The sequence below is a fragment of the Mesocricetus auratus genome, unplaced genomic scaffold (assembly GCF_017639785.1).
Source record: "Mesocricetus auratus isolate SY011 unplaced genomic scaffold, BCM_Maur_2.0 Super-Scaffold_100028, whole genome shotgun sequence".
NCBI lineage: Eukaryota > Metazoa > Chordata > Mammalia > Rodentia > Cricetidae > Mesocricetus > Mesocricetus auratus.
Window position 1 is genome coordinate 18,909,682 of NW_024429209.1, and position 68,568 is coordinate 18,978,249.

A 68,568-nucleotide genomic window follows, 5' to 3' on the forward strand; every position below is an offset into this window, starting at 1 on the left:
AGCGCAGTTGCGGAAGGAACAGCGAGGGCCTGGGATAGGGGGAGCCGCACCCCAGGCCAGGAGAGGAGCGCGTCCCCACCAGACATGGCATCTAGGGAGCCTTGGCTGCCTTCTGGGACCTGACCTTCCCGGTCTTGGGCACCACCATGTGGGCAACGCCGAATCCAATTCTTCCTGGTGCAGGTGCCCTCTCCTCCCGGGCCCTCTGTGTGTGGAAGCCTGGTGTGTGTGTCGGGACTGAAAGTCTTTTAAACTTAGCTGGAAAACCCCCTTGGTTCCCGCTTCCTGGGTTTGCTAACGCAACTGATGGGAAAAATCACCTTGGATGTGGCTAGTCTCTAAGGCGTTCTAAGGGAACGATTGACTTGAAAGACATCCATTTTAATTTCAGTTACTTTATTTTAGGCCTATTTGGGTCTAAAGAAATGCTTATACAACCCAGAGGAGTAGGAAGATGGTAAACGACTTTATTCTGTGGATAGGGGAGGCTCGTCCACAACAGGTCCTGGCCACCGGGCTGATAGGTATCAAGGATTGCATAATTGGTTTCGGAATCCAACCGAAACAGTCCCTGCCTCCAATTCCCTCCGAAAGTTTGAAGCCAATCTCCACATACTGTTAGGATCCACCAGCAAAATTAGCTCACGAGAATTATCGACCTTGTGTTTGGAATGAAAAAAATCAAGTTATAGTAATTGGGCCAATTTATTTCGTTTCTTTGAATTTAAATTTTTGAGTTAACACTGAATGTTGCATTGGGACTCGAGTGGTGAATCTTGGGGTTCGGCAACATTCTGTGGAAGGGAGTTTTGCTTTCTGCCTCCTGTGGGATGAGGTATGCCCATCTCTCCGAAGGTCCCCTCTCTGCACCCCCTCCCACTTCCCGGCCCCTCCTCACCCCACCCGCTCCGTGGCACTGAAGGTTTATTCTCCCGGAACCTCTTTTCCCGGGCGGGCGAGTTGAGGCTTCTGCACGGCCCTCCCGTGCCAGCCGCGGAACACACTCCGCAGGGCTGGGCACAGCAGGAGGGATGGGCCTGGGCGGGGGAGCTCGGGTCTCCTCCAGCGGCCGCCAGTAGGCAGAGATACACCTTCGGGCGACAGCGGTGACAACGCCGTCGTCCGACTTATTCTGAGCAGGCTCTCCGGTGAGTTGCCTCTTCAGAACCGGGCGGCGTGGGCGGGGGCGGACAGCTGGGGGCAGACTGTTCACACCTCCTCCTCTACCCCAGGGGCAGGACAATACAGCACCCAGGGAGAGGGGAGGGGGAGACTCTAGGGCATCCTGGGGCTTCAGCAGCTTCCCGGCCCGGTCCTCGAGTCTCTGTTGGAGCGGCCGGGGTGGGATGTCAGGGAGCCCCGGGGGTTGAGACACCTCGGAGTGAAGAGTCGCCAGCTCTCAAGTGACATCCATCTTTTGGAGGACGGAGGAGGGTCCTCGAGGTGGGGAGATCCCGGTTGTCAGCTCCGGCGCTCTCAGGCGTGCAAGGGGGCCGGCATAGGAAGCCGCGTTCGGGTGCCCAAGCCTGGCAGGTCTGCGATTGTCACAGACCGCCCACGGATGCCCCTGCGAGCCCCTCGCGACGCCGATCCCCGCAAGACGCCTGGCAGGGTGCGGGGCGGAGCTAGGCAGGGACTGGCTGGGGGCTGCCCCGCCCGGCGCCTGGGCCTCCGTGCCGGCCCCCGGGGAGGAGTTATGATAATTTCCTTCTCATTAAGGCGTTCGGGTCCCCCCGGCTATCGCCGGGACACACTGTGAGGGTGAGGCTTCTCCGGTCCACGGCTGCGGCCTCTACACACCCACGGCGGCCACTTCTACACGCACAGCCACCGATGCGCGTCCAGTGACCAGGACAGCGAGGCCCGCGCGTGGCGGGGGTGGCGGCAGACGCCTGGCCACCGTGACCCCGATTGTGGATTTACCGCTCGGGGGGTTGGGGGAGCCTGGATTTAACTGGCGACTGTTTTGGGGGACGCCGGACGCCATGTTGTGGAAAATAACAGATAATGTCAAGTATGAAGAGGATTGCGAGGTGAGCGGGGGGCTAGGGAACGCAGCCCCACCGGTCTGAGCAGTCCCCGGGCCGCAGGCCGAGGCTGGGGACGTCCGCGCGGAGCCCTCACCTCTGGGCGGGACCAGGGCCAGTGTCCCGGACACCCCTTGGCCATCTCCTGAGCCCCTTGCTGTTGAGTAGGGTCTTGTCCCTCGGGAACAAGGCCTGGCAAGAGCGTGGCAGACCCACCCGCAGAGCTCAACAGTGGGTTCCTACGAAGCGCACGGCCCCCCCCTTTCCGTTTTCCCCGAAGAGAGAGCGCCCTGTCTCCGACTCTCAGACGTGGCTTTTTCCCACGAAGTCTGTCCAAAGTGTCCACGGAGGCCTCCCTGCCGGCGACACCTTTGCGGAGTTCTTCTGCAAGGCAGGCTTGTCACCTGCCCCGCTACCTCCTCGGGAAAGGAAAAAAAAAAATCCAAACAACTGCAGCTTGGTTTTCAAGAGAAGTGGGGGCTGGGGACTCTGGGGTGGGGGTGAGGCCAGATGGGGCCTTGAGCGCTCGCGAGTACTCAAGCCTGTCGGACAGGTTGAGCTAGAGTTTCGGAGAGTAGGAGGGAGGGAGGCGACGAGCGGGAAGAGGAAGAAGACTCAGGCGGCGCGAGGCGAGCGCCGAGGAGAGAGGAGCCAAGGCGGCCAGGCTGCGGGAGCGCACGGCGCTCGCACGACCTCGAGGGGCTGCCCCTGCTTGCAGACACGGGGCGCTTCCGCTAGGGGGCGACAGTGCCCCGCTCCTGTGTCCCCGCTACCCTTGTGACCCCCGGGACCGATGAAGACACATCTTTTAGGAATTAAGTCTGACCGCCTTGGGGCGAGGGGACGTGCGCAGGCAAAGGTTGCCCAATTTGGCAGAGTCTTTTCATTCCTTCTCTGCAACGGGAGGTGTGAGAACCTTGACCGTGGCCCGGCTGGAAGACTTCACTTCCTAAGGCGCAGAAGGCACGGGCCTGGCTAGCAAGGATCACAGCTCCCATCCCGCGTGTGGCGCCCCCGTCTCTCCGGACGACCTAACCTATCTGACCTTACCTGGGAGTGTCACTTCCGCAGCGGTCTCTCCTCTAAGGAGTGAGGGGGATGGTCCTTAGGGCGGAGGAAGCGCGCTCTTCGCTCGCACTGCGCATTATCCGCGCCGGCTGCCAATTTTGGCGCGCGGCTGCAACATGGGCGGGCTGGCGGGCGAGCACACTTTAAGCCGAGCTCGCCGCGCGCCGACCCCCTGGGGCGCGGGCTACCGCCCCGGCCGCGGCGTCTCCGGGAGGGTGGCCTGGAGCTCGCACTCGGCACCTCCGAGCGCCGCCCGCAGCTCGGCCCCTTCGTCTGTGTGCCCGGAGGACTCGTTCCCACAGGTCTTAGACTGGTGGTTTACAACGAAGTCCCTGGGGCGCATTGTCCCCGGGTGCCCTAGGGCTCAGGGCGGGTCGAGACGGGTGGGGCGAGCCTGGTGGGGCGCCTAGGTGTCCCTCCCTTGGCTCGCCCGTTCGCTGTAGCAGGGTTTCGTCTTAACCGGGCTCCTGCTGTTTCTCTCCCAGGATCGCCACGACGCGAGCAGCAATGGGAACCCGCGCATCCCCCACCTCTCTTCAGCCGGACAACACCTCTACAGCCCCGCGCCTCCTCTCTCGCACACCGGGGTCGCAGAGTACCAGCCGCCCCCCTACTTCCCGCCGCCCTACCAGCCTCTGGCATACTCGCAATCCACCGACCCCTACTCGCACTTGGGAGAGGCTTACGCTGCAACCATCAACCCCCTGCACCAGCCTGCGCCCACAGGCAGCCAGCAGCAGGCTTGGCCCGGTCGACAGAGCCAGGAGGGGGCTAGCCTGGCCCCGCACCACGGCCGCCCTGCTGGCCTGCTACCCCACATTTCAGGGCTGGAAGGGGGCGCGGTGAGTGCCAGGCGGGAAGCCTACCGCCGACCCGAGCTGCTGCTGCCTCATGCGCACGCCCTGGAAGCCGCTGGCCTGGCCGAGAACTTGGGGCTGCATGACATGGCCCATCCCATTGACGAGGTGCAGGTGAGCAGCGGGGGACTAGGGGGGGCTACCTTATCGCTTCTCTTACCCTCCAACCACTCCACTTTCCCCCAAACTTGTGATTTTTCCCCCCCAGAATGTGGACGATCCGCACCTGCTTCTGCACGACCAGACTGTCATTCGCAAAGGTAAACATCGATTCTTGGTGCGATCCCAACCTGTGAAGCTGCCCCTCTTCCGTCAAAGCGGGGCGGGGAGGGGGGTATTAAGCCACCAGGATGGGCATCTAATGGACTAGGGGCCTGGTATTAACGCCAGACTACTTTTGCAAGAGTAGAAAGACCGCAGTATTTTCTGACCTGAAAGGAACTGTGAGGAGCTGTACATTTTAAAGTTTTTTGGTGGTGGTAGCTTTTGAAACAGCTTCCTTCTCTACTTAGCTCAGGCATCACAGGCTGTATTTTAACTTGAAAACGAGACCAAAAAGACACAGAAACAGCACCTGAGTTTTCTGGTCTGTCACAGTTTTTAATTGTTGAACAAATTGACTCCGTTTTACCTTTTAGAAGTAAAGTCTTGCTGGGCGTTGGTGGCATACGCCTTTAATCCCAGAGGCAGGCGGATCTCTGTGAGTTCAAAGCCACCCTGGTCTCTAGTGTGAGTTCCAGGACAGCCTCCAAAGTAATACAGAGAAACCCTGTTTCAAAAAAAAAAAAAAACCAAAACAAAACAAAAAAAACGAGTAGTAAAGTTTTATTGCTGGGGTTGGGAGGGGGATCTGTATAGAGGTCAAATTCCAACCAACCTGCAACCTGGCTGCGGGTGACTGCATGCGCTTTTAATCCCAGCATTCAGAGGCAGGTGGATCTCGTTTGAGTTTGAGGCCAGCCTGGTTTTACAGAGTGAGTTCCAGAACAGTCAGGGCTACAGAAAGAAACCCTGAACTCCTGGTTGACAGGCTTGGCTTGGGGGCAAGTACTTTTACTGCCGAGCCATCTCGATGCTGTAGAAGAATTCATCTTATTTCTTCTCATTTGAGTATAGCTATTGGAGAGGAGGCCTTTAATTCTGACACTATTTAATCGGTTCCTCCTAATATACTGCCTTAATAAGGACAGCCTTTAGGGATTTTATAGGAGGGAGGGGAAATCGGATTACAGTGAGTGGGTGCCTCTTCATTAAGTTGAACACATTACCAGCATGATTGAGGGGGAAAGGAATCACCCTGAGTTACAGGAAGCTGTGGACTTGAAATTGTGAACTACATCAGTAAATTGGGAGAGGGTGGGGTGGGGTGGGGAGAAAAACCTGTGTGTGGGGAAATGAACATATCCGAGTAAACTTAAGCAGATCTGGTTAATCTGTATTTCTAAACTCCCTGGCTGCACTGAAGGATTTGGCTGCTGATCTAAATGAGTCCTGTGGTTTCTGTTCACTGGTGGGGGAGGGGGGGATGCCATTTATTTCGTATTGGAGCAGTCTTCTGAAAGCAAATGTTTTAATTAAACAGATTACTGTGGTGGCCAGGAACTGGGAGAGAGGGGGAGAGAAAAGGGTGAAAAAAAACCAACTCCATGCACGGAATCTCGACTAATTAAGGTTCCAGAGGTGTTAACTCACGATTTCAGATTCCAGTCTTTGAAGAATGAATATGGCTTTTAAAAAGCCTCCCGACATAATGTAGTTCTGCAAGTGGTCTTTTCTGAAGGCCGACCCACCTCAGCTTTGGGCTGCTGTTTTGATGAGGCCTCTGCCCCCTCCTGTTCTGGTGACAGACCCGTTCTGCTGTCCTCCCCACAGGACCCATTTCAATGACTAAGAACACTTTGGGCCTCCCCTGCCAAAAGGACATGGTGGGATCTGTCATGAACCCCAGTGAGGTCTTCTGCTCCGTTCCTGGAAGGCTGTCCCTGCTCAGCTCCACCTCTAAATACAAAGTGACAGTGGCTGAGGTACAGAGGCGACTGTCACCACCCGAATGCCTAAATGCCTCGCTCCTGGGAGGTGTGCTCAGAAGGTGACACATGTTCAGGGCCCCCTGGGGGTTGGGTAGTCTGGGCCTGGAGGTATTTTTAGCATTTATGTAAGTTTCATAGCTTAACACTGAATTCTAATCTTTAGTAAAGAGAGCTTTTTAGTGCATGTCTTCTTCTCGAAAGTTCCAAATGCAGAAGGTGCTAAAACATCAGTAACAGGTTATCATTTGAGATTAAGAGGCAGCAGCTGCACCGAGGGGGGGACTTCTAGTGTTTTGTCTCCCCCCAGGGAGTTTCTTTGGGAACTGCTAACTGTAAAGGTTTTTCTGTACCCCTTCCTACTAGTTGCAATATTCTGGGATTTTTTTTTTCTTTTTAGGGGGCGAGTTTGTTTTTTATTCTTTGAGAGTAGCCAACATTCTTTTTCACACAGAGCAAAATCCAAAAACGGAGGCCGGTCCTTGCGGGAGAAGTTGGACAAAATTGGGTTGAACCTTCCAGCAGGGAGACGGAAAGCTGCCCATGTCACTCTGCTGACGTCTCTGGTGGAAGGTCAGTGTGGCCATGGTTCATTTTTTACTGACTTCACGGCTGTCGGGAGTAAGCAGTTACTGGTATGAGTGGATCACATAGAGAAACGAAGTTTAGACTGCGTCCGTCACAGGGAACCCTAACACATAACCCGACCATGCATTCTTTACGCCTCTGACTGCTTCTATGTGTTGTTTGGGTGCGTTTCACTCAGAAAGTCAGTGTTACCAAAATCCTGATTTCTCTGAACGTGTGAAATCATACGGTGGAAAGGGGCAAGATTGTTTGTAAAGTAAACTAGCTTTGGGGAGTTAAACGGTGCAGTCTGTCAGTGGTGTGCCCTTAAAAGTCAGAATTTCTGTTTTCTGGAGTATTTTTCTGACTGTGGGGTGTCAGGATCCTGCTTTTATACAATGGACGCGGCTCAACCCGCCGTTTCTTCCCGTCCATCAAAAGGGGATTTTTGGAATGAAAGCCGTGGTCCACAAATGAGCCCCTTTAGCCATTCCTGAGGTCATAGCTGTGTCCAGTTTTTGAATGGAGACACCTCCCCCGGCCGGAAGACAGCCAAGAATGCCATGCAGCATTTAAAGAAAAGTAAATACTAGAGAAAGAGAGAGAGAGAGAGAGCCTTGGGCCCCTATGCTGTCAGCCCGGCCTCACGCTGGCTGGCTGGCCGGCCGGCCTGAGGATGGCCACAAGAAGTGGTCTCTCCACAGCAGAGCTGTCCTCAGCCTTTATTTCCTTCCCTTGCCGCCGCACCGTGTGACCGCGGTGCTGAGGGGGACTTGGCAGACTCTGTGGTTCTCCCCCCCGCCCCCCCCACGCCTTTTCACTGTGCCTTTGGAGGCCAGGGCAAGCAAAGGCCTGACTGAGAAGAGCTGTTTGCGTGAAGAGCGGGGTTCTGATGAGACGCTGCCAGGTTCCTTACTACAAGTTTAAATGGATCACTGTTCGGACATTGACACCTGGGCTCCCACTCAGCCGCAGGCCGGCCTCTCCACAGGCCCCGATTTAGTTCTCCCGGCCTGAGCCCCGAAGCCTGGTCGGCTTTCCTTCTTGCTGATGTTGTTGTTTTGGGGAGACAGGGTTTCTCTGTGTAGCCCTGGCTGTCCTGGAACTCTCTGTAGACCCGGGCTGGACTTGAACTCACAGATGCTCCTAACTCTGCCTATTGAGTGCTGAGGTTAAAGGCGTGCGCCACCACTGCCTGGCATCGGGTCACCTTCGCTGAGAGAAGAAACCGTGATTTTTCTCCCCGTTACTCTGCTCCCACTCCCCCACCCCTAAACTTGGACTGGGGGTGAGGCTGTTTTTAGTTAGGAGGCCCCCAACCTCTACACTCTTCCTAGTATTACTAGTTGGACCCGGGACCCATCAGTCTCATTTCAGCCCAGGGTGGCCTTGAACCTTAGGCTCCCAAGTGTTGGGAGTGCAAGCTTGTCACACTGCCATTCTTGTTCCCCTTTCTTTTTTGTTTTGTTTTTTTTGTTTGTTTGTTCTTTTGAGACTGGGTCTCCCATGTCCCAGGCTGCCTGGGATTTGAATGAACTTGAATTCCTGAGTCTCCTGCCTTCAACTTCCTAGAGTTTTGTTTGTTTGTTTTCTTCTTTTTAAGGAGTGGTGGCATACACCTTTAATCTTAGCACTGGAAACGATATCTCTTGAGTTCAAGGCCAGTATGGTCTACATAGCAAATTACAGGCTAAGCAGGGATACAGAGTGAGAACCAGTCTTGAGAGAAAGATTGTAGTTTACCACAGTGTGAGGCATGGTGGGCGTTAGAGGAGATTCTGCCCCAAAACAAGAAGAGAACCAACTCCTAAAAGTCGGTTCTCTGACCTCCACACCCAAGCAGCAGCATGGACAATTAACAAGAAGGAAGAGGCTGGACAGAGGTGTGGCCCACCTTTAATGCCTGCACTTGGGAGACCCAGGCAAAAAAAAAACAAAAAACACAGACAAGGAAGCATCTAATGACACCTCAAAGTGCCCTGAACCTGGTTTCATTTTAGAAGAATAATGAACTGTGCTGACCACAGCCGTGCTCAACCCTAAACTTCTTGGGAACTACTGATTACAGGCGAGGCCGTCCACCTGGCGCGGGACTTCGCCTACGTGTGTGAGGCTGAGTTTCCCAGTAAAGCAGTGGCTGACTATTTAACCAGACCGCACCTCGGGGGACGAAATGAGATGGCCACCAGGAAGAGTATGCTGCTAGCAGCACAGTGAGTATTTGGCTCCCGCAGGCCCCGGGCCTCAACCAGAATTCTCTACCCCTAGTAGAGTGTGGAAGCGGGAACCTCGCTGAGTTCTCCGGCCCGGGTGGTGTGGCGGCTGCTGACTCAGCTCCGCAGTCTCAACACCCTGCTTGCTTACTGCGCTTGCATGTATTCAAGACTTTGTGTACAAATTCTAGCTGAGCAGAATTTGCCTAGTATGCAGGAAGCTAGGCCATCCGGAGCGCCACGTAAAAAGGGAGCTAGCTGGTGTGCGGGGGGAGTGGAGGCAGGTGGAGCAAAAGGTTCAAGGTCATGCTCAGTTACTTAGTTCCAAGGGCTAGCCTGGGTTGCTGGAGCCTGGTTCTCTTGGCCTTGACCAGGTGGCAGGACTTAATCCACTTGTCTTCTCTCCTGGCAGCTGAGATGAAGGGAGATAGTGTTTGGAGAATTCAGGCCCTGGCGTTCAATAGATGCCAAGTGTGGGGTGTGGCAGGAGAGGTTAGTGTGGGCTATCTCACTCAGGTTAGTGTGGGCTATCTCACTCAGGTTAGTGTGGGCCCGGGATATCTCACTCAGAGGGCTTGCCTTGCACGTGTGCAGGCCGGCACATCATAAACCAAGAACAGGGGTAAATTCTGTAATCTTGGTGCTGGCGAGGTAAACCCAGGAAGACTAAAAACCCAAGGTTGTTCTTGGCTCCTTAGTGGGTTCAAGGCCAGCATCCACCTTTTGAGATAAGTACAATCTCCTTTTCAAGTTTATTCTGATAGGATCAGGAGGGATTTAATTCTCTCAGGAGCCAGGTAAAGTTCACCAACCGACTGTCTTCACAGGCAAGTGTGCAAAGAATTCACAGACCTTCTCCATCAAGACCGAACCCCCAACGGGAACAACAGGCCCACTCCGGTCTTGGAGACGAACATACAAAACTGCCTGTCTCATTTCAGCCTGATAACGCACGGCTTCGGCAGTCAGGCCATCTGCGCTGCTGTTTCTGCGGTGCAGAATTATATCAAGGAGGCTTTGATAACCATTGACAAGTCCTATATGAACCCCGGAGACCAGAGTCCTGCTGATTCCAACAAAACCATGGAGAAGATGGAGAAGCACCGGAAATAATGCGGAGTGCATGGAAGCAAGAGAGGGAAGGGAGAGGACCCTTGGGAGCAGCAGCCCGGGCAAGCGGTTCTCACCCACCTCGTCCTGGACCTGTCTTCTCGGAGTCTTTGTGGTTTTTCTATTCAACCCTGGACATAACTATCTTGAAGCAATTTGCCTTGGTTCTTTTATTCATTAAAACATTTATTTTTTGGAAATCTATTCCTTCTCTGAAAGGTGCTATGAGTTTTGGAATCCCTTTGTGAAACCCCCTGGGCTAACGAGAAACCCCACTCTGAGCTGAGCTGCTGACACCGCAGAAGGATGTGGGAGATGAAGGGATCAATCGTAACTTACTTTTTTTTCAGTGTTAAGATACAATGTTTGACTTTTATGTCCACTGAAATATTTATCTAAAAAAATAGTATTTAATCTAGCTTTCCCCCCCCCCAGTGATCACACCTTCTGGTAGGAGGCAAAGGTCGATGCTCTTAGGGGCTGTTCACGGTGGTATGTGACAGGCTTCCAGCCCCATGCTCAAAGGGGTGGGGGTGGGGTCTCCTGGTTCTAAGGAACCTGAGAATGAAGCCCGCTGATTGTTTCCTGCCTTTAAAAAAAAGATGTTGAAAGTTTAAAATTCTTTGGATAGTAAAGTTTTTTTTAAATGACCTGTTCCTTTAAGGTATAGAAGCTTTATTTGCATATTTATTTCATGCCTTTTTTTTCCACGTAAACTTGAAGAGGGTAGGCACACAGCAGCGCCTGTCATCCCCAAGTCCCCGAGGAGGCTCTGTGTTGAGAGACTGTTGAGTGTACAGATTTTATTTATGCATAATTTAATGGGATCTGTAAATACTTCTTATGACTTTTTGAGAAATGGGATTCGATTTTAATAATAACTTTTAATGGTGGTGGGTAACATAGCACCTCTAGATTTTATGCATACGCACACAGGGTATTGAGATTGAAGCCTGATGCAGGTCGGCTCAGGCATGATTTCATTGGAGCTGTTTAGAGAGCTATGTCCAATATCCAACCTGTTCCTTCGGGCTGAACCAGAAGAGTAGAGAATAGTTTGTGTGGGTGAAGTATGGATCGGAATTGAACTTCTATGCCTGTAAGTGCTCACTAAATAATTGTGTGTATGATACCTGTATAATAAAAATATTCTCCATAGAATCTGTGAAAGTCTGGTTCTGACCCATTTTTTCCCTCCTCGGCCCCATCAGGGCTAACTTGAGACTTGAATGTGGCTTAGTTAATTATATAGATGGAGTATAAGGAAGTCTTGGGTGCTCTGGAAGAATCCTGGAGTTTTCTTTCCCTAAGGAGGCTCAGGGTCTTTCGTGTTCTCACCCCGAGTCCCTCAGTTCCTGAGTGTCAGCTCGGGGGGGGTGCAGGAGGCAGGGTGGCGCAGTTGGCCATTGAGAGGGGGTTAAGTTTTTTTTTTTATTGTGATGGTCCTCCAGTATGTTCAGCATGTGCTCATGTGGTACCCCAAGCCTAGGGCCACAGTTTTGAGAAGCATTAGTAATCACCGAATAGGACTTTCACAGTTGCTGATTGGATGGGCATGAGGTCTTCTTCACTGGTGTTCCTTGGGCAGGTCTTAAGGGGGGGGGACTTACATCAGTGAAGCCCACGAGTGGTGACCTGGGGCGTCTGTTCAGTGACACTAATTCTCCATCACTGGGAACAGCGAAGGATCTCCGCTTGGGGTTTCGTCACTTTGTCCGACTGTGGGGTGAGTTAGAAGCAGTGCAGGAGCCTGTGGGGGCCAGTGTGTTTGCTGGGCGTTTGGAACTTAGATGCACAATGCCTGTACTTGGTTTCTGGTTCAAGTGGCCTGGCGTAGCCTCCAGGAAGTGAGAGGTTAACAGTTTGGCATGCTTGGCTGAGCTTCAAAGGGAAGTGGGGGCAGGAGGATTTTCCACTTTGGATAAAGTCATGGCTTCGGCTCTGTTCTTGTAATCCTTAATTCCTGATTCCCTCCCCAGTGAACAGCCACTCCTGACTTCACGTTGGCATGGGATGTTCTGAAGTAATTTAAGCACCGCCAACCCCATATTTGCTCTTGGCAGCTTGTCCTTGGTCCTGGTACATCCCCATTGAGTTGGATTTATCTGCTTGATGCGTCAAGATCGCAGTTGGCTCTGCTTTCAAGCAGAGAGAAGAGGTCTTAGGCTGGCAGTTATTTCTCAATCAAGACTTGAGACACTGGGTGTAAAAAGGAAGTGGGGGGCGTAAAAGAATAAGGGCCGTTTGCTTACCTCCAAACCTGGTATGGGACCAGGAGGTGGGTTTCAGAGGCTATGTTCATGTAGGCAGCCTGCTGGAAGCTGCCTAAAGTCGAACTACCAGGGAGGCGCCACAGACAGGCTCTCATGCCTGGCCCGGCGCTTACATCTCATCGATACCCTTGGAAATGCAGGGGACAAGTTTTCCATATCCGGTGTCCAAAGCCTCTTGGCTGGTAACCTGCGAAGCAGGACTGAATGCTTAACAGGGAACCCCTGAACACCTTGCCCACTGACAACGTTCTCAAGGAACTCTAGCCCACTAGAAAGATAGGGGGCTGTGCCTTTTGGCATCGGTTCCTCAAGACCACTTGCTCTCCTGAGCAGGGTGGCTCTTTTAGGTTTCGTGGAAGCGTCCTCTCTCTGCCTTCTGCCTGCTCTCCGGCCGTACGCTGGCGGTTCCACACACTGCTGCCTTGATTTATGTCTGGTGTATGTGTCTGCGTGGGTGCATGTGGGTGCATGCTTGCAGAGGTTACGTCAGGAGCCTTCCTGTGCGGCTCTCCACCTTAATTTTTGAGATGGCATCACTCATGGGACCCACAGCTCACTGATTCAGCTAAGCTGCTGGCCAGAGAGCTCCGGGAGCCTCCTGTGTACCTCACCAGCACTGGCATCCTAGGTGTGTGCCATTGAGCCTGACTTTTTTTTTTTTTTTTTTTTTTTGGTTTTTCGAGAGAAGGATTCTCTGTATTGTTTTGGAGGCTGTCCTGGAACTTGCTCTGTAGACCAGGCTCGAACTCACAGATCCGCCTGCCTCTGCCTCCTGGGTGCTGGGATTAAAGGCATGCGCCACCAACTCCCAGTAAGCCTGGCTTCTTAAAAGAAACGTATTCATATTTTTTTTAACTTTCTGTGTCTGTGTGAGTGGCTGCAAGTATGCGTACGGTATGTGCCTGTATGTAACTGGAGTCAGTTGGTTGTGAGCCACTGGATATGGGGGGAGGGAACCGAGCCCAGGTCCTCTCAAGAGAAGCAAGTACTCGTAAGGACCGAAACATCTCTACAGTGCTCCATGCCTGGCTTTTCTGTAGATGTCAGGATCCAAACTGGTCCTTACGCTGCACAGCAAACATTGACTGAGTCGTCTCCCTTGCAGCTTTTCAGATTTTTGAGACAAAGTTTTGCTGTGTAGCCATGACTGGCCTGAAACACTGTAGCTCAGGCCGACCTTAGCTCCTTGATCCTCCGGTCTCCATCTCTGGGGGGCGGGGCTAGAATCATGGGCATGCACCACCATGCCCAGCTATGAACTTCCCTTTTTCTAAGGCACATGTTGTCGCTGCCCTCTGGGAAAAGTACTCTCAACAGGCTCCTTTGTCCCGGCTTGCTGAAGGAAACCCAGTGTGTCTGAAGGCACAAGCTTCCCAGGATTCCATGCCCATAAGGGGAGTCTCGGCTGGACCGTACATCTCTTGGCTGGCATCTGGGTACCTGGCACTTTCAAGGTGCCCCCTACCCTGCATACAGCACACCTGTAGTTTCTCTGGGAGACTGAGTGTTTTCCATAGCTGTTCACGCTTGTCTTATCTTCCATGTGTGTGTGATTTGAGCCGTAGGTTAGGCAACAGACAAGACGGCTGTTTCTCATTTGAGATGATTCCATAACAATGGCGGGCATTCTTTTCATTTTGGGGGGGTCTGATGTGAGGCTGAGCTCTGAGACCTCAACTTCCTGGATTTGAACGTTAAAAACCAAAGCGAAACAAGGTAGGGTCACGGACGGGTGAGGATCAAAGAGACTTGTCTGAGAGCCGGGCACAGCCTGGGGATCTGGAGCCCACTGTCTGCTTCCTCGGGAAAACGCTGGCTGTGTGTGTTCCTGAAGAGGCTTCGGTGCCTTCTGATGACCTCAGAGTTCCTCCAGCCTTCCCTTTCTGCAGGTGGGGAAAACAGTGTCCCAAAGTGGTAGTTAAGTCTGCCTGCCTCGATGTGCGTGGGAATAACTTTGACGTGACTATCTCCATCTGTCTTATAGGGGATGAGTGTGTGGTTCCTTGAACATATTTGGCAGCTGACAGCCTTGTATTGGGGCAGATAATGGGGCTCTCTGTGGGCCCTGTGTTGGCAGTGGCCCTTTTCAAGCCAGCTGAGCCCAATGTGCTGTAAAATGTTCCCCAGGGTTGGTGATGGAGGAAGGTCTTTCTGTTTTCCACTTTGTAGGGCTTCAACTCACAAATGTGCCTTCTGGACTAGATGTTTCTCTTGAATGACATATTGACTTTCCACGTTGATGTGCCTTGGACCTTTCTTCCTGTCCACAGCCCTCATTGCCTCCCCCAGGGAGGATGGAGGCTCTGGGTGCCATCAAACCCGACTCTTTGCTGGCTCTGCACACCCAGGTTGGTGTCTTGCCTAATGTCCATTCGGAAGCAAATCACACCTAGACTGTCTCTGCCCATAACAGGGAACATGATCTTCTGTGGAGAGGAACTTGACCTCATGATTTTAATTTTTAATTTCATTTATGTACTTTTTTTTGAGACAGGGTTTCTCTGTATTGTTTTGGAGGCTGTGCTGGAACTCGCTCTGTAGACCAGGCTGGCCTCGAACTCACAGAGATCCACATGCCTCTGCCTCCCGAGTGTTGGGATTAAAGGCATGCGCTACCAATGCCCGGCAAGGAAATTACTTGGACCACTGAGCCAAAAACAATGAGTGATCCATGAAATATGTGTGTTGTACGTATGTTTGTGCTGTAGGTGTGTGTTATGTGTATATGGTGTATCTGTATGTTTGTGTGTGTGGTGTCTTTGTGTAGCATATCTGTAAGTGGTGTGTATATGTGTGCCTGTGTGTATGTGGTGTGTCTCTATGTGTTGTATGTGTGTGTGTGTGTGTTTGTGTGCTTATTGCGTGGGGTGTGTCTGTGTACCTGTGTGTTGTATGTATGTGTGTGTGTGTGTGGTGTGTGTGTGTGTGTGTGTGTGTGTGTGTGTATTGTGTACACATGCACCAGTCATTGCTTTGGGGAGGAGAGGTGTAAGACTCAGTGCTCCTCTTCCACCATGTGGGTCCTAGACACGGCAGGGAGCAAGTCCTTTGCCCATGAGCCACCTGGCCACCCAATCTCTTTTCTGTTCACCACCCCCAGACAGGTGGTGGTCTCTCACTCTGAATCCTAACACCCTGTGTTGGGTTCCTGTCTGTCACTCTGAATCCTAACACCCTGTGTTGGGTTCCTGTCTGTCACTTGTTGAATGTGAGCGAGGCCCAGGCTCTGTTTCGGTTTTGCCTATTTCATGGTTTATACACCTTGAGAGAATCAGAGGGAACTGGGGAGATGGCCAGGAGCACTGGCTGCTCACGTAGAGAAACTGGCTTTGATTCCCAGGACCCCCAAGGCTGCTCACCACCACCTGTCACCCCAGTCCCAGGAGAGCCAAAGCCTTCTTCTGACCTCCTCAGGCACCAAGCATACACACCCACGGTACACATACATACAAGCAGGCAAAATACGTACACATAAGAATAAGATATAATTATAGAGACAAATAAAATTTTTTTCCAATGGGCAGTGGTGGCACACTCCTATAATCCCAGCATTCAGGAGGCAGAGACAGGCAGATCTCTGTGAGTTCAAGGCCAGCCTGGTCTGTAGAGTGAGTTCCAGGACAGCCAGGGCTACACAGAAACCCTATCTCAAAACAAACAAACAAACAACACATTAAATTTTTAAAAGAGGACATGGTGAGATCCCAAAACTGGGGGTGTGGCTCATAGCAGAATATTCACCTGACAGGCTCAGATTTTGATCCGCAATTAGGGTGAGGGATAAAAGGACTCAAAAGAGAGAGAGAAGGGTTTGTAGACACCCTCCCTAGTGCACCTGAAGCCCAGGTTCCGTCAGAGCCACACAAACTGGGTGTGGATCAGATGCACGTCTGTAATCCCTGCACTCAGCAGTTAGAGGCTGGAGAACTTCAAGGTTACCCCAGGATACACAGTCAATTTGGGGCAGCCTGAGCTACCTGAGACTGTCTCTAGCCAGGCACAGTGGCACACGCCTTTAAGCCCAGCACTTGGGAGGCAGAGGCAGGTGAATCTCTGTGAGTTGGAGGCCCAGCCTGGTCTACCTAGTTCCAGGTCAGCCAGTGCTCCATAGGGAGCTCAAGGAGGTGGGGGGCGGGGAGGGAGGAAGAAAAGAACTTTTAAAGACATAAGAGGAGACCAGGTCAGGCATGGTAATGGGGTAATGGTAGTGTATGCCTTGAATCACACACACACACACACACACACACACACACACACACACACACTCAGTTCTTTTTTTTTTGTTTTTTGGTTTTTTTTTTTTTTTTTTTTTTTAGTTTTTTCGAGACAGGGTTTCTCTGTGGCTTTGGAGGCTGTCCTGGAACTCGCTTGGTAGTCCAGGCTGGTCTCGACTCACAGAGATCCACCTGCCTCTGCCTCCCGAGTGCTGGGATTAAAGGCGTGCGCCACCAACGCCCGGCCCACACACTCAGTTTTGCAGAATGATAAAGCAGTGTGTGTTGCGGGGTGTGCTGGTTGCCTCCTCAACTTTCCCATTTGATGGACATGTCGGGCAGCGTGGTCACTGAGTCAGGTGGTCTCCAGCACTGCCCCCTCACCACTCAACCATGTCAGGCATCCTGAGTGCCCTCTGTCCCGCTATGGGCTTTTCCCCATCAGGTAGCCCAAGTGACAGGACAACCATGGAGCCACGCATACACTGTTTCTCCTTAGTGTCAGGTCTCAGCAGGGCCCAGACTGACCACTCACACCCTGCTAGCCTCACTCCTAACCCAGGCTGGACCCCAGCTCATCCTTTCTCTGGTCCTTTGCACCTCCTCCTGTTGCCTTGGAGACGCCTCTTCCTCCTGTGGTCTCTCCTCCGGAAGGAAAGCTGACCTCATGGCCAGGCTGTCTCCCAAGCCCCTTCCTGCAGTCTCACTGATGAGGACCAGACCTGAGTCAGCGCTTTTGCGTCTCTGTCCCCACTCCGGGCACACAAGCTCTGCCTGGATGCCTGTGTCACCAATGCTTCCTAGCCCGGGGCTGAGCTGGGGGAGCTGGTGAGAGGCCAGCTGGTTCTAACCGGGGGTGGGGGCGGGGGTGTCTCCTGAGACCTCCTGCAAACTGCACCTGTGGCCGTGTGACAGCAAGGTTGGATTCACAGAGGAGAACTTGAATTTCACATAATTTTCGACTGTCTGGAGACATTCTTGCTTCAGTGTTTTCTCAACCATTAAATAACGTAAAAACTGGGTGGGTGGGTGGGATAGCTCAGAACGTAAAAACGATGCTTGCTGTGAAAACACAGGACCCGAATAAATTCAATCCCAGGCCCCAACCCAGAGTGGAAGGAGAGAGCCAACTCCCCCAATGTTGTCCTTTGACTTATATGCTTCTCCTCACAACTCACCACACACCTCAGGCACCAGGCAAGCAAGGGAGGCATGTGGTGTGAAGACATTCATGCAGGCAAAACACTAGTGCACAGAAAACGATAAAAATAAATAATCATCATTTGTAAAAAAACAAAAAAAACTATATAAACTAGGGACTGGGGAAATCTCCGCTCAAATATGGAAGCCAGAGTTCAAATTTTAGCTCCTAAGACACCTATGACGGACGGACAGACTGACTGAAATTCAGATGCTCAAAAGATGAGTACTTGAGGGGTTGTGGCACTTACCTAGAGGCAGAGGCAGGTGGATCTCTGAGTTCCAGGCCAGCCTGGTCTACAGAGTGAGTTCCAGGCCAGCCTGGTCTACAGAGTGAGTTCCAGGCCAGCCAGGGCTACATAGAACAGCCCTATCTGAACAACAACAGAAAGACTCAGGTCCTTGGGCAATCTGTCTAGAAGGATACCCAAATCTCAGGGATCAGCTGAGACACCTGATTCAAGGTGTAAGATAGAGAGCAATTGAGGAAAATACCCGTTACCAACCTCAGGTCTCTACACACGTGTGTACAGGCAGCTACATATGTGACCACATGCTTAAAAGCACACATACACATACATATGCATGCATACCACATACACAATGAAAAAGTTGGAACTAAGCAGGCTTAGAGACCTGTACCTACAGTGCTAACCTCTAAGGAGGCTGAGTCGGGAAGATTACTTGAGCCAAAATTATAAACCAGCCTCAGGACAGGGTAAAACTTTATCTCAAAAAAACAAAAACAACAACAAAAAACCACCCAGTGTTTTTTGGGGGGGGCATTGAGACAGGGTTCCTCTGTGATTTTGAAAGCTGTCCTGGAACTAGCACTTGTAGACCAGGCTGGTCTGGAACTCACAGAGATCAGCCTGCCCCTGCCTCCCAAGTGCTGGGATTAAAGGCGTGCGCCACCACTGCCTGGCCAACACCCAGTTTTTGTCATTTATTCTACAAAACTGGGTGGGGTGGCCACACCTTTAATTGCAGAAGTCAGGAGACAGGCAGATTTCCATAAATTCAAGGTCATTTTGGTTTTATAGCAAGTTGCAGTTTGAAGACAGCCTGGGCTTCCTAGTGAGTTCTAGGATGGTATGGACTATATACATCAACAAAAACCGAAAAAACACAAAACTAAATTCAAACAAGCTGTATGTAGTATCAGTGTACTCCTATAACCCCAGCACTCAAGAATCAGGGGCAGGGGGATCTCTGTGAGTTCCAGGCCAGCCTGATGTCACAGTGAGGCCCTGTCTCAAAAACAAAGCACAATGATGAGACATGAGACAAATACAAAATACAATGGACAGGTAGGGTAGTTCCATACAACAACTAGCCTGTGAGTAGTGCAAGGTCCCGCCCCCTCTGCAAACAGGTCTGGCTGTCTTCTCTTGGCATTTCTGAATATCAACCAGTCCGGTGTGGTCCACAGCTGGTGACAGTTTGAACTTGCTGACTGTGGCCGGCAGCGTGAGCTGGTGTGCAGCCTTCTTCAGGGACTGGATGAAGGACCACTGGAGGAGATGAGCCTTGTGGAGACCATGTCTCACACACGTTGGCCTTGAACCCCAGGAGGCAGAGGTGCACCACCAACACTCAGTTCACACATTGCGGGTAACTGAACCTAGAGCTTGAGTGTACTATTCAATCACTCCTCAGAGCTAGGACACCCTCCGTCCGGTAAGTGAGCTTGAACGTGATGGGGAGTCATTCCCGTTCCAAGGCTGGGACTAGACAGAAGACTTCGTGTCTTGATATGGCTCTCGAGGGGAGCTCTGTCTCAAGTCTCTAGCCCACAGAGCCATGCCCCTTCCCTCGGTCTCACTTGCTGGAAGAAACTGGGTGTGGTAGAACACACCAGTAATCACAGCTGTTGGAGGTAGAGGCTGGATTGAGAGTTCAAGACTAGGCCCTGTAGAAAAAAGAAAGGAAGGAAGGAAGGGAGGGAGGAAAGAAAGAAAGAAAGGAGCCGGGCGGTGGTGATGCACTCCTTTAATCCCAGCACTCGTGAGTTCGAGACCAGCCTGATCTACAAGAGCTAGTTCCAGGACAGGCTCCAAAGCCACAGAAAAACCCTGTCTCAGAGGAGGGGGGGAGAAGAAGAAGAAGAAGAAGAAGAAGAAGAAGAAGAAGAAGAAGAAGAAGAAGAAGAAGAAGAAGAAGAGAGGAAAGGAAGGAAGGAAGAAAGAAAGAAAGAAAGAAAGAAAACAAACATCAAAGGCCTGTTGGTGCTCAGGGTTAGGTTTCATATCTTTGCACCGCTCTAAACCATCCTACAGAGCTGTTGGGGTTCATGGCTTCCTCAAGACCTAAGGAGGGAGGGAGCACACTGCAGGACTGTGGGTGTGGTCAGGGTAGACTTCTGGGAGGAAGGGACATCTTCCTAAGCCCCAAATGACAAGAGTAGCCAGGCACAAAATCCAGGGCAAGAAGCATCTCGAGTGTGAAGCAGAGGACAGAGAGAGAGAGCGATGGGGCTACTCCCCCCATGGGACTGGCTGACCGTGGACAGGGCTTCGACATTATTCCATCCCCAGTTTGGCTTTAAGTAGAGCAGGGTTTGTTGTTGTCTTGTTTAATGGTCCTGGGCCTTCTACATGCCAGGCAAGAGCTTTTTATCATTGAGCTATAGCCACAGATTCTCTTTTTATTATTATTAATTTTTTTTCTTGGTTTTTCAAGACAGGGTTTCTCTGTGTAACCCTGCCTGTCCTGAACTCACCGTGTAGACCAGGCTGGCCTCGAACTCACAGAGATCCACCTGCCTCTTGCTCCCAGATGCTGGGATTAAAGGCGTGCGCCACCGATGCCTAGCATCTCTTTTTTTTTTTTATTTGTACAGAAGGTCTCACTAAGTTGCACAGGCTAACTCTGTAGCCCAGGCAGAAGCTCAACTTTTGTCCCTCTTGCTTTAGCCTCCAGAGCGGCTGAGGTGATGGCCCTGCACCATGGAGCCCAGCCTGAAGCAGGTTCAAGGCCAGCTTGCACTTATTTGTTGGTCGTAAGGATCAAGACCAGGCCTTGTACTACATCAAACCGTGTACGGTGACCTGCACCCCAGCCCCTCCTGATTCCAGTCACTATGGGAGAAACGGGTTCGTGTGTCAGTCACAGTCATTCAAGAAGGTGGGAGGAGGAGTGTGGATGAGTCCAGGGAAGGGGGTAGGGAGAGAGCTTGGTGCCAATCTGTTTTGTTGGTAGAGCTGAGGGCCTCACTGCTAGGCTGGGTGACAGACACCATTAACACCTTTGAAGCAGGTGTAAACAAAAAAGCAGTGGCTTCTGGAATTTGGCATTTCTCCTGGGCTCCAGGAGATGATGGAGGGAGGGAGGGTCTTCTGATCTATGTTCCTTTTAGCAAAATGTCCACAGTAGCGAGGGCAGTGAATCCTTGCACACTGGCCTTTCTCTTTCCACAAGGCTACCTCTTTCACCTCAGGGGGTGCCCTCAAGGATGGGGTCAGGTGTGAGGTGGGACCCTGCTTCCTCACAACCTGACCAAAGGCTCCTTCTCTGTGAGCCCTCAGGGGGCGGGTTATGGAGGACTGTCCTCAGGATGACGGCTGCTCCTGTGTTGATATCAGAACAGAACAGTTGGGTCACCCATGGGAGGCACCCACCAGCCCCCCCACCTCTCCCTTGGTCCCTTACAGGAGGGTGGGGAGACTCCAGCCACTCTCGCCCCCGTGATTCATAACAGTAGCAAAATTACAGTTATGAATTAGTGAGGAAAATAATTTCATGGTTTGGGGTCACCCACAACATGAGGAACGGTATCAAAGGGTCACAGCCTGAGGAAGGCTGAGAACCGCTTGGTCTATGCAACCCTCATGAGTAACTGCCGTGCTGATGACTCTCCAGTGATACAGCCACAGGGCTGGGTCCTGCAACAAAGTCCCAGCAAACTAACTGGCTTGCCAAGCTGAACTCTGATTTGTCATTGCCCTCTTTATGAGGGGTGAATAGACACAGACCCGTTTGATGGGGGCTGTCCTTCTGGGTATGTGTGTTTCTCTTATTGGCTGATGAATAAGACACTGTTTGGCCAACAAAGGCAGGAAGATAGGCGGGACTAGGAGGACAAGGAGAATTCTGGGAAAGGTAGGCAGAGCAAGACCTCGAGGAGATGCTGTGTAGCTGCCAAAGGAGTAACAGATCCAGGCATTTTCTGGTTAGCCAATACCATGTGGAAATGCATACATTTATAGAAATGGGTTAATAATTAAGACAGAGAGCTGGCCAGTAAGAAGCCCTAGCCATCGGCCAACACTTTAATAGTTAATATAGCGTCTGTGTGTTTATTTGGGACTAAATGGCTGTGGGTCCCGGCAGGACAAGAAAAAACTCCAGTAACACCCCTTTGCTGGTTAGTGTTGACAATGTGACAGAATCTAGAATCACCCCAGGGACCTCTGGCCTTGCCTGGGGTGGTTTACCTTGGTTGTGTTAACTGATGTGGGAAGCCATCTTTTTTTTTGTTGTTTTTTTTGTTTGTTTGTTTGTTTGTTTTGTTTTTTTGGTTTTTCGAGACAGGGTTTCTCTGTGGCTTTGGAGGCTGTCCCGGAACTCACTCTGTAGACCAGGCTGGCCTCGAACTCACAGAGATCCGCCTGCCTCTGCCTCCCGAGTGCTGGGATTAAAGGCGTGCGCCACCAACGCTGGGCTGTGGGAAGCCATCTTAATGGGACCATTTTCTAGGAAGGGAATCCTGGACTATACAAGATGGGGAAAGCACCCTAAGTCTCTGGGCATTTGTTATCCCTGTCTCTTGACTTCAGTTGTAATGTGGTCAGCTTCTTCATGCTCACTATGTGTCTGTACTCTGTTTGGATTTCCTGCCTAGCTATATTCTACTCTGCCATACGTTGAAAGAGCTTTATTCATCAACCAATAAAAGCAACGCATATTCGCAGCACACAGGAGATCCCACATCATGCAGCCCCTAAACTGACAGAAAATCAACCCCCCGGGTGGGTGGAGCACTTACCTGGCATGCTTGGTGCCCTGGGTTCTGTCCCAAGTGAGTATATGAGGAGACGGCCCTCAAACCATTGAGACACGATGGGTTTTCAAGTGAATTATGATTTCACCTCTGATGTGGGTTAGTTCAAAACTGAAAATAAGATCTTGGAGCCAAGCCTGGGGAGCATACATCTGTCTCCCAGCACCCAAAATATTGCAGCAGGAGAATCAAAAGTTCAAGGCCAAGCCCAGGCTGTGATATGGAGCATGCCTGTAATCCCAGCACTCAGGAGGCAGAAGGCAGGCAGAGATCTCCCAGTGCAAGACAGGGTCTACAGAGTGATTTCCAGGACAGCCAGGGCTACACAGAGAAACCCTGTCCTGAGAAACAAAAAACAAAACAAAGCCAGGCGGTGGTGGTGCACGCCTTTAATCCCAGCACTGGGGAGGCAGAGGCAGGAGGATCTCTGTGAGTTCGAGGCCGGGCTGGACCGACAGCCTCCAAAACAATACAGAGAAACCCTGTCTCGTAAAACCAAACCAAAACAAAACATATAACAGCAAAAAAGAAGTTCAAGGTCATTCTTGTTAATAGGTTTTCTGCCCCCCAGTAATAGGTTTCTCCACTGACACAGTAAGCCAGATCAAGCCGAATTGGAAAAGTATAACACCAGGCTTAATTGAGCAAAGCAAACTCCTGGGCAGGTTCTCCAGTCCCAGAGACTAATGCCAGAGAAGCCGCACCCGCAAACAAAAGCAGGGAGACTTTATAGGTTGTAGGCGAGGGGTAATGACATGCCTGCCACAAGCCGGGTTTGTGCCCAAGCGTGGCCCACAAGCTGAGCACTTCAGGAGGGGACTTGGGTGGCTGGCGACTTCAGGAAGCTGCAGCAGCTGCCAAGAATTCTGAATGGAGATTTTGGGCACCTTTCCTTTGTTTGGAGCCTCTCTGAGTGGGTGGAGTTTGGAGAGAGACAGAAAGGGGGCTTTCCGGATCATGCAGGAGTGAGCTGGAACACTTGTGAACACTTGTCTACACGACAAGTTCAATACCAGCCTGGGCTACTGGAGACCCTAGCACTGTGTAAGGAGCCAAAGGATGAGGGGTTCTTTGACCTTGGGGCTTCCTGGGCTACAGAGTGGAACCCCCTCTCAACAGAGGAAAGAGACATACAGTTGCTTATACGTTGCTCATGCTCCTTCAGCAACCCTAATGAAATGCATTGAGTCATTAAAAAATAATGATAAATGAAGTAGGAGAGAAGAGGGGACTAGTTATGAAGAGGGGGGAGGATCAACAAAGGGACAAGGTGGGGATCAAAATGCTATACGCATGTGTGAAAATGTCGCAATGAAGCCCATTATATAAAATTAATACATGCTAACAAATGAACCACAGAGACAGGACTGGATTCTGAGTCGTATAGCTCTATGATAGATGTGAGTGACAGTTAACATTTATAGGAGTGAAGCCCCCTGTCCTGCGATGGTTCCAGCTGAGGCAGGAGCGTTCCAGACTTGACCTGGGCCACAAGGGTGTCGCAGTGAGATTGAAGAGAAAAAGCTTACAGAAACGCACGAGGGTGAATGTCACAGGTAGATGGTGGGAGCCCTCATGCCGCCTTTCTCTGTCAGCATTGGGGCCGGGCATCACCAGTCAATGCGTTGGGGCCGGGCATCACCAGTCAATGGCTTTGAGCCAGTGGCTTGGGGTACAGCCCTTTTATTTGTTGCTTTGTCCTTTTGGAGACACCAGGGGAGGTGGGAGGTGGCCTAGAGCCCCAGGCAGCTCCCTTCACTTCTGTTTCTTCATGATGTTGGCCCAGGAACCCTGATTTTCTGTGGGCAGGAACCATTGTCCTCCTGCCAGCATTCCTCAATGTTCTGCTCCCCACAAGAAGAGAAAGCTCACCGGTGGGAGCTGCAAGCAGCTAAGAAAATCTTCCAAAGACCAGAGCGCTCTCTGCTTCATTTTCTTTGCCCCCACCTTGCCTTACTGATGGGACAGAAGAGTTGAAAGTATCTGTCATAGAGAGAACTATAATAAACCCATTTTTGGAGGTTCTGTTGATGGTTGAACAGGACCGCTAAAAAAAAAAAGCAGAAAAAAAGAAAGAATCCATCAGCTGGAGCAGAAACGGCACACGCCTTTAATCCAGCACTCAGGAGGAAGAAGCAGGCGGATCTCTGTGAGTTCAAGGCCAGCCTGGTCTACAGAGCAAGTTCCAGAGTAGTTGGGTAGTACAGAGAAAACTTCTCTCAAAAAACAAAACAAAACAAACAAACAACAACAAAAAAACCCCAAAACTACACAGTCAATTCTTTTTAAGTTTCCCTGGGATTAAAGGCTTGCATCACCACTATGCAGGCTTTAATTTTTTTAAAATTGTGTATCTTTGTGTGTGTTTGTGTAGGGTTACGGCAGATGAGCACAGGGGCCCTCAGAGGACAGAGGTATGGGAACCCTTGGAGCTGACGTTACGAGTGGTTGTAAACCACCCAGTACAGGTGCTGGGAATCAAAGTCAGGTCCTCCAAAAGAGCAGTAAGGGATTTTAACCAATGAGCTGTCTCCCCAGCACCTTTTAAGTTGCTGACAACATATGGCACATCTCAGACCTCAGCTATTTACCCACACGCCCCTCCCACACCTGTGAATTTACATCTCTCTATACGTATCTATACATCATCCACCCACCCACCCATCCATCTATTCATCTGCTCATCTATCGCTTACCCCCCTGCCCACTCACTCCTCCATCCAATCGCCCATCGATTTATTTACCCTCCCCCTCTGCCCACCCAGTCATCTAACCCTACCCGTCCACTCATCACTCTACTAATCCTGCGGTATGGACAAAAACATAACTTTAGCCTCTCCCGTGGAGCCCACTGGTATCAGACGCCCACCCACAGGCGTACACACATGCACAGCTACCTACTTGATGTGCTATATATGTCTGTAAGGACCAGAGTCCAGGGGCTGGAGAGGCGGCTCAGTGGTTAAGAGCACCGACTGCTCTTCCAAAGGACCCAGGTTCAATTCCCAGCATCCACATAGTGGCTCACCTCACGACTGTCCAGATGATCCGTCGCACCAGGCATAGAATGTGGTGCACATATCTGTACTTTCGGGCAAAATGCCCACACTCATGAACTAAATAAATCTCGAAAAAGAAAGAAAAGAGAACCAGAGTCCATAGAAATGGTGCTGCGTCCTTAGATTTCACAACAGAGGAGGGGGTAACATGTCTGTCCAGTAGCTGGGAACATAGCACAGCATGTTCGTTTCTGCTGGGGCATCTATAAAACAAACCACCACCAGGAGCTGAAAGTAGCTCCTCCCATACGCCTCATAATTAACTGTTTTTACTTTGGGGTGCCATGGGGACTTCCGGCACAGCAGTTTTCGTTTGGCACAGCACCATGAGGGAGGGGCAGTGCTCTACACCTATACTTTTAGAGAAGAGAGACAATTACGGCAGCTTGGGAGGGGCCTCAGTTTCCCCATCTGCCCAATAAGGCTCTGCTGGTTTGCTCTGTCCACTGTAAAGTGTCCGGGTGATGGTAACTCAGATAAATTGGCTAGGGGATCTGCCAGGGTATTTATTTGTCCCAGGTCCACTTCCTACGGTGTGAGCTGCCCCTGCTCTCCCACCTGTTACCTGACCAGTGAAGGAGGCTGCATGTAAGAACACCATCATTGCTTTGATAAAGCCCCAATTGCAGCGAGGCTTGATGTTCAAGGAAAAGGACACATCAATACTGCCTTGCTCGTCATTGGTTCTGCAGATATTCGCCGTGTCCTGAACATCAGGCAAGCACGGGCTGTAGATGCCGTAGACTCTAATAGAGACTAGTTCCCCACTCAGAAAGCGCTAAGTTCACATGGTGACTGTGTGTCATGGCACAGGTAGCATGTGGCGTGGACAGCTCCTCCCAAGTTGGCTCTCGGTCTTCCCTCTCCCTGACTGGAGAGTGTCCTACCCTATCACCAGCGATCACACACGTGTCCTGGCCTGCTCCCATGTTTTGCTGGTGGCTTCTGCCCATTTTACATAGTGGCTTGTTGTAGGAGGTGTCCTCTGTCCCCATCTTTTGTCATGAGGAGCCAGGTTGCTCACAGGAGACGCCCCATGTTTCCAGGCTGACCCCTGAGTTGTAGTTCAGCCTGGTAGACCCTACCAAGAACAGGGCTGCAGCCTGGAGCTCCTACGGAAGCTGAGTTCCCTCTGGGAATGACACCTAAGACAAGGGGAGAGAACCCAGCTGTGCACAGTTGTTCACGGGGCGTTCCTGGCAGAAGGACCAGAGGTGACCAGGTGGAGGATGAGGCCTGAGGGTTAGGACTATAGACAGCCAGGCCCTGTTAAGTCAACCTTTGAAGGGACCACAGGAAGCCACTGGGCAATTGTGAGTGAGGAGAGAAATGGGTGCATTTTCATGGTTATGCTTTAAAGTGTATTTACATAGTGAGTGTGTGTGTGGAAGTGCATCAATGCCGTGGCCTGATGTGGAAGTCAGACGATACGTGGATTCGGTTCTCCCCTTCCCCATCTCATGTAACGGTTGCCTTGGCTGTCCCGGAACTCGCTCTGTAGACCGGACTGGCCTTGAACTCACAGAGATCCGCCTGCCTCTGCTGGGATTAAAGGCGTGTGCCGCCACCACGCCCCGCTCTTTCATTTACACGGGTTATGGAGATCAAACGAAGGTCAACGGATTTTCGTGGTCAATACTTTACCTACTGAGACACTTCTGTTCGCCCCATTTTCAAGATTAAAAAAAATCGCCTCGTATGAACCGGGTATGGTGGCACACACCGTAATCCCAGCACTTGAGAGGCTGAGGCAAGAGGAGGATCTCTGATCTTTGTGATGTCAAACACACACACACACACACACAATCACTTTCTGGGGTGAAAGGAGAGCTGTTGTTAGGGGTCAGAGAGCCCACGAGCGCTGAGGCAGGACAGGCTGTAGCTGACCCTCTGTGGGAGCTGGGGACGTGGGGGGGCGTGGACGATGAGGACGACAGCGACAGAGTAATGTCAGGAGCATCTGGAAGGCAGAGCTCACAGTCGGCTGCTCGTGACTCAGAAGATAGCCAGCAGATGAGGATCCCGGAAGACGGGTGAGAACCAGGCTAGGGCTGCAATGGCTTTGACCAAGAAAGCAGGACTCAACCCTGAGCCTCTCCCCGGACTCCAGGAGTCTGTGCTGGGCCACACCTTTAGGGCGGTCCTTAGGGCTGGTCAAGGCTTGGGATTGGTTCCTTGAGATGCTGCCCGGGAAGAGAGGTGTCACGGGGGCTGTCTTTGCCAGGAACAGAAGAGAAGCCTGACTCTTGAGGAAGTCGGGGAGGGGAGAGTCTATGGGCGTGGCGTGGGGTGGGGTGGGGTGAGGTGGGGTGGGGTGGGGTGGGGGCGGCATTCGAATTTTACTGACTGTCTACACTAGGGGAGGTCAGGGGCTATAGTGGGACTGCAGGAAAAGTGTGGGGGATGGTAAATTCCTTTTTTGTTTTGTAAATAGTCATTTGAAAGAATTAAAATGACAACAGGGAGTTTACTGAGCCATTATTATGCAGTAGGCTGAAGGTTAAAGGGTTAGGGCTCCCGCTTGCCAATTCCCAAAGCAGTCTCGGGGCGCATCCCTCCTGGCAGCCCCAGCTGCACCACCCCCAACACTCTGGGGCCCGTCAGACCCAAGCTGTGAGTTCCTCGGACCAGAGACTAAAGGCGGTCAGGGGCCATCAGTTACAACTTCTGGCCTACAGGGTGCCATCGCCCCTCTTCTCAAGCAGCCCCCAGAGAGGTTGAACCCAGAAGGTACTCCACCAGTCCCACAGGACAGAGTCTCCTCCTGGCACCAGGTTGGTACAGTCTGTTTTTCTTTGGGGGGGTTGTTTTTTGCCCCCGTAGCCCAGACAGTTTCTCTGTGTAGCTCTGGCTGTCCTGGAACTCATTCTGTGGATCAGGGTGGCCTCAAACTCACAGAGGTCTGCCTACCTCTATCCAAGCGCTGGGATTAAAGGCGCAGGCTACAGCCACCCAGCTTGGCCCAATTATTAATGGATTAAAAATGACCAACTCTTGGTGGCCCTTGGTCCAATCTGGAGGGCCACATGTGAAAAGATAATCATGTCAGATAGTAAGGAAAATTTAAAAATTTACAGTGTGTGTCCGTCGGTGGTGGCGCACACCTTTAATCCCAGCACTCAGGAGGCAGAGGCAGGCGGATCTCTGTGAGTTTGAGGCCAGCCTGGTCTACAGAGCTAGTTCCAGGACAGCCTCCAAACAATACAGAGGAAACCCTGTCTCGAAAAACCGGAAAAAAAAAAAGAAAAGAAACCCCAGGCCAGGCGGTGGTGGCGCACGTGGCACGCCTTTAATCCCAGCACTTGGGAGGCAGAGGCAGGTGGATCTCTGTGAGTTCGAGACCAAGCCTGGTCTACCAAGCGAGTTCCAAAACAATTCGAGACAGGGTTTCTCTGTAAACAAAACAAAACAAACAAACAAAAAACAAAAAAACAAACAAAGAAACCCCAGAATGGTGTAATTTTTAGAGATTTGTTTTTTATTATTTTAAAATTGTGTGTGTGTGTGTGTGTGTGTGTGTGTGTGTGAAAGAGAGAGACAGAGAGCGCAGATGCCCTGCAAATGCTAGAGGTGTTCCGTCTCCTGAGGCAGGAAGAGACCTATGTGGGCGCTGGGAGCTCTGGTCCTCTGGAAGACGAGCCTGTCCTCCTAACCATTACTGCTGCATGGTTTAGGGTGATTATCCTGCCTCCACCTTCCCAGGTCTGGGATTACAAGTATGAGCACCACACGCACCTGGAAACTGCTTTTCATAGTTCACTGTGCCATATTTTCCCTTTCCCTAAAGTAACAGCGTTACGATAAAGCTTGAGGGGACCTTGGTAGATTCCAAGGCAGGCGAGGGTGACCGAGGCGGAGGGACAAACACGCCAGGCAGACAGAGCCTAAGTGAGAAGCTTTATTAGACATAGGAGGGAGGAGGAAGGACATAGAAAAGAGACAGAGAGAGAGGACGGAAGAGGAGAGGGAGATGGGAAAAGTCCTGTCTGTCCCGGGGGAACAGCAGGAAAGAGAGAGGGAAAGAGAGCACAAGTGGGCGGGGTCTTTCTTTTAAAGGGGTCCTTTGCACCTGCGTGCAGACTATGCAACCGTGGAGCCCTGAGCTGATCAGGGCAGGCCTGAGTGCATTCTGCAGCTGACAGAGGCAGGCCAGCATGATGCCTGAATCCTTACAGATAATGCTTACAGATGTGTTCATTTTTATGGTAGCATACTAATCCAGCATATATATATGTATGTATATATGCATATCATTGCTTCCTTTGCTAATAAGTTATGCTTGATGAGGCACCCCTGTAATCCCAGTGCTTGGGAAGACTGAGGCAGAGGATGACTTCCAATACAAGGTCAGTCTGGGTTGCATAGTGAGACCCTGTCTCAAAGCAAATAGAAAACCCAAACTTAGAACATAACCAAAGCCAGCCTCCTAACTGTAGTGACATGGTACCTGTTGTTGACCCTAGGCAGCCTGGAGGGCCAGGCCTCCTGGGCAGCAATTGACCTAGGGTGGCTGCCAAGTGACAGTGACATCTGCAGCTACTCCTGCCCAGCCGAGGGTCTGTCCAAAGGCCCAGTCCCAGCTGGCCTGGGGCCAGCTGCCTTCTCTGCAGCCAGGGATAGAACGCCAGCTGGCTGTGATTTCAGCGCGGATGCCAGGAGCCTAGGCGCAGTGTGTTCTCCTCACTGATGCTCTCGGGCTTCCAGGAGCCAGCTAACTCCCGGCTGCCCTGCATCTCCGCCCAAGTATAGAAGCTTTAAGTGGGTTGAGCGTGCCGGGTTCCTGAATCAGGAGACAGTAACCTTTATTCAGACTACTTGCCACAGGGAACATCCCCCGCCTGCCGCCCCTCCCCCACCACCATCAGGGTCTTTTCTTCTCTCTGCTGTAGTACTCTAGACTTATGATTTCTGATTGATAGTGCTGATAATTCACAGGCTGACCAGAAAGTACGACCAGGTAGGCGGTAGAGTGCTTGCCTAGCATGCGTGAAGGCCCGAGGTCTACCCACTCACTGTATAAACCAGGTATGGTGGTCCCCCACCTGTGACCCTAGCACCTGGAACGTGGAAGCAGGAAGATCAGGAGCTCAGCTTCATCCTCCACCAGATGGTGGCTTAGAGGCAGAGGCTGCCTGGAAGCTGCCAGCCTTGCAGCAGCAACTGGGTAACTGGGTAGCTGTGGTGATACATTACTCATGATTTATTAAAGCTTGCCTGAGGATTCAGAAAGCTATAGAAGGTGAGCAGCGGTGGCACATACCTTTAATCCCAGGACTCAGGAGAGAGCCAGGTGGATCTCTCTGAGTTCAAGACCACCCTGGGCTACCAGAGAGTGAATCAGAACTCAGGGCTTTAATCCCAGGGTTTTTTAAAAAACTTTTTTCAGTGACTTATTTATTTTTATTTTATGTGCATTGGTATTTTGCATTCGTGCATTTCTGTGGGAGGATCTCAGATGCCATGGAGGCAGAGTTATAGACAGTTGTGAGCTGCCATGTAGGTGCTGGGAATTGAACCTGGGGCCTCTGGAAGAGCAGCCAGTGCTCTTAGCCGCTGAGCCATCCCTCCAGCCCTAATCCCAGGTTTGAGAGGTATAAAATGTAGAGAGGTGGCCGGGCGTTGGTGGCGCACGCCTTTAATCCCAGCACTCGGGAGGCAGAGGCAGGTGGATCTCTGTGAGTTCGAGGCCAGCCTGGTCTACAAAGTGAGTTCCAGGACAGCCTCCAAAGCTACAGAGAAACCCTGTCTCGAAAAACCAAAAAAAAAAAAAAATGTAGAGAGGCATTCAGTCTGAGAGTTAGTCTCTAGCCGTGTTGAGGAGAGCATAGCAGTCTGAGTGACTCTGAGGAGCAGTCTGAGGATTGCCCCTTTGGTCTGAGCTGAGGTAGAGTAGGCTGCCCTGCTTTTCTGATCTTGAGCTTGAATATCAGTCTCTAGGTCTTTTATTTTTCATGTTACAGGTAACTCAGTAATGTCTCCTATCTCCCCCCCCCACATCCCTGTGATGTTGGGGATTTGAACCCAGAGCCTTCCACATGCCAGGCAAAAGCACCTCTGACCTATACCTCCAGTCCTTTTAGCATAGGCGCTCGCTAAATTGCCTAGGCTGGCTTTGAGCTCGTAATCCTCAGTCTTTGGGGCCAGATCTGAAATCATAGCCAGCTGCAACCGCAGCCGTTTGACTGAGCACACACGCTGGGCTCTCTGAATTTCCCTTGTACAATGGAGTGAGGCTGTTGGGGTGGGGGGCAGGGTGTTTGAATGCCATTGGCTGTCTGAGTAAGAATCCACGTTAGCACGGCTCAGCACCCAGATCACCTGCCCAGGAGTCAGGAGACAGAGTTGGTTCCAGCAGGCTGGCCAATGGTTCAGTTTAGCTCTCTACCCTTAATCTCTTTATCATCTAAAGGACCCATGCTTCCTTCTCCTCGGCTGGCTCCCCTTCCTGCTGGCGGGCTGGGAAAGCCAGTGGTGGGGTCGTGAGGAGGGTTTTTGTCAAGGAAGACATAGTGAGGGCCCGGCTGCAAGTCGCTGAGCAGGAGGGGGGCCGAGGGGAGGTGGAGCCCTGGCTGTGAGAGTATTGACCTCTGCATGTGTGTGCTCCGCACGTGCACGCTCCTCCACAATTGCGAGACTCAGGCACACATCCCCAGCCAGTGCACCCACCGAATGCCCCAGGGTCCCTCCCACCCAGATGAAGAGATGGTCTTGCTTGGGTGCAGCTGTGGCCCAGGCCTTCTGCAGCCCTTGGCCTGGAGGTGCAGGGCTGGCAGAGTTGCCAGGAGGCTGCTCAAGCAGGGGCCGTGTGCACTCAGGCCGGCCGGGCTGGCAACGCCATCTGTGGCCTCTCGTCACAGGCTGCCAGACTGGGCAGAGCCACGTGCCGGGCTGGAGGGAGCAGACCCTGGTGAATGGCCGCTTTGGAAAGGGGGCCATTGTTTGCCATGCAAACAAACAAGTTAGCTGAGTAGCAAGGCTTGGCTTTGCACTCAGCGACCTGACCCTGCCACAGGAAGGGCTGAGCGGTCCCGGAGAGCAAAGGCTTCCCTGCAGATGAGGGCTGGAAGGCCACTCACTGTCTCTTTTCAGCTCTCACAGTCAGCCAGCAGGAGCTTCCCTCGGATGGTCTCTTGCATCCTAAGTGCCTCTGCTTGGTCGCCAGTCATAGGATAGCTGACCCGGGCTCCAGGTGCACTTGAGAGCCGATCCTGGAGCCCACAGAATGTGCAGGGCCAATGAAAGCTGCCTTGTCATGTCCAGTACACTGGGAAACAGCAGCTTCAGTTCCTCAGTCTGAGTTCCCAGTGGCAAAGTGCGGTTGGAAAGATTAAAAGGGAAACACGTGAAAACATTTTTAAAATTATGTCTCTGTCTTCCCCTCTGCCTTTTCCTCTGACAGGGTCTCAGGCTGGCTTCAGTCTGCCCATCCTCCTGTCTCAGCCTCCCCACCGCACCACCACACCCTGCTGGACGATTCTCAAATTTTAAATCGCCAGACATTCTGAGCAACCAAAGGAACTCTGTGCCACCCTGCTCCATCCTGCTTGAGACATGCATGACTCAGGCCAGGGTATCCACCCTGTAAGTGCTACCCACCTGTGTTAACCACTTACTATCCACCTAGGTTATCAGATCAATTTGTTCATACAAGTCTGGTTGTGTGTGTGTGTCTGTGTGTGATGTGTTGTGTTAAGCTGGATTTGTACTCAAGTGAATTTCTGATCCTCCTGCCTCCACCTCAGTGCTGGAACCATAGGTGAGTGTCACACAGCTGGTTTATGCCACGCTGGAGACCGGACTCAGGGCTTCGTGGGTGCTAGGTAAGCACCCTACCACTGCGTTATAGCCCTGCCCTCTTCTTTTCTTGATAGCATCCATTCCGCTCCACACTATGTAGACTGTACCTCGGTTTGTTTAAAGTCAGCTGTCAGGGCTGGAGAGAACACAGCTGCAGGAGACCCAGGTTCAACTCCCAGGACCCACATGGCATCTCAGAACCATCTTTAACTCCCGTTCCAGGGGATCCTGCACATACGTGGTGCATAGACAGGCGTGCCGGCAAAACATTCATACGCAGGACTATGTAAGTGATATAGATGCCCACCCCTCCACCGCAGTCAGTGAGCCGCCTCCCAGGACTCAGCTGCCTCCCCCTGCAGCCTCTTTGATTCCTCCAAGCCCCTCCTCCTTCTGCTGCAGTGACCTTGTGCAGGCAGTTTCCATCAAGGAAAAGGAGTCTAGTAGAGCCTCTACTCTTCCAACCCCTTTGAATGTGACAGCCTGCCTTCTGCCGGCACTGAGGACTCTCCCCATAGAGGAATTCACAGGAATGGGCAGACACCTTTATGCCATGCAAGGAATCACAGATGATAAGAAGAAAGTAGTGGCCGGGCAGTGGTGGCTCACGCCCTTGATCCCTCCTGAGTAGGAGGCAGAGAGAGGCAGATCTCTGTGTTTGAGGCCAGCCTGGCCTACTTCGTGAGTTCCAAGACAGCCAGAATTACACAGAGAAACCCTGTCTTGAAAAACAAAAAAGAAAGTAGTGGTGAAAGCATTTAGGAAGAAATGTGCCTGCAGTTGAGCATCCAGAATATAGAGAAGTGATTTGGCTACAGGGTAACTCTTAGTATTCAGGCATCTGCACTGGCATGTCCTGGGGTTCTGAGAGGATATGTCCTCAGCTGCAGTCACTAAGAGCACCACCTGTGCATATTCACTATGTTCCCTTTTAAAAGGGCTCTGCTCACCCCCATCCCTCTCTCTTTCTTTTTCTCCCTCTCTCTGTTCTGCTCTCTCTCCCCCTCTTTCCTCCCCTGCTGCTCCTGTCTCTGGAAGCTGGTCTTTCCCTTCCCCTAATAAAACAAAACAACAAAAACCCTCTGCTTGAACTCTGTATCATGGCATCTTTCTCTCGAGAGCTACTTTTAAATTGCAACAGTAACCAATACAAGAACAAATGGCCAGTTCCTGATGGAGACCGGCTGGCTGAGGACATTCTGCTCAAGGCTCTGGGGTTTTAAGTACTGTCTGAAGCTTAAGTGAACATGTCCTTACAATGAGTAGGATTTCCATTCTGTCCTTAGCAAAAGGTTTAAAAACCTTGCAGCTTGTATAGTATAATTATTTGGGTCCACTTTTAACTTAGTGTAACTCATTTTCTTATCTTTACATCCAGGGTTCCTCTGTGTAACAGCTCTGGTTGTCCTGGAACTTGCTCTGTAGACCAGACTGGCCTCGAACTCAGAGATCCACCAGCCTCTGCCTCCCAAATGCTGGGATTAAAGGTGTGCGCCATCACCGCCCAGCAGTGGTAACTCATTCTTGCAATTAACTGAGAAGAGCCAAGAAAAAAAGAAAAGAAAAACAAAACACTTCCATACAAAAAAAGCAATTAAAAAAATTGTCTGGCTACCCCATCATAACTTCGAGGTCCTATCCATCAGTGTCTCCGTGCCAAGCGATGTCCCTTAGAACAAGGAGCAGCACTCATTCATTCATGAGTGATGGAAGTCAAGCTCCAAAGCTATCCTCACTTACCAGGCGCACTGCTAACCATTGTAGTGCCTTAGTTCCTACTCCGGTCGTTAGACCAAAAGCCAGGCCAGAAGAGACGTCAGGGAGGAAGGATTTAAAAGTCCTGAGGTGAAGGGTATGGTCCATCCTGCAGGGGGAAGGCCGGGTGGCTGGGTGGCTCTCAGCTGCGGTAGCAGGAGGGTGTGAGGCTGCCTGTTCACACTTGGCAGATCAGGAAGCATGGGTGCTGGCACGAGGCTCTCTCTCCCTTTGTCCATTTGATTCGGTCCAGGGTCCCAGCCGTGGGTTGGGGCCGCCCAGTCTTTTCTCAGTTAATGCCCTCTGGAGACACCCTTCCACTGCTAGAATTCCTTCCCTGGAGGAAACGCACAGCAACATTTAACTCCCCCAAGAGGTCCCAATGACAAACCAAGGCACAGTTTTACCGGAGTTCACACTGGGAAACCAGCGAATTTTTGGGCTTCCTTTCACAACCTAGGACATAGCTGTGGTTGACTCCTCTTCTTCTTCTTTTCTTCTTTGTTTCCCCCAAGACTGTCCTGGCTGTCCTGGAATTCTCTCCAGACTAGGCTGACTTTGAACTCACAGAGATCCGCCTGCCTCTGCCTCTGAGTGCTGGAACTAAAGGCGTGCACCACCAATGCCCAGCTGTATTCTTGACTTCATATCCAACCTTGTCCATCTTTCTCCAGAGTGCTCCAGTAGAGCAGGGTTTTTTTGTTGTTGTTGTTTTGTTTTGTTTTTTTCCTGCGACAGAGTTTCTCTGTTTAACAACCCTGGCTGTCCTGGAACTCGCTCTGTAGACCAGACTAGCCTCGAACTCACTGAGATCCCCCTGCCTCTGCCTCCTGTGTGCTGGAATTGTACACATGGAGTCTTCAGAACCGTTAACTCCTCAGGGTGGGCCCAGATTCCTTGTCACCCTGAAGCCTCTGCTAGTTGGAGGGCAGTGCCATCTAGCAGGCTGCTGCCGTGCTCTGCTGCTCTCCTGGGCTCCCGGAGCATGTCCCCAGTCTGGGTCAGCATCCAATACAGCACTCTGAGGTGTCCTCAGGGCGATGTGTACAGGTCTGAACCTGAACCAGTGGCACTGCTGGCCTGGGGACCAGCCATTCTTCAAGTCCAGCTGTGATCAGGTGACCCACGCTAAGCTAATTGGAGCTCTTCCCCAGGGTTCCCTTGGCTCCGGACAGGCTGCCACAGTCTGTGAATTGGTCCCAGTGGCTGTGTCCCTGGCCTCGGTGATGGCCATTTGTGAGGATAAAGCTGTTACCTAGAGAGAATCGAGGCCACGAAGCTGCTGAGAAGAGCCAAGCCGGGCTTCTTGACTGTCCTTCCCACGTTCTTCCTGAAGTGTCTCTTGTTAAAATGTTTAGGTTTATCCAGTAACGAGACACAGACCGTGACTCAATGATCCCACGTGGAGTTTATTGGTGGATGCGGAGGGAAAGGGGGGTGAGAGGTAACCAACCCATGCAGAGCAGAGAGAGAGAGAGAGAGAGAGAGAGAGAGAGAGAGAGAGAGAGAGAGAGAGATGAGAGTAAGTGTAAGAGAGCATTAACGGGCAGGAGTCAGTCCTTTAAAGGGGTCCTTTGCACCTGCGTGGTTCTCACAGAACTCTGGGCTGGCCAGAGTGTTGCCTGAGTGCATCTTGCCAGGTAACAGGGCATGCCAGCGTAATGTGTGAACCTTTCATCTCTAATGCCTGCTTCCTGGTCTGTAGTCAGTAGGGACAACAAGAAGTTCTGGAGAGTGATGGCACTTGCCCGAATTCTCAGCAAGGCCAAGCCAAGGTTCCCACCCAGCCGAAAGGTGTGCCAGGTAACCCTGCCTCATCTGCCCCAGGCCTGAGCAGGAGGGAACCTCTCAGACTAGACTCGGGGAACCCCTGCCTTAGGCCTTTTTGTCTCAGAATTGTTGAGGGTACCCTCTGGGCAGCTGTTATCACCTAGGAAGGAAAGTGACTAGGGCTCAGAGCCTCCCTCCCTCAGGCCAGAGGCTTCAGGGCCCACAGGGGAAACTACTCACACCTGTGGAACAAGAGCAGGCTTTATGAGAGAGTCCCTTCATCCAAAACCGGGCCTCGGGTGGCAGGCAGCTAAACAAACAGCTGTAAAGCACAGCCTGACAAGGAAGCCTTTAAAAGATCTGCCAGCCCTTGCTCGGGGAGCCCTAGCCCCAGAGGCCAGGCACATGGAGGCTCTTGGTGGCTTGGATCACCAGCAGTCTAGAGGAATAGCTGGCGGGCTTCTAGGAGCGTCTGCCCAAGTCACCACCAAAGGTGAGGCGTACTCATCGAGGGGCAGCGGGAGGTTGTCTCTGAGAACAAGAAGGCCCCTCTTTGCCAGAGTTAAGCCACCTCAGGATGCAGAGAGAGAGCCCAGCTCACCACATCCCCTTGGCGAGCTCGGGCCACAAAGGAAGGAGCTTTCGACATGCCCTTGTTTTTTTTTTTTTTTTTTTTTTTTAAATCAATGACTTCCATTGTAGATGCACGGAGTCTCAGCCCCAGGAGTTGGTTCTGTGCCCTGGCCAGATTCTGAACCTGGGGATAGGGTTCCTCTGCTGCCTCTCTTAGGGTTGTGAAGTTCTGCCGAGTCTGAGAAGCCATCTCAGAAGGCTGCCAGCGGAGTAGCCACTTAGACATCGTCCCTTGACGCCTCACAGCCTTCTGCCCGATGGTCCCCATTCCAGACGGAGAGAGGGGTTGGGCAGCGACTGCTGTCCCCACCACCTGTTTTCCTAAACAAAGTTTTATCAAAACAGCCCAGCCCTCTCTTGTCGAGATTGCTGATGGTGGGCATGCGGCAGCTGAATAGAATAGAGACACTACTGATTACACACACACAGCCTCCCACTTCCTCCCTGGCCCTTTAAGGGAGAAAGGGACTGAGATTCTCGTTGAGTCATTTTTAGAGACCGGGTCGCAGCCCTGCTTAGTTTCAATTTTTCTAAGTAGCCACAGTTGAGGTTGGAACCCAGCACCTCACACGTGCTGGGAGAGTGCTTTACCAACTGAGCCACACCTCCAGCCCTTATGCTGCTGGAGACAGAGACTCAGTATGTAGCTCAGGCTGTGCGGGTACTTTCCGTGAAGCCCAGGCTAGCCTTGAATTGGAATCCTCCTGCCTTAGGTATGAAGGCTGGGATTACCCGGTGTGTACCACCATGCCTGGCTGGCCTTTTCATTCTTTATCCCCATGACACATTGTTCACTTGACAAACTTTCCCTGAGCATCTGCTGTGCCTGAAGCCCTGAGCTGGGAGGGAAGGAGAGGGGTGCCTGAGGCAGACAGGTGGCTGCCCCCTGGGGAGCTGAGGTGGCCACATACATCTCTAATTTTGCAGTCGGGTTGAAAGATGCAAAGGGGAAGGTGGTATCTTCTGAGGACCCAGCCCAGCAGGCGGGGGCAGACCTGTAGCTTGAGTGATAAGTTGGCAGGAACCGGAGGGTGAGTGGGGTCCATTAGGTCTCTGGGTGGGTGTAGGAGGAAAGCTCTGCTTCTAGACAGGCCCTCTGGGCAAGGCAGGATAGAAGTGACTCCTTCCAGGAATAGAGGAGTTAGGGCTTGGGAGGCACAGTGCTCCACCATGGCTGGGTCTGGGGGGAAGTCAGGGACGAGACCCTTTCGTGGAGGCACTAAGGTGGCCCGGAGTTCAGTCTTTTTTTTTTTTTTTTTTTTTTTTTGCAGGGTGGGGTTCGAGGCAGGGTTTCTCTGTGACTTTGGAGGCTGTCCTGGAACTCTCTCTGTAGACCAGGCTGGTCCCAAACTTCAGAGATCTGTTTGCCTCTGCCTCCTGTGTGCTGGGATTAAAGGCGTGCACCACCAACACCTGGTGACTGATTGCTGTTTTAATAAAGAGACTAGAAGTTTCAACCAATCAGAGTAGCCACCTGAGGTCCTGGGGAGATGGCTTAGTGGTTAAGACTCTTGGCCTCAAAAGTGTGAGGGCCTGTGTTCAGATCCCCCAGATCCACATAAAAACATTTTGTTTTTCCAAAAAAGGGCACCTGGGGAGGACCTTGGATTTTCACAGGACAGGTTGGGAGGACTGAAGATGACTCCAGGATTAGGGGACCTATGTGGATATCTAGAACCTTTGGGGACAGTTCTGAGAACCTCCCCTCCACTATCTGTGCCTAAAGCTTTGTTTGTTTCTGTGGGAAGCTGTTGACAGCATCTTCTGACTTGAGCTGGAGTTAGCCATTTATTCATCATTCATTCATTCACAGATCCGTTTACTCTTATGTTTGGCAGAGCCAACTTGACTGCATGTATCTGCAAACCTAACTTAGAATCTTAAAAGTTGGGCTTTAACCAGGTACGATGATGGCACACACCTCTAATCCAAGCAGAGGCAGGAGATGTTCGTGCGTTTGAGCCCAGTGTGTGTGTGCACGTCACAGATCAGAGGACAACTTCACAGAACTGGTTCTCCTCTTTCAACTTTGCGTGGACTTCAGGGCTCGCCTCCCGACTGTCAGGCTTATGTGTCAAATGCCTTCACTTGCTCAGTCATCTCTTGGGCCTGCACAGAGCTAATCTAAAGACAAAGGATAAAAAGAATGATCTGGCCGGGTGTTGGTGGCACAAGCCTTTAGTCCCAGCACTCGGGAGGCAGAGGCAGGTGGACCTCTGTGAGTTTGAGGCCAGCCTGGTCTACAGAGTGAGTTCCAGGAAAGCCTCCAAAGCCACAGAGAAACCCTGTCTCAGAAAAAAAAAGGAGAATGATCTGAGAAACAGCAAGAATGCAGGAGTGGGCCGAGCCTGGCTTCAGGGGACGCTAGGATGACAAATGCTGCAGAGAACAGTTTTTCTTGTCCTGTCTTTGTCAAGTGCTTGGCCAGGTGCCTGTAGCCCCAGAGGCCACCTGAGCCCAGCACAAGGGTCCTCGGGACCCAGGGTTACTGACTGGTGAGTCCCTGGTGGTGAGTCCGGTGGGTTATGTGTTTCTCGGTGTATCCAGGAGCCGGAGACCTTACAGGCTCGGGTCCTCGTGTTCCCCTTGAGCTCATGGGCAAGAGAAAGGCAGGTTAACAGACAAACCGAGGGGAGCAATAAAGTGGGAGAGAGTTGAGTGGACACCGCCTTGGAACCGCAGAGTTGGCTGTGATGGAGGCCATTTGGCACCTCAGGCCTGGGGCTGAACTGAGGTCATCTCAGGCTCTCAGGGAGCCAGCATTCCAGAGGACCTCTGGTGGGTCCTTCCTCAACCCCAGTAGGAGTCTAGAGAGCCTCCTCCCTCCCTCTAGTCACCCTCCCCCCCCCCCCCAGTCCAGCCAAGGAAAGGAATGAAATTAACTGCCCATTGTTTCTCGACACTTCCTGAGGACAACAAAGGGCCTTTTTTTTTAACCAGGGAAAGTGAAGTGAGCCAAAGCTGCATGCAGAACCTGGAAGTCACCGAATTCGGCTGTGGTGTCTGTGCCAGATGGGAGACACCCAACAGGCCATGTTCAGAGTCAGAGCTGAAACAGGTAGACTATACAAAAAGCCCAAATATGGCCTTTCAGGCGCACTGTGCTGAAGTACATGGCATGGACTAGGTACTCAGAAATAGCCCACAGGGAAGGATCGGCGACTGTGGGACCCCATCCCCTTCTGCATTTCCCCGTTCTTCTGCTAGGCCCCCTTGGTTGTAAGCCAAGGGGAACAGAGACGGGGATACTTCTGACTAGGTCTAGGTCTCCATCTTCATCTGCCTCCAAGATGCCTCTCAAGAAGAGAGTTCCAGGCGGAGAAGGGCAATGATAAGTCTATGGAGGCAGAGAACACGCCAGGACCAAGGGGCCAGCAGTGAGACAGGGCCTCACAGGGGGCAGGAGACAGGAGATGAAGCTGGAGTTGGTTGTTCCCAAGCTTGGTGGAGTGTGGCGGCCATCCAAGGTGGCTCTGTCTCATACCTGCTGCCCCAGTGCTTTTTACAGTGTCCCAAGATAGGGGCAGCCAGGTCCCCTGATGGCTCTAGGGGGAGATTCTTCTTTGTCTCATCCAGCTTTTATTTCAAGGGGATTCTTCAAGACAGGGTTTCTCTGTGCAGCCCTGGCTGTCCTGGAGCTCGCTCTGTAGACCAGGCTGGCCTAGAACTCAGTGAGTGCCACCACTGACCAGTTCTCTTCCAGTTCTTGATGGCTTTGTAGGTTCTCGGGGCTCTTTAGCTTACCTGACGTCCCTCTGCCTCTGTGTCTCCCTTGTCTTCACCGAAGTGTGGCTTCTTGTCATATAAGGATATCAGTCATTTCATGTAGCATTTGTTCTGGTCCAGCATGACCTCATCTTAATTGTGCCCAGGAAGGCTCTCTCCAAACAAGGTCACCCTCTGAGTTCTGGCTGGACAGTGACTCTGGGAACAGGGTGTCCTTTAACTCAAGACAGTGGCTGGACATGCAACTCATCTGCGCTGGCACAAGGAAGAGCTTAAGGAGCCATCGGGACACAGGAAGCGGCGAGAAGCCGGAGAGCAGGGAGGGCGAGGATGTAGAGGGAGGGCAGTGATGGAGCAGAGGATGTTCAGGGTGGGAAAGGAACAGGGCTCGGAGAGGTCCAGGACGGCAGCTGAGTAAAAGGCGGCTTCAGGGTGCTGGCGGCTTCTGAGCCAGGCCGTCGGTGACTGGAGTTCAGCGAGGCTCACAATGTGGTAGGAAGTCAGAAGCGGGAGGGGGAGATTTGAAAGCCCTGACAGCCGAAGGCTGGCACCTACACGCGTGCCAGGAACTTGCCCCTGGCAGCAGGAGCTCACTGAGGACACCCCAAACCTCTTGGCTCAGTGCATGGACACCCCTCAGAATTGCTGATGGCTGTGACCTGGAATAAACACCCCTCCCATGAGCTCATGCTTCAATTAGGCCTCCACCCGCCTCTCTCCCTCTCTCCCTCCCTCCCTTGGGCCTGGTCCCCAATGCTGTCTGGGGTACTGACTAGTAGCAGTGGCTGTTGGTGTTTTGGACAGGGGTCTCGATCCCAGTATGTTGGGGGGGGATCTTCCGCTTTTCCCCCAGAGGTTGCCCCCTGTGGATCGTCTGTGCTGCTGGGGTGAAGAGCAAGATGTTGGGGCTGCCTCCCATGGGAACTTGGGAGGTTAGATAGAACAAACATTTGCTGAAGGTTCTGGAAGCCAGGCACCTGAAGTCAGTGTTGCTGTGCCTCCCTGGGAGGCTCTCTGTGCCCTTTCTGTGTCTCCCTCCTTCAATGCCATCATCTTCCCCCCCTCCCCTCAAGGCAGGGTTTCTCTGTATTGCTTTGGAGGCTGTCCTGGAACTCTCTTTGTAGACCAGGCTGGCCTCGAACTCACAGAGATCCGCCTGCCTCTGCCTCCCGAGTGCTGGGATTAAAGGCGTGCGCCACCACCGCCCTGAGCGCCATCATCTTCATGGCACCAGTACTCATCCCCTCTTCTCACACATGTTCAGACATGTGACTGTAGGGCACACTGATAAAACGGGAATTTTCCGTCCCCCTGCTTCCTGTTGGACAGTCTTCCTGTAATGGCTCAAGCTGGCCACAAACTCATGATCCTCTGGAGTCCTGGGATGGTAGGTGGCACCACCACATCCACCCCTTCTTTCTCTCTTCTGTTTTCCTGTGTCACACTGGCTGTCCTGGAGCTCGCTCTGGAGACCAGGCTGGCCTTGAACTCCTGCCCCTGCTGTGGAGTCACAGGCAGGAAATACCATGGCCAGCTCCATCTCTGCGTTCTGAAGTCAAATCCACGATGAATGTTCCACTGCTGTCTGTGGTGCTGGGAACCCAACAGCATCCTCCTGCCCGTGCCTGGCAAGTCCCCCCCCCTCCAGTTACAGTCTCGAATGAAGACTGTTTCCTTCTGAGATGATGTCAGCTTCTGGGAAGTAGGACCCAGTTTGTCTGTGGGACTTATTCTGCCCAAACAAAACTCCCCCACGAAGCAGCTGTGTAGACAAGGTGCACACCTTTCCTGCAAGTGAGTTTCCTCACATGTGAACACCAGAGAGTGTTAAAACTGTTTACACACTGTGTGTGTGTGTGTGTGTGTGTGGTTTTTCAAGACAGGGTTTCTCTGTGTAGCCCTGGCTGACCTGGAACTTGCTCTGTAGACCAAGCTGGCCTGGAACTCAAGTCGATCCACCTGTCTCTGCCTCCCAAGTGCTAGGATTAAAGTGTGTGCCACCACACCCTTCATGGATTAATTTTAAAAATTAATTTAATAATTTTTAAATGATTTTTTATGTGCATTGGTGTTTTGCTTACATGCATGAACTGAAACAGCTGCCATGTGGGTCCTGGGAATTGAACTCTGGTATGGAAGAGCTGTCAGCGCTCTTACCCACCGAGCCATCTCTCCAGCCCTTAAATCTTTATGTGTGTGTCTATATGTGCATATTACATTGGGGCGGGTGCTTGTGGAAGTTACAGATGGCTGTGAGCTGCCTGATGTGGGTGCTGGGAACTAAACTCACTCAGGGTCTTCATTGAAGATGGTATTTCCCAGGCTCCCTTGGAGGTACAGACCATATGCTTGTTTCCTAGCCAACGAGATGCCAGCATACGGTAGTTGTGACTTATGGCTGTGGCTTCCTCCTGCCCTTTCCTTGTGTGGAAGGCTGGCAGTCTGGTGTTTTGTTTGGAGTTTGCTGACCTGGCAGGGACCCATTCCAATGGCCCTGTGACAAGCAGCTCAGAGATACTTAAGTGGTGTGGCCCACATGCCACACCTATAGGTTGCTTTTTTAGTCATTCTTCGTTATGAATAAAAACAGCCAATTACTGAGCAAGATGTTGTACTGGGCACTTAGCATACCTTGTTTTCAAGCTTCATAGCAATTACGGTACGAAATCACCATCCTATAGTTACGTCCTGTTATCTTTATGAGAGTCACAACTATGATCCCTGGTTTACAGGTAAAGAGCCTGAGGCACAAGTGGGTGGCACTTGTTCATATCTGGAAGGCAACTGTGGGAATCTGCTAGCTTTGTAGACTTATACACAGTCTCCCACTTTGTCCCATGGTCATGCAGGAGCTGCAGGGGTCTGGCTCTGCGTTAGTGGATATCAGGGATGTGGGGTTGCAAGGCCATGGGGTCCAGACACTGGAGGGAAGATTTGTACAGGGCCAGGAAGATTGGACAGGACAGAGACAGAACTTGGGGTCAGGCCAGCTATATGGATGGGAACTGACAGCTTGTACAAGGGCGAGGCTGAATCTGAGCACAATGATGTTTCTTTGCTTGGTCGGAGATTTAGGCCTTTTTTTTTTTCCTTTGCATTAAAAAAAATGAGCCGATGTGGTCGCACACACCTTTAATCCCAGCACTCAGGAGGCAGAGGCAGGTGAATTTCTGGGAATTCAAGGCCAGCCTGATCTACAAATCAAGTTTTAGGATAGCCCGGGCTGTTACGCAGAGAAATACTGTCACGAAAAACCTAACTGAGCAAACACTGGAGCTTTGTATGGAGTTATATACCCATAAACCCAGTATTTCAGAGTCCTAGTAATCCAGAGTCAGAGGCAAGGGGAATCAGAACATCTAGGTCATATTTTGCTATCTAGTGAGCTGGAGGCTAGCCTGGTCTACGTGAGACCCTGCTCAACCAAACAGCAAAATCCTAAAACAACCTTGCCTGAAAAATATAAAAGGAAAAATAACTCCCAAACAACAAATTCATTGCACAGATGAAGGTGCAATGTGTCTCCTACGTCAGCACCCACGGGTGTCAAGTTATCAGTAAGCATGGCTGCCCAGAGTCAACGTTCTACAGTGTACATCACTGTCTTTCAGAAAACCCTTCTCCGTGCACACTTAGGTATATACAGCCTTCAGTTTCCTCAGGAACTATTACATTTTTTTGTATGTAAATTTTATTATTTCAGAATTAAGTGATGGGGGTGTCCTATACATATGTTTCTCTTATTGGTTGATGGATAAAACACTGATTGGCCAATAGCCAGGCAAGAAGTATAGGGGGCTACCATTGGAGGAGAAGCCCGGGGAGAAGAAGACCAGGAGGAGCTGCCATGTAGAGGCCAGGAAGCCAGGCCTGGTCAGGTGTTCTCTGGTAAGATAAGGCCATGTAGAAATGCATAGATTAGTAGTTATGGGTTAATAATTAAGACAAAGCTAGTCAGTAGGAAGACCTAGTTATTGGCCAACAGCTTATAAATTAATATAAGTCTTCGTGTGTTTCTTTGGGGCTAATTGGCTGCTGGACCAGGCCGGAAAGAAACTCCAGCAACAATTAGCTTCCTGTATAGTTTGAAACAGTTAAAATAGCTATTTCTAGGTGATGATGATGATGATGATGATTATGATTTGGTTTTCCAAGACTGGGTTTCTCTGTGTAGCCCTGGCTATCCTGGAATTTGTTCTGTAGACCAGGCTGGCCTCGAACTCAGAGATCCACCTGCCTCTGCCTCCCAAGTGCTGGCATCGCCACCACTTGGCTTATTTCCAGATTATTGCAATAAATATTACACACACTAAATTAAATAAAATTTAGAAAAGAATGTTATTAATTGTCTGAATTAGGTTGTAAAAATGCCTTTGACACTGACTAAAGCTAATTTTCCCCTATGCTCCAGGGATGGAGAAGAGGCCTCCCATCCGCTGTGCAATCTCTGTCTCTCTAAGCCACACCCTGGGCCCACAGCTTACTTCCTAAGGCTGACTCCTTAAGGCCAACATGCGCTTCTTAAAGCAACAGTGCCTGTATTACAGCTGATGAGGGAGACACACCTTTGCTTGCCTGTTACCCTCTCCCCGCATCTCCAGCTCCAAGGTCTCTCTGTGTAGCCTTGGCTGTCCTGGAACTCACTCCCGATGCTGACTCGCCTGACGCTGAGCACACATAAATCTTGCCTCTGCTTCCCTTGTTCCTTTCTTTAAGGAGAAAACTGTGTCTCTTGGCTCTCCCCAGGCCTGAGGCTGCAGAGTGCGGACAGGAGGGAAACAGGAGCAGAACAGAGAAGACAGGGTGCAGGTGCCGGCTTGGGGGTGTGGGGTACAGAGGAGAGTTACTGGAGAACCGGGGGTCGCGGTCTGGATGAGGGTTCATGTGACCACCCTACTGAGAGGGCCCGAGGAAGGAGAGCTCTCTGCTCTGTTCTTGGGGTCACTTGTCCACCTTAAAAAAAGGTCAACGTGATGAAGAAAGCCACATCGGCAGGGACCTGGGTGGCCAAGACAGGTCACAGACACGGTGACATACAGAAAGAGAAACGCAGTCTCTCCTTGCTTCTGAATCGCTCGGCCCTGTTCTTGTGACTGCCCCCCCCCCCCACCTCATGTATCCTTGATGAACAGGAAGTGGTGTCCTTGCCTCTTTCCTGGTACCTGTCAGACACACTGAGCCCCGGCCCCTGCAGGATCATGGCTTGCTGTGCACCCCCCCACCCCCAAGCCCCTGGCTAACTCCGGACTCCTGTGGCCCTCCCCTAAGATCATCTCAGAGGGATCTTTGTCGTCCCCATAAGCTCTTCACCGCCTGCCCTGCTAGAGTTTCTCTGTTCACATGCTTTGCCCATCCAATGACTGTATGCGCGCAGACCTTGTCTGTCCGTCCTCATACTCTTCTGGCATTTTCCATAGCGGTTTCTCGGTGCTGAGGGGAAGGCCTGGCTAAGCTGAGGCTCGAAACATCGTAGTGGATAAAGAATGAATGGACGGACGAATGAGTGAAAGCAGATAAGAGACTCGAAAGCGTCCGGTTGCTAGCAGCTGGGTTATCAGGCCAGGCACCCTCCATGAGCACCATTGGCACTGGGCTTCCTTGGCACAATGTGATGTCAGAGTCAGCTGGTCACCTGCCCTGGCTTGGTTAAGGACCAAGGATGATCGTAGCAAACTGTCCCACAGTGTGCTAGGTCATCCTCCAAACATCCTGAGTGAGCCAACTAGTGAATGACCTGGGTGTGGCAGACTCTGGAGCCTTCCGGAAGACCAGGCCTTAAGCAAACGATGGCTGCGGGGATGCCAGGCGCACAGCCCTGCTCTGCTGAGTGTCCCGAGTGCTTTCCCACGTGGTTACGGGGTAGGTCAGGGGAGTGTCTCAGTCACGTGTCTGCCTGCTGTAGAAGGCAGCTGGCTCGGAAGACAGCATGTTGTGGTGCTTTTGTTTATAACGAAAGAGCCCAGCAGTGGCTGGGGCAGATGTGGGCTTGGCTCTGGGCAATCCCTTCTCACCTGGGCATGACGATATCCCACAGATCCCCGGGCAAAGACTGGCACCGTAAGTGGCTTACAGATATCCCACACCAAGGACTCAGAGCCTTGACTGCTGTGAGGCACCTCGGGCTGGAGATGCCACCTCTGCTGATACAGGCTGGCATGGCACAGACCTCAGTCAGGGCCAGCTGCTGGCCTGGAGAGGGTGTGAGCACGGAGAGGGTGTGAGCACGCCATTGTCTCCCTACTCATGTCTCTCCGCCTTTCTCCATCTCGTGTCTGTCTCTTTGAGTTTCTTTCTGTGTCTGCCCCTCATCCCCATGTCTCTCTCTTGTCTCTCATTCCTCTCTGTCTCTGTCTCTGTCTCTCTCTCAGTGTCTCTGTCTCTCTCTGTCTCTGTGTCTCTCTGACTGTCTCTGTCTCTCTGTGTCTGGTTTTCTTTCTCTACTTTTGTTCTTTCTATCTCCTCTCTGTCTCTTTCCTGTCTTTCTCCTCCGTTGCCTCTCTAACCTCTTCCCAGCTCTGTCACTCATTCCTTCCCCTCCTACTCCTCCTCTTCCTCCTTCTCCCCCTCCTCCCCCTCTGTCTCCATCTCTGTTTTTCTCCCCTCCTTCTCTGGTTTTCTTTCTCTCTGCCTCTCTTGCTCAATTGCCCTCTCTCTTCCCGTGAGTCATGACATCCTACTTACTGACTAGTTGGTTTTTTAAGGAGATGGGAGTAAACTGATCTTGTTGGGAACAGATGTTGGGCTCTTATTCTCCGTCATGCTTTTTTAACCAAAACACCGAAATTTATTTTTTAAAATTCCAGGGCAAGACTTTCAGCCCCTCAGGGAGATTAAATTTCACCTCCGTTGCGTTTCCCCAAAGGTCACACACAGATTTGCGAAATGTTGGGGTGCCTGTTGTCAGTGTAGCCCATTCTGGCTTAGGAAATGTTGGGGTGCCTGTTGTCAGTGTAGCCCATTCTGGCTTAGGAAATGTTGGGGTGCCTGTTGTCAGTGTAGCCCATTCTGGTTTAGGGTGTAGGAAAAGGCAGGCTTGGACCCCATCTATGATCCATTCATGAATTCATTCACGAAGCTGCAGGAACCAGATGCGGGTCTGACTGCTCTAGGCTGCTGGCTCTCCTGGAATCAACATTCTCAGAGCTGAATTGAAAATCAGATTCACAGCAAAGAAATAGGTGTGAGCTAGAGGGCGGGGCCCCAAGGATGACTTCCCAAAGAGGTGCCTTTCTGAGCTCGGAGCAGCTCAGAGCCTGGCTTTCTAGGCTGTGGGGACGTCGCATGCAGAGACAGACATAAGGAGCAGGTGGGCCTCCTTCAGGGACAGACAGGAGCGCTGAGCCAGGGGAAATGAATCCATCTTCAATCCACAGATGAAGGCCCGTGGAGTGTAACAGAATTATAGATGACCCAGACGCTGATGTTGGGGTTCAAACTTCAAGCTGAAGTTCAGAAAAGAAAAGCAGCCAGTCACTAGGCCTGACCTCTACCCAGCTGAAATGGCAATCCTGTCCCCATGAATCCTCAGAGGCAAAAGTTCCTGTCTCCTCCTCCTTTCATCCCTTTCTCCACCCAGCCACATCACTCCTGTCTCCACCTCCCTAGTTCCCGGATTGAAGGTGCTGAGATCACCTTTGCGTGGGCTGTTTCTTTCAGGACTGGAACAATTTCGTGTAGTCAGTGTGGCCTTGAAGTAACAAGGACCCATCTACCTCTTTTTTGTTTTGTTTTGTTTTAAGTCAGGGTTTCTCTGTGGCTTTGGAGGTTGTCTTGGAACTCGCTCTGTAGACCAGGCTGGCCTCGAACTCACAGAGATCCGCCTGCCTCTGCCTCTCGAGTGCTGGAATTAAAGGCGTGCGCCACCAACACCTGGCTCACTTTTATTATTATTATTATTACAACAGAGACCACACAGATTTCACGTGTTCAGTTCTCGATGCTGGATTGTGAAGATTCTAAGTGGACCAAGAGGAGAGCCGGTGGTCCTAGAGAGGCTGAGCTAGGTCTGGGGAGCATGAAGGGGAGAAAAGTCCCGCAAGAGTGTGCCCACCTGTGACACGCTGGCATCTGTGGGTCTCCACACTGCCTTCCGGTGTCGCTGCTGACACGCCAGGGTCTTGCGACACAAAGCGTCCCTGAGAGCTGGAGTTGGGGGTCAGACCTTAGCGGGTTCTGTGACTGGCTGGAAACAAGAGTCCCCTTCATCACCACACCAGAGAGGACGTCCTAAAGGTGGGCAGGGGGCACAGATGTCACCGTTACCTACATCTCCAGCCCACATGCAGTCAAGCCTGAGGAGGGATGGTATAAGATCGCTCACGGATTCACACCTTTGTGCCACAACAGAACCTCCAAGTCTACAGATCTGCATGCCAATGGCCCCTCCCTTCCCCCTCCCCACCGGTCCCCCTCCCTCCTGGCCCACCTATCTTTCCTTCCTTCCCTACTCCCTCAGATGAAGCCCAGTGCCTCGAGCTTGCTAGGGAAGCTTGCTGCCACTGAGGCCTGCATGTTTATACCCCCTCAGCTCTGGGAATATATTCTGAGTTTCAGGCTGAGCTTGAGGCAGGAGGATGGCAGTGAGTTCAAGGGATGATGGGCTGTGAAGTCACACAGCAAGGGGATGGGTACCCAGGGAAGCTTGAAGATTTGGGTTTTTTTTTTTAACTGATTGAACACATTCCCTAAGAAAACCAAGATGCATTTCTAGAAAGGGAGGCCTTTCTAGAAGGGGAGAGGTGCCAAGTTTGCTCTTACATATAACTCTGGAAGATGTTGGTGCCTCTTATGATATCATTTAGCCAGAAGAGACGGAGTGTGGAGCAGCCGGTTGGTTGTAGTATCCACAGTCAGAAAACAGAGGGTGGTGGGTGCCCCGCTGCTCACATCTGTTTAATATACCCAGGGTCCCAGCCAGAGAGAGGTACCACACACAGTTTAGGTAGGTCTGCCTGCAGCAGTGCGGGCCCCCAACCACTCAGCGAGTAAGTCAGCCTGCTGGTCTGAATCATTCAGCTGCTGGGCTTTATGCCTTGCCTGCCCTGGGAATCTTCCTTTTAAACTCGAATGAAATTGTCCTTGAGCAGAAGATGGGTCTCCCTGCATCAATGGTCAGATGACCCTCACAGACACGCCCATGGGCCCTCGTTCCAGGTGATCCCCCGAGCCTGCGGAGTTGTCCATAGACAGTGATATCACAGAACCCGTGTGACTCCTCTTGGCTGTGATGGATTCTCAGAGTCCCTCGATGTTTAGTGAGTTTGATTGCTGAACATTCCTTTACGCTGCATGGCTACACGCGGGCTGTGATTGGCTTAATAAGGGAGCTGGCTGGCCAATAGCTGAACAGGATTAGGTTAGGTGGGAGAGCCAGACTGAGAGTGCTGGGAGGGTGCAGGATGGAGTCCCAGGCAGTCACCAGCCGGATGCAGAGGAAGCAGGATGCTCCCAAAGGGAGATAGCAAGCAATGGGCGGCGCGGGGCGGAACAGAACTCAGATAGGAGATGTGGGTTAACTGCGGCTGTGAAAGCTGGTTAGCAAAAGCCTACGCTACCGGCCACGCCTTTATAGCTAATATTAAGCCTCTGTGTGGTTGCTTGGGAGCGGCTTGCGGGATAGAAACTTCAGCCGATGCTTGACGATGTAAGGAGTCTGGCCGTGTGTCTGTAGTCCGCTCTCAGCTCTGAGTTGCCCTCTGTTGTTCTCACATAGAGGCTGGGTTGGGGGTCTGGGAAGGCTGAGCCCCACTTCCTTACAACACCCCTTGACATTCACTTCCTGACCTGACCGGAGTTGCCTGGCTGAGCCAGGGTTTCCCACTGTGCAGCCCCTCCCCCCTTCGGATTCCTTGTCCACTCTTCTTGGCTTGACTTGGCTAGGAGTCCACAGCGACACAGGAATATGACCTTGGGATGCTTAAAGAAATAGCCAGCAGTCACGAGGCAGAGGTAGGTGGATCTCTCAGTTTGAGGCCAGCCTGGTCTACAGAGCAAGTTCTAGGACAGCCAGAGAAACCCTGCCTCAGGGGGGAAGAAAAAAACAAAAACAAAACCCAACAACAACGAAAAAAGCCAACAAAAATAAATAGTTCTTTAAAAAATTAGGTTTTATTCATGTGCACGCGTGTGGAAACACATGGAGCTCAAACAACAGCTTTTTAGGAGTTGGTTCTTTCTGCCGTGTAGGTCCTTGAGATCCAAGTGAGCCTTGGTGGCAAGCTCCTTTACCTGCTGAGCCCTCTAGCAGGCCCTCATGCCTGCATTTGGTACAAGAAGGGAGACAGGGTTCCCATCAGCAGAGATGCACCTGGAGTCAAGCGTCTTTAATGGTCTTTTCACAATATGTGGTTTCTTCAGAAAAAGGAATATTCTGTCCCAAGAACAGTCACCCTCAAAAAGATGCTGGGCATGGTGGGATACACTCTTAGGTCCAGCACTTGGGAGTTCCAGTCTAGCCAGGGCTGCAAAGTGAGATCCTGGGGGTGGGAGAGGGGGGAAGAGGGAGGAGGGGAGGGGAGGGGAGGGAGGGAGGGAGGGAGGGAGGGAGGGAGGAAGAGAGAGGTGGGAGAGGGGGATTTAGAAGGGAGCTTAAGTTTGTCTCGAAGGCTGAAAGCATCCAGAGTTGAACCGCTCCTCACACCATGGAGATGTCTGTCTTTTCCATTTCTCAAGGGCTGGGGATGGAAAGCGTTACCTGGACAGCTGTGGAGTTCTTGCAGATATGTGAGGCGTGCCTTAGAAACACATTCATGCTGAAAAGACTGATCTGCGGCATCCTCCATCCTCTGCTCTCATCCCAAGCAAACACAGAACAACCCTCTGTGTTCCTAAGAACCCAACTCCCCCTCCAGCTGTTTTTACAGCTAAATTTAAAGTTTACATTGTTCCCTAGGAAAGGCGACTTTCCCCTGTGCTTTGTAGAAACAGCCAGATATTCGTGGCTTTTTGAAGGCTGGAGGGATGACTCAGTGAGTAAAGGTGCTTGCTGCCAAGTCTAACAACCTGAGTTCAATCCCCAGGCCCCTCATGGTGGAAGGAAGTGGAAAAAAAACAACAAAAAACCCCAAACACCTCCCACAGGATGTCCTCTGATCACCACACGCGCTCCACGGCACGTGCCCCCCCTCCGCGCCGCCCCCAGTAAGTAAGTGTTAAAAAGTCTGCGCTCTGAATCACCGGCGTGGGAAGAGCCAGATGCAGGGTGACATCACTTGAAGGACGTGTTTATGAACAGAAACATTTTCTGTGGATTGTCAGGGGCTATGGAGCCGTGTGGACCACCCACTTATCTGGACACCGTGAAGTTCTCGTAGTATAGGATGTGGGGACCAACTCAGGTCCCGGAACGATGGCATCCACTCCTTTGTCTATCTGGTGGTGTTCTTGCTTGTGGAAGAGCGGGTGACTGTGCAACTCAGCTCAGAAAGCAACGTGATCATCCGCCCGTGCTTCCCTAAACACAACCCGGGCCAGATAGTCAAGCCGCGAACTGTGGGGTGTCTGGATCAGTCTGGGACCAGAGGTGGGTCATTGATGTTCTCCTGCCAGGAACAGTAGTGACAGCTTGCAGGAAGCTGACCTTTCAGCACTGGAGATGCAACAGCCCCAAGCTGGGCCCTGGGCCCTTGAGAGACTCTTATTGGTTCGTCTCAGATCAGGTGCCCGCTTCTGGGCTAAGAGATTGGACCAACCAGAAACCAAGTGCCCCCCACCCCCACCCCCATCCCGAACCACATGGTGCAGAGGGGGAGAGGCCAGGAGAAGAAGGGAGGCTCTGTTCTTTAACAGGAGGGGAAATGATCCTGTGACATGAAACAGCCGAGGTCTGCTTGCTAATTTAACGTGAGCACATGATTGGAAGGTTCCAGATGCGGAGTGTTTTGTCTCTTCTTCTCAGTTTGTTTTCTAGACCGAAAAGTCAAACACATTGTTCTGTTTAAACAGGTTACCAGCCATCCCACCCCTCAGGGACTTTAACGCATTGCTATTTTTCATTTGCACTCTGTATTCTTTCCACCCCAGCATTCTGGATTTTCTCTTTCTTTCTTTTTAGTTTTTCAAGACAGGGTTTCTCCTCGGGCCGTGGTGGCACATTCCTTTAAGCCCAGCATTTGGAAGCAGAAGCAGGCAGATCTCTGAGTTCAAGACCAGCCTTGTGTGCAGAGTTACTTTTAGGACAGCCAGGGCTGTTACACAGAAAAACTGTGTCTTGGAGACAAACAAACAAAATTCTTTTTCTCTCTGTGTGTGTGTGTGTGTTTCGTTTTTTCGAGACAGGGTTTCTCTGTGGCTTTGGAGGCTGCCCTGGAACTCACTCGGTAGACCAGGCTGGTCTCGAACTCACAGAGATCCTCCCGCCTCTGACTCCCGAGTGCTGGGATTAAAGGCGTGTGCCACCACCGCTCAACAAATAAACAGTATTCTTAATGATGTTCATGTGTGGTGCCAATGAGTGGGTATGGGCACAAGAGTGCAAGTGCCATTGGAAGCCACAAGAGGGCGTGAGGTCCCCTGGGCTGGACTTAGAGGTCCCGTGAGCTGCCTGATGTGTGTGCTAGGAACTGAACCCAGGTCTCCCTGAAGCTAGCGCCGTGGGTGTGAACTCATCATCCTCTGACCAGGGCAGTCACTTTCACCACTCCCGCCCACATACTCCACGCATAACTTAACAATGCATATTTTTGTTTATAATTAAAAGATTTATTTGTAAGTAATAAATAATTCATTAAATCCTAGACATGTGTTATGCTGTGCTATATGAAACTGCCACTTTTTACCATCAAGGCAGCTCAACATTTGCAATTTCATGTGGCTTCATGCTTTGACAGTTTGGTTTTTCTGTTTCGTGTGGTTTTGATACGGGTTTTCATTCTTCAGTCCCAGCTGGCTTTGAACTTCCATCAGTTCTCCTTCCTCCAACTCTCAAATGCTGGGATTGCAGGCATGAACCTCCACAGCCATCCCTTGGCAAGATTTTGTTTGTTTTCCATACAGGGCTCCTCTATGTAGCTCTGAGAGTCCTAGAACTCTCCATGTAGACCAGACCAGACTGGCCTTGAACTCACACTGATCTGCTTGCCTTGGCCTCCCAATGCTAGGATTACAGGTGTGACCACTACACTCTAGTCCTTGGTAAATTTAAAAAATTTAAGTATTGCTGATAGTCCCAGGATGCTGGAGACAGAGGCAGGTGGATCTCTGTGAGTTCGAGGCCAGCCGGGTCTACAGAGCTAGTTCCAGGACAGCCAAAACTTTATAGAGAGCTGCTGTTTCAAAAAAAAAAGAAAACTAAATGAAAACCCCCAAAATAAATAAAATAAAAAGAAATTAAATTAGAATATTAAGAGGCTCATCTTGGTATGGTAGCACATGCTTGTAGTCCCAGCTCTCAGAGTTGGAGGCAGGAGGATGACAGCTTTGAGACCAGTCTGAGTTATACTGGAAGACTCTTTTTCAAAAAACAAAGCAATGACTGGGGAGGCGTCTCGGTGGATACAACCACTTGCCCCACAAGCCTGATGGCCTGGGTCTGATCCCCAGAACCCACATTAAAAGCAGGATGTGGGGATGCATGTCTAATCCCTGCTCTCCCTCAGGAGGCAGGAGGCGGAGACAGGAGACTGGCCTAAAGCACTGGGGGCTGGAGAGTCTGGACTAGGGGTGCAGCCACAGAGATGAGAGACTCTTCCTGGGTCAAGGGGAGACAAAAGGTGACTTTTGAAAGGCCGTCCTCTGTCCTCCACACACGTGGCAAACATTTACACACGAACAAAGTTAGAAGAAGAAAAAAATTTCAGTGACAACACAAACAGAAGGGCTTAGTCGCTTTTGGTGACTGTAGGTAAGGTATCTGCCACTGTGAAGCCAGCTTCCCCGTTCATATGGCCAAAACCAGCCCATAAGCTTTGTTGTAAGTCTTAAAAACGGAATTACTTGTTGTTGTAAAGGTACAGCCAAGTTAATTCATGCCCGGCTCAATCTTATTATTTATTTATTTTGAGGCAAGTTCTTGCTGCATAGCTCTGGCTGTCCTGGAATGAACTATGTAGTCCAGGTTAACCTGGGACTCACAGAGATCCATCTGTCTCTGCCTCCCAAGTGCTAGGATTTACGACATGCACCACCACACCTGGCTTTTTAAAGGTTTAGTCAAAGTTTTGTCTCATTTTTATTAATGTGCACGTGTGTGCATTGGTGTGGGTTCGTGCACATGAGTTCAGGTGTCCTTGAAGGCTAGAGCCACCAGACTCCCTGGAGCTGAAGTTACAGCTGTTGGGGGCTGCCGGATGTAGACCCTGGAAACCAAACTTGGGTCCTTTGTAAAACCACCAATGTGGGTTCTGTAGGCTCGCAATCACCCACAACTCTGAGCCATCTCTCCAGCCTCCATTATGGTTCATTTATCTGCTCTACCAAACTGAGCTATGCTTGCAATTCTGTTAGGTAACCTTTTTTTTTTTTTTTTTTTTTTTTTTAAACAGGGGCAATAGTGGATAATTATTCCGGGGCAATGTGTAGGGACTGATATTGTAGGCATTGCCTGGGCTTTTTTTTAAAAGTTATTTTAAATTTATTTTATGCCTGAGTGTTTTGCCTGCATATATGTATGTATACCATATGTGTGCCAAAAGATGGCCTTGGATCTCCTGAGCCTAGAGTTGTGGGTGATTGCGAGTCACCCTGTAGGGTATCTGAACGGAACCCAGGTGCTCTGCAAGAGCAGAGCAATTGTTTTAACAATTATTAAATTAAACTCTTGTTGATGGTCCTTCTGGCCTTTGACCCTTTCACATTCTAGAAGGCTAAGTGTACTGCCCTGTTTGGGGTAAATCCCAGCCTAGGCCAGCCCATTCCAGCAGGCTGCCTCCCTGATGCTCTGGAGAGAATGTGGATAGGTAGGAAATTCACAGGAGGCTTGGGGCACAGAGAATCCAGATGAAACGCCGATGAAGCCCCAGATAACCCAGTTTATGAAGCCCACCCCGCTGTGCCTGTCAAGACGCCCTTCTTTTGTGATTTTAATATGCCCACAGTCTGTGGCTGCGGATGCTGCTAAGTCTGCAGGTGACCAACAGCCAGAAAGACTGGCGCCTGCGCCCCCCACCCCCACCCCTGAGTAATTTCTGTCTACCGGCAAGGTGTGGCTTAAGAGCTTTTTCTCAGACTCAGCCAGTGAGAAACTGGGTAGAGGGTACACGCCTGTGGTCTAAGCATTTGGGGAGAGAGACAGAGAGAGGGAGGGAGGGAGGGAGGGAGAGAGAGAGAGAGAGAGAGAGAGAGAGAGAGAGAGAGAGAGAGAGAGAGAGAGAGAGAGAGAGAAGGAGGAGGGAGGGAGGGAGAGAGAGAGAGATATCTAGAATATGAAAGACAAGACACAACTATTTTGACCTATTTAGAGGCAAAGCTACAGATTTTTGAAACCCTGCAAAGGGCATCTGGCAGCTCCTTCATCAGCCGGCCTGAGGAGTGTCTGTGCTTTGCTCTGGGCTGGAATCTGTAGGTAAGTCAGGAAGAAATTAAATGCCACAGAAAGTTTTAGGTGTTTCTTTGAGCCTCAGTTTCCCTATGCAATTGGGGGGCTTTGAGTATCCATCCAGGGTCGCCGGGGATAAACACAATTTGCCGTGAAAGGTGTTGGGCTGAAGGAAGCCAGCCATCCCGCAAACCCCTGCACAGTGTAGAGATCTGGATCAGTAAGGACTCAGCAAAGGGCTTCTGGGAGGTGGCCACCCTGTCTATGGTGTCGCCCGCAGTGGCATTAGTGTCTGAGACCTTGGTCTTTCTTGTTTTCCCAACCTGCCCGGGAGCCTCCTTGGGTACTGCCTGAAATATGCTGGCTTGGGTTCACTTTCAGTTCCAAGGTTTAACAACCCCTCCGTCCTCTCCTGCACCCTGGGTCCCTTTGCTTCCTCTCCAGACTTTGATGGGCCATAAATCACTGGTGGGATCCTTGTAGAATCGGGGTCCAGTTCATCAGGTCTGGGTGGGTGGGGTCCCAAGCTCCTGCACTTCTGATGAGTTTCCCCACCGGGCAAGCTGCAGGTCACTGTACTGGCTTGGTGGTGTCAGATTCAAGGGCAAGGGCCCGTGGGGATGGATAGCGGGGGCTGCCCTTAAAAACTAGGCCAGCCCCATAGGACCTGTGATCGCCATTCACTCTGTCATATAATTCATTTGTGGGCCGTGTCCGTCCCTGACCTCCTCTCACTCTGGCCTAAGCAGGATGGGCTTTCTAAAGCCGCCACCAAGGCATCTGGAAGCTCAAACTGCTGTCTGCCCCTGCTATCCAGCCTGGCACCAGAAAGGGGCCCCTAAAGCAGTCACTGAATGAAGGTCGGCGTGACGCCACGGGGCCACAATCACCTCCCGGGGTTCTATTATCCCTCCGCTCCGCCCCTCATCTGCATGTGAGCTCGGGATTGGGCTGGGGAGAGGTCCAGTTCCTCTTTTTATCCTCCAAGTAAGAATCCAGCAGAACACAGAGCTGTAGATAACCCCCTACCTTTGGGGAACTGGCCATCGGGGCCCAGGAGCCGATCCCTAAGGCTCATGCTCCAGGATATCAGGGCCCAGGTCGGGGAGGTAGAGCAGCTCCCCGACCTGGGCTCTGGGGTCCGCTCTTTTCTCTTTGTTTTAACTTCAGTGGGCCTCGGCTTTCTCTTTGCCCTGGAAACTGTAAAGCAACTCAGATTGCCGGAGACGGTGACTGAGTAGTGGCGCCAGGTGGACTGTGGCCCTTGCTTTCATCAGAGTGGGGATGCTTGAGTGGACCTTTCAAAGCTCCTACCTTGCTGGGGAGACACGTGGACCCAGCAAGACCTCTGAGCTCCAGGATTTATGACTCCGTTTTGGGGGGGGGGGTTTCTGGCCCAGCCCAGTTTGCTTAAAAAGCTAAAATTTGGTTGTAGGATCAGGTCAGCGCCATCGTGCACGATGGGGTTTCTGTCAGGACAGCACAAGCTTCAAGCTAGAGGAGCGAGAGCTCGTCCCTGAAGCCCAGAGGCTGCTTCCGTGTGAAGTGAAAGCACCCGGGCTCTCCTGTGAATAGCAGAGCAGGGTCCTCTTCACATCGCATTTCAGTGGGAAGGCAGAACAGCTTTGCCTGCTCCCGGCATGCACTTCCTGAGCAGGATCCTGCTAGGGTTTGGGGCAATCGCGGCGGTGGTGGTGGGGCAGCTGGCCGTCAAGGTGTGGTTCATGGCTTCCACAAGTTGGAGATAAAGAGCCGTCCTCTGGGACTTGCTTACTTGGAATCTCCCCCAACCCCTCCTCCGGGTAGGAATCAGTCCACCGTTGAAAAGTTTCTCTTTTTCCTGGAAGGGGGGTCGGGGGAGACTGGAAAATCATCAGGGAGTTTTTTTATCCATTAAATGTGGGCTTTTTCTAATTCGATTTGGTTTGGTCTGATTTTGATTACTGGGCCGGTGGAGAGGCTTATCGGGGTGTGGAGACTTTTCAACCGTGACCCAAGTCTAGAACCCAATTCTATGTCACACGATGTTCCAGGAGGGCAGCTGTTTGCACAGAATGCTGCCTTGTCCGCCATCTTCTAGAATCTTATTACTTGGGGTATAGCTACTTCCTAGTCTTGTCCCTATGAGTCTACCACGAAGAGCCCCCTAGCTCCTCTACTCCCAAGCCCTGGTCCAGTGTAGGTGAGCACTGGGGTGTCCGGCATTGAGACTGGAGGTCAGCCACCTTGACTTGGGGGGTCTACTTGTGTGCTGTGTGACCGTGGGTCAGTCTGTAGCCCCTGTCAGTCTCAGCCTCTGTAGGTGAGAAAGGGGCTCCCCAAGTATGATAGGGTGTTCTCTTTCCCACCAGCCCTCTGGGTCCTGCTGCTGCTTCAGCCCCCAAGTAACACAAGAGACACTATGTTAATTAGACAAACATACACACAGAAGACGATTCACCACCACAGAAAGTCTTGGTCCAGCCACAGAGCCGCTCACATCCTCAGCATTCTTTAAAACATGACACATAGGGCTGGAGAGAGTGCTCAGTGGTTAAGAGCTCCAACTGTTCTTCCTGAGGACCGCAGTTCAATCCTCAGCACCCACATGCCAGCTCACAACTGCATGTAACTCTAGTCTCAGGGCATCCGACACCCTCACACAGACATACAGGCCAAACGCCAACACACACAAAAATATAAATTTTAAGTAAAATAAAATATAAAAAAGATAAAATATGAAGAATATGGGCTGGGGCTATGGTTCAGCGAAGAACTGAGTTCAGAACCCCAAATTCAAGTTAAACAGGCATGCTTAGTGATGGATGACGTCCATCTAAACCCCATTGCTGGGGTTGGGGACAGACAGGCTAACCCTGGTATTCTCTGGCTGGCCGGTCTATCTGAAATAGTAAACTCCAGGTTCAGTGAGAGACCCTGTCTCAAAAAATAAGATGGAACATGTTTTGTTTTTGTTTTTTGAGACAGGGTTTCTCTGTGTAACAGTCCTGGCTGTCCTGGAACTTGCTCTGTAGACAATGCTGGCCTTCAACTCACTGAGATCCGCTTGCCTCTGCCTCCCAAGCACTTTGATTAAAGGTGTGTGCAACCTCTGCCCTTCCTGAGTGCCAATGCTAGGATCCAAGGTGTGTGCCACCACTGCCCAGTCACAGGCTGCTTCTTTATGATGACATTAGGCTTCCTGGGGGTACCCAAGATCACCTCTCATGTGAAGACCCTTACAAAGCGCCTTTGGTCAGGGGAGGCAGCACAGTCTCGGGTTTCAGGAATTAGAAGGACCGTAGGAATCTTTGGGGATTACTTTCTGCCTTCCTCCTGTGACTGGAGGAGAGAGTGGGGTTCCTAGCTCCAGGCTGTGACACAGGCCGGCTTCGTGGTCTCTCTGTGCCTCAGTTTCCTCATCTGGATTATGGGATGAGACGAGCATTCCTCTGTGGTGAAGGAGTCGATTATCTCCGAGTCCTGCCCGTTGCCTCAGGCACACCGCTCTGAGGGGTCGCTCCACTCCTCGCATATTTCCTCTCCCAGCTTCTGCACCAGTGAGGACAGCCCTCACTCACCTGCGGTGTTACATCCTGACCCAGGAGTTGGCATGAACCATGAACGGTGACTTTGAAATTTTTCAGTTTTGATGAGTTCACCCCCCACCCCACCCCCGTGTGTGTGTGTGTGTGTGTGTGTATGCATGTGTGTGTGTGAGAGAGACAGACAGACAGAGAGAGACAGACACAGAGAGAGACAGAGATGGGAGAGACACTGTGAAATGTTTGTATTTTATGCCTTTTGATGTAATTCCAGCCAAACCAGATCTTAAATCATGGAGCAGGAAGCTCCTTATTTTTTTTTAATTTGTTGTTTTTCTTAGAAATGATTATTTCCACATTGAGCCCAGAGACACTGGAGTTGCATCCTGTTTCCTCTGCTTTTATTATTCCGAAAACTCCCCGGGCGGGGTTGTTCGTGCCTGCCAATCAGGTGGGTTTGTGCAAGCCCCTGTGGTCCACCCAGAAAGGGGTAGCCGGCAGGGGCTCTCTGAGAGGAAACCCCACGTGGGGATTCCTAGCTGAAACCACGCTGTGTTTTCTGGATGGGTCCATAGGGGGCGCTGGAGCTGGAGGACATGCCGCAGGGACTCGGGTGCCGTGGGAATGGGTTTCTTTCTTTTTTTTTTTTTAATTTTCAATGACGGGGGGGGGATGGGTTTCTTGAGAGGCCTCGGAGCTTAACTTTGTTGTTGCTTGACAGGATCTTGTGAAGCCCAGGAACTCAACTGTGTAGCTGAGGGTGACTTCAAACTCTTGATTCTCCTGTCTTCATCTCCAGCACGCTGGGAGCCCAGGCATGTACCGCCACGCCCAATGTGTGCTGTGCTGAGGACCAAGCCAAGGGCCTAGTATATGTTGGGCAAGCACTCTGCCATCTGAGTTTTATGTATATACCCTCAGTCATTAGACATAAGCATTTTATTAATTAATTAATTATTATTATTATTATTAATTATGGTTTAACAACCCTACCTGTCCTGGAACTAGCTCTGTAGACCAGGCTGGCCTTGAACTCACTGTTTATTATTTTTATTTTAATATCTATGAATGTTTTGTCTTCATGCATACATGTGTACCATGTGTATGCCTGCTGGGTTCCCTGGAACCAGAGTTACTGATGGCTGTACATGTGGCTGCTGGGAACTGAGCCCAAGGGTTCTGCAAGAGCAACAAGTGCTCCTAACTGCTGAGCCATCTCTCCGTCCTGAGAGCTGTAGGCCTATGGTGTTGGGGATGTGGAATGAGCCCCCCAATGGGACTACAGGGCTCTCTCTGTACGTAGGGGTCATGCTGTGGGGAGGAGGTCCTGGGTGCTGGAGGATGCTAAATTGTATCCTTGGTCTTACTAGCGGTGTCATCCGGTAGGGCTGAGAAAATATCATAGGAGCGATCAGGAGTCCCCTGGGGATGAAATGCCTCGCCCCAACTTCCAAGGGCTGAGGTATGCATGACACCCGTGACTATCATAAACAACGCCAAAGCAGTGAGTGCCAGACAGCTCAGAGCTGCAAAAGGGAGAGAGAAGCGCCTAGAGACTGCGGCGCCAGTGCTTCTGCTCAGATGTGCGTGCTAGCAGAGAGTTTTCATTTCCGTGGGCATTTCCGTTGGACTGTTGCTTTTGAGACAGCGTCTCACTCCAGGCTGGCCTGGAACTCAGAGATCAGCCTGCCTCCACCTCCTAGTACTGGGATTAAAGGCATGCGCCACCAACGCCTGGTGCGGAGAGATTCCTATGCAAACACAGACACAGTAAAACACATACAGTAAGCTGACTTTAAAAAAATCAATCATGGCCAGGTGATGATGGTGCATGCCTTTAATCCCAGCACCTGGGAGGCAGAGGCAGGCGGATCTGAGTTGAAGGCCAGCGAGGTTAGGGAATGACTTGCTGGAGTCGGTTCTCTTCTTTTTCCATGTGGGTCCTGAGGATTGAACTCAGGCCGACGGCTTTGGCAGCCCCTTTACCCGCTGAACCATCCCAGACAAACGGAAATTTCAGTACACAGTCTTGTGCATCTATACTGCATTTTGTCCCCCCCCCCTTAAATAATAGTTTGATTTTACTAGAATTTTCTGAAGATTTCACAAGAAGTTCGGCAGGCTCATCGTGAACAGGGAAATGGCACAGGGAGTCTGTTTGGTGAAGGACTGCACCCCTCCTGCTCAGAAACCGGGCCTGCCATTGTCACCGATAAGAATAACAGGGGTTGATTTTGCAAAGCATTCTGGGTGCCACAGGGCGGTGCATCTCGCTCAGGGCCTTTGCTCGTGTCTGTCCAGTTGAAAGGTAGAGAAACTGAGGCACTCATCCCTCTGCTCAGGGAGGGCTGGCTCCCAAACCTGCCCAATGTTACTTAGGTTACTCTATTCGTTTGGTTCCAGAGTGTGGCCTCCATCAGAGTCACCAGGAGAGAAAATGAGGCTGGGGTTGTTGGGTGGATTCACAAGTCTGGGAAGAGCCAGACAGTGCGGATTTCTAGAAAGTTCTCAGTCAGTCTGGGGACCACACATTGAGAGCACTGATAAACATCTGCATGTCCATCTGTAACGTGAGGTTTCTAGAAAGTTCTCAGTCAGTCTGGGGACCACACATTGAGAGCACTGATAAACATCTGCTTGTCCATCTGTAACGTGAGGTTCTTTGTCCCGCTGTGCTTCAACCCCAAATGAACACATGGACACTGTATGGGTTGTAAAACTGCTGGCCGGCGGCTAGCTCTGTCTTAATTATTAATCCTTGGGGGCTGGAGAGATGGATCAGAGGTTAAGAGCACTGACTGGGCCGGGCATTGGTGGCGCACGCCTTTAATCCCAGCACTCGGGAGGCAGAGGCAGGCGGATCTCTGTGAGTTGGAGGCCAGCCTGGTCTACAGAGCGAGTTCCAGGACAACCTCCAAAGCCACAGAGAAACCCTGTCTCGAAAAACCAAAAAAAAAAAAAAAAAAAGAGCACTGACTGTTCTTCCAGAGGTCCTGAGTTCAATTCCCACCAACCACATGGTGGCTCACAACCATCTATAATGAGATCTGGTGCCCTGTCTGGCCTGCAGGCATATATGCAAGGAGAATGCTGTATACATAATAAATAAGTCTTTTAAAAATTATTAATCCTTTTCTATTAATCTAAGTATTTCCATGTGGCTTTATCTGGACCTGTTACTCCTTTGGCAGCCTGCATGGTAACTGCGTCTGCCTACATTTCCCAGAATTCTCCTCATCTCCTAGCCTGGCCAATCAGCCAATCAGTGTTTTATCCATCAACCAATAAGAGAAGCATATATACAGAAGGACATCCCCCATCTTCTATCTCTTAGGCTGGTCTTGAAATCTCTGTGCAGCCAAGGGGGGCTTTGGGCTTCTGATGTCTCCAGCTCCACGATGCTAGAATTACAGGAGTTCACCCCCGACACCTCACGTATGCGGTGCAGTGATGGAACACCAGGCCTTGTACATTCTAAACATACTCTAAAAGCTGAGCCTCATCTTTTAAGTCCTTTAAAAGGACAATACGAGGACGGTGAAGTGTGGGTGTCAACGTAGAGTGAAATCTCACAAGGGGACCAGGAAGTCCGTGGTCAGCCACAGCTGCAAGCCTGGGAAAGGATGCTGGGCATTTGTGTGGCATCTGGTAGCAGTGTGAATTAAGACAACCCTCCATCCTCAGGCCCAGTCTCCTTATCTCCAAGCCTTCCTGAGGGCTGCTGGACTCAGCTGGGTACAGCTCTCCTGTATGCAGGCTGTAGCCGGACAAGTCACCTTTCCCTGACCTTAAGGACCCAGATGGAGCAGTGTCCGCGTCACCACGGTTCTCCCTGCTCTGGATCCCCCTGCACACACTCCCGCATCCAAACCGGCAACAGAAGAAAGCCAGGCTCCTAAACGGGTCTTTAATGCCACCGACCTCAGGCCTCTTTGGGCCCTGCTGCTAGCGGGATTTGTCAACACCCAGAGATGATGAGGAATGCCAGGGTCCCCAAAGGCTTCATGTGTTCACGTTGCTAAAAAACACGGGTCTGCGTGAAAAAAGATGGTCCACGGGGCCGGCTGGAGCTCAGTGGCAGGGCCCTGGCCTATCGTGGGAGAAGCCCTAGATTCGATTGCGGACACCACTGTGGGGGCGGGGGGAGGCAGAGATGTAAGCCTAAGCCAGACTCCTGAAAACGGTCCATGTCACAAAAGAGCAGAAAGGACAGCAGGGAGGACCAGACGCGGAAGGACTGAGGTGATGTGACAGCTGAGTCAGTGCTAAGGGTGACACTGGGGACAGCTGGGGATGCTGGGATGTGCCTGGTAGTAGCAGATAACATGGGAACTATTGCACTGGTATTGAGGAAACAACGTGTCATGGTTGTATTATGTAGATGGCACGTCTTGCACTAAATAATGGGAAAACTTGTCAGTATGTGCCAGCATCTCCTTGGGAGATGGACACTGAACTGTGGAGGTGTGACGTGCCGTGACATCAGGAGCCCTTGCACACACACAAACCTATACACGCACACGCACACACACCCACAGACACCTTTGTACAGGTGTGCACTGCTTGCATGCTTGGACACATGTGCACACATACCTGTACATGCACACATGCATACTCACACAGGCATGTGCCCATGCGTGCACACGTGTATTCAAACAACACACGCAATGCACAAACATGCATGCACACACACACACACACAAAACTACTGTAACTTTAGTTCCAGGAGAGCCAACGCCTTCTCCTGGCCTCGAAGGGCACTGAATGCACGTGGCACACATACATGTAGGCAGAACACATGAAATAAAAATAAATCTTTAAAAAAATTTTTTTAGATAGGGGCTCATGTAGCCCAGGCTGACCTTGAACTTACTACAAAACTGAGGGTGGCCCCGGACTCCTGACCCTCCTGCTGGGATTACAGGTGTGTGCTACTGCATCCAATTTACACAGTGTTTAGGATCAAATCCAAGGCTGTGTTCATGCTAGGCAGTCATTCTACTAACAGAGCTACAATCCCAGCTGAGGGATATAATCTTTATTCCAGAGAGAGACTTTGTGCCTCCCCGAGAGTCAAGGGTTCTATCCCCGGAAAAAAAAGAGACTCCAATAAAGGAGTCTCTGCCACCCCTCCAAGCCCACGTGGGACCCTGCACATCCTGAAGGGTCAGCAGACAACATCTCACGGGTCACATCTGGCTGCCCACCTTTTATTTGCAGTCCACAAGCTCAGAACAGCTCACATCTTTGCACAATTACATTTAAAATGGGGTACAAAAGTTGGCCAACTTGACAGGAGGATCTTGAATGACCTTGGAGACAAACCTGTGTCTGTGAGGGATTTTCTAGATTAGGTTTCAGCAGAACAGCTGCTAATATGTTGGGTGTGGTCTATCTCTGGAATTCCAACACTCAGGAGTCAGAGGCCAGCCTGGGCTATCCAACAGGACGACCCTGTCTCACGAGAGAAAATGCTTTGGAACACAAGAGAGTCCTGGAGAGACAGCATGTCTCATACCCAGGAAGAACCAGAAGTCCTGAGACAGGTGGGGAGCCCTGAACATTTAATGAACATGTCAAGATTTGTCTTTTTAACTGTTAGCCATTCATTCATCGTACACTGAGCCTTGCAGCCCGACCCAGGCTGCCTTCACCCTCCCAGGGCTCAGGGCCAGTATAGAAGAGAGACCAGAGTTGTGAAATGTGTAGGGTTATGAGCACTGGGTCTCCTGCTCTGAGAGCAAGGGGTGCTGGGAAGTGGAGAGTGGGTGGTAGGGCCAGCATAGAGAGAGGCCTGAAGTGCTGGCTAGTGGAGGTGTCGGCTAGCCTGGTTAACCAGGTGAAGTGTGTGTGAGTGTGTGTGTGTGTGTGAGTGTGTAGGAAGAGGAGTACAAGGAGTTTCAAGAGGCAGAAGGAAGGAGCCCTTCCTTTCCCATGGGGCTTCAGCAGGTCTTAGGCTGTGGCTGGGCACTGCTTGCTGAGCCTACTCTCCAGCAGCCTCTCAGTCCCTACCCAGCCATGTCTCCCTTTCATCCCCACCGCCTCCCATCTCCTAGTGTCTAATAGGGAGAAAGAAAATGCAGCCATTCCAGAAAGACAGGTCCGGCCGCATGGAAAGCGGCCCAGGAAACAGCTTGGTGATGGTTGGAAATGCCGAGAGAAGAAAATCATCCCGTAATTGAAGGGGAATTCTTTATGAGGCTGTTAAAGCCTCCTTCGAGCTGCTTTCATCCAACGCTTGTTCTACACTTTAATTAACCCTGACCCGGGAGCTCTCCTGAGCCTCTGGTGCTCCCCCACCTCTCCTGGAGAATCGCGCCTTCCTGCTGAGAGAGGGAAACTGAGGCCTGAGAGACCCCGGGGGCACAGAGATCAGGGCGCAGTCCTGCATCAGAGCACCTCTTTCTGAATACTTCCAGTCCCTGGCTTTGGGGAAGGAGCCCAGAGCCAGCTGCTTCAAAGTCAAGGAAGCTGGCTATCTCTAAAAAATGTGTTTTTGTTATAAAACTGGTTAAATCTCATTTTCTAAGTAACTGGAAAAAACAACAGACAAGTACATGAAAATTCATGACCTTTTAAAAATTCCTTTAATAGACGTATAATATTTGTGCATATTTATGAGGCACAGTACGATAATTCGATACTCGTAAGGGTGAAACTTGGCCAGTTAGCGTTTCCAGCCTCACAAATATTTATTATTTCTGTGTGTTGGGAACATGACCTATTTCATATTGTAATTGGGTTGTTCCTTTTTTTTTTAAATTTTGACTGAAATTCAACTCAAAGTGATTTAAACGAAACTGGTAGCTCACTGGCCCCCATTCTGACACAGTCCAGGAAGTAGATCCGCTTTCAGACACATCTGGATCCAGGGGCTTCAGTGATAACCCCAGCCCCTCCCCATCTCTCTCTCTCCCCACGGACAGGCACGTGATTTCTTTCTGTGTGTGTGTTTTCACATCTGTCTTCCCCCCTCTCCTCTCTGCTATTTAGATCCTCTAGATGTGGCTTCAGCGTCAGGGGTTTTCAGCTTTCTAGAGGAGATCGCTTCTCTGTTCCCCAGAAAACCCCAAGGGGACAGCTCACCGAGGTGCGATGGGGTAGACAGAAGTATGCTTACTTCTTCAGGGCTCCGACAGAATCTTTCCCTGCAGGTGTGGGGTAGGAGGGATGGGGGTGGGGTGGGAGTTTACATTTGCAAATCTAATCATCTTCAACTGTAGTTTTTGTGACTGAAGTGTGTTTTTGAAACTGAGAGCTGTAAGTCTGGCTTAGTGAGGCTTATAGCTGCAATCTCAGCATTTGGGGATTTGACAGGGAAGGATTTCTGTGAGTTTTAGGCTAGCCTGGACTATAAAGTAGGTTCCAGGCTAGCTTTGCTGAGTGACCCTAGCTTAAACAGCAGCAGCAACAACAAAACAGCAGCAAACGAACTTCTAAAACTAAAGTCAACCAAACAAGAAGCCAGAGACAGACAGAAAGACACCTCCACCACTACCTCCTAAGCCAACACTACCTCCTAAGCCATTTGGGAGCCTGTCTTCCTGTCTGGGTCCCTACGCCTGCCTGTGCCAGGCTCAGCTGTGGCTGTGGCAGTAATAAAACTGTGTGTGTATGTGTTGGGGGAGGGTAGGGTGTATGTATGCATGCATGCATGTGTGTGTGCGTGTGTGTGTGCTTGCATGCGTGTGTGTGTGTGTGCGCGCGCGCGCGAGTGTGCGTGCTTGCAGAAGCTAGGACATTGGTTCCCTTGAAACTGGGGTTACAGGCTGTTGTGAATCACTTTATGTGGGTGCTGGGATCTGAACCCAGGTCCTCTGCAAGAGGATGTTCTTAACCTCTGAGCCATCTTCCCGGGGTCCCCTACTCCTTAACTCTTGCTAAATAAACAAGGTAGTGTAAAATGGAGAGTTGGAGGGGGTGTCTCCAAGTTTGGAACAAAAACAATGCTGATTGGGATACCTCCTGACCAATGCCCGAGTCCGCACCATGCCTACCACCTGCTGATTGGCTTACATCTGAATTACCTGAGCCAATCACCATGGCAGGCAGAGAGAGGATGGAGAGACTGCCCTGTGGGGTTGGAGTGTCCGTGGAGGTGAGGCAGGCCACCTGCGCTAGAGGGTCCTCAGGAGAGGAGCCGGGGTGGCGGGCCGGCCTTGGCTTCATTTCTGGGCCCTGTCCCGGGACTCTGCCTTCCACCTGTCCCTCTGCCCACCCAGCTCTCCTCTGAGCCAGGTTTCTGCCACCTCCCAACCCACACCCGCCTCCTGG

The 68,568-nt window shown here is 51.3% G+C and overlaps 1 protein-coding gene and 1 long non-coding RNA gene across 5 annotated transcripts in view; both read left to right on the forward strand.

Annotated features, from left to right (window-relative positions):
• The window catches only part of Tfap2c (transcription factor AP-2 gamma), a 13,207-nt gene extending 2,177 nt beyond the window's left edge, over window positions 1-11,030 (forward strand). Inside the window, exons 1-7 of one of the 3 annotated variants that reach the window (XM_040732985.1) lie at window positions 1,741-2,033; window positions 3,581-4,066; window positions 4,161-4,212; window positions 5,825-6,041; window positions 6,434-6,552; window positions 8,615-8,759; window positions 9,587-11,030. In XM_040732985.1, coding sequence (XP_040588919.1) covers window positions 1,986-2,033; window positions 3,581-4,066; window positions 4,161-4,212; window positions 5,825-6,041; window positions 6,434-6,552; window positions 8,615-8,759; window positions 9,587-9,872 — 1,353 coding nt within the window. In that variant the 5' untranslated portion in view covers window positions 1,741-1,985 and the 3' untranslated portion in view covers window positions 9,873-11,030. Of the gene's footprint in view, window positions 1-1,740; window positions 2,034-2,705; window positions 3,398-3,580; window positions 4,067-4,160; window positions 4,213-5,824; window positions 6,042-6,433; window positions 6,553-8,614; window positions 8,760-9,586 lie in introns of those variants that run through there. The other 2 variants (XM_040732984.1, XM_040732986.1) reach the window with 2 other exon arrangements.
• Window positions 11,031-27,474: 16,444 nt separating this feature from the next.
• On the forward strand, window positions 27,475-47,642 carry LOC121134551. Of its 2 annotated transcripts, XR_005871640.1 has the most exons (5): window positions 27,475-27,650; window positions 28,296-28,391; window positions 33,489-33,700; window positions 40,513-40,630; window positions 45,710-47,642. It is a non-coding gene; the product is annotated as an uncharacterized LOC121134551 (long non-coding RNA). The 2 variants fall into 2 exon arrangements; XR_005871641.1 differs by lacking the exons at window positions 40,513-40,630; window positions 45,710-47,642 and adding an exon at window positions 34,793-34,829.
• Window positions 47,643-68,568: the final 20,926 nt, after the last annotated feature.